The sequence below is a fragment of the Halichoeres trimaculatus genome, unplaced genomic scaffold (genome assembly GCF_033239565.1).
Source record: "Halichoeres trimaculatus isolate MK-OKI-2021-1 unplaced genomic scaffold, fHalTri1.1 fHalTri1_scaffold_16, whole genome shotgun sequence".
In the NCBI taxonomy this organism is placed as follows: Eukaryota; Metazoa; Chordata; class Actinopteri; order Labriformes; family Labridae; genus Halichoeres; species Halichoeres trimaculatus.
In genome coordinates, this window is record NW_027437194.1 from 10,408,742 (window position 1) to 10,479,660 (window position 70,919).

General features: G+C 40.4%; 4 protein-coding genes across 5 annotated transcripts; 3 read left to right on the plus strand and 1 right to left on the minus strand.

Annotated features, from left to right (window-relative positions):
- Positions 1–6,124: 6,124 nt before the first annotated feature.
- LOC141805935 (transcription factor 7-like 1-B) lies at positions 6,125–23,514 on the plus strand. Of its 2 annotated transcripts, none has more exons than XM_074691192.1 (13): positions 6,125–6,584; positions 7,135–7,330; positions 7,425–7,494; positions 10,501–10,637; positions 18,339–18,413; positions 19,419–19,536; positions 19,625–19,706; positions 19,806–19,880; positions 20,040–20,153; positions 20,270–20,441; positions 22,258–22,365; positions 22,468–22,516; positions 22,638–23,514. In XM_074691192.1, the coding sequence occupies exons 2-13, from the start codon at positions 7,157–7,159 to the stop codon at positions 23,225–23,227; spliced, it is 1,764 nt and encodes a 587-aa protein (XP_074547293.1). In that variant the 5' UTR covers positions 6,125–6,584; positions 7,135–7,156; the 3' UTR covers positions 23,228–23,514. The 2 variants fall into 2 exon arrangements, with proteins under 2 accessions (XP_074547293.1, XP_074547295.1); XM_074691194.1 differs by having other exon boundaries at positions 6,125–6,360.
- A 1,838-nt stretch (positions 23,515–25,352) lies between these two features.
- LOC141805862 (caspase-3-like) lies at positions 25,353–28,863 on the minus strand. The gene is made up of 4 exons (XM_074691071.1): positions 28,647–28,863; positions 26,766–26,929; positions 26,537–26,663; positions 25,353–25,669 (listed from the first exon to the last, which is right to left on the minus strand). Exons 1-4 carry the CDS (start codon positions 28,861–28,863, stop codon positions 25,353–25,355), a joined length of 825 nt encoding a protein of 274 aa, XP_074547172.1.
- Positions 28,864–30,627: 1,764 nt separating this feature from the next.
- dusp11 (dual specificity phosphatase 11 (RNA/RNP complex 1-interacting)) lies at positions 30,628–34,510 on the plus strand. Its single transcript, XM_074690200.1, has 9 exons — positions 30,628–30,984; positions 31,301–31,376; positions 31,449–31,580; positions 31,708–31,831; positions 32,020–32,080; positions 32,157–32,203; positions 32,286–32,361; positions 32,498–32,617; positions 33,559–34,510. Exons 1-9 carry the CDS (start codon positions 30,947–30,949, stop codon positions 33,962–33,964), a joined length of 1,080 nt encoding a protein of 359 aa, XP_074546301.1. The 5' UTR covers positions 30,628–30,946; the 3' UTR covers positions 33,965–34,510.
- Positions 34,511–35,872: 1,362 nt separating this feature from the next.
- atp6v1b2 (ATPase H+ transporting V1 subunit B2) lies at positions 35,873–44,912 on the plus strand. Its single transcript, XM_074690199.1, has 14 exons — positions 35,873–36,137; positions 36,823–36,878; positions 38,257–38,355; positions 38,432–38,525; positions 38,607–38,684; positions 38,816–38,955; positions 39,716–39,817; positions 40,239–40,336; positions 40,515–40,638; positions 40,733–40,883; positions 41,004–41,086; positions 41,184–41,288; positions 41,457–41,586; positions 43,422–44,912. Exons 1-14 carry the CDS (start codon positions 35,981–35,983, stop codon positions 43,556–43,558), a joined length of 1,554 nt encoding a protein of 517 aa, XP_074546300.1. The 5' UTR covers positions 35,873–35,980; the 3' UTR covers positions 43,559–44,912.
- Positions 44,913–70,919: the final 26,007 nt, after the last annotated feature.

Consider the following 70,919-nt stretch of genomic DNA (forward strand, 5'->3'; position numbering starts at 1 on the left):
ACACACACACACACACACACACACACACACACACACACACACACACACACACACACACACACACACACACACACACACCTGAACTATTCTCCGCCTGGAGCCGAATCCCTTGGCTCTTGCTGTGTGTCAGCAGAAGATTCTCCTCTGACTTGTTTCTGCGAGGAGGAGAAGAGGGTGGAGAGGTTAGGGTATCCAGTTTCTGCAGCTTCTGTTTCAGCTGAAGAAGAGTGAAGCTCCGCCCACCACGGGTGACATACTGGTTCAACTGGTTAGTGTGATGTGGAAGAAGTGCAGGTAAGTGGCTTCAGGTTGTATCTTTCTTCCTAGAAAACAGGACTCCGTCTCACATGCACAAAGCACCTGACAGTTTCCAGGTGAGTTTCATGTGTGGCCCATGCAGCAACCACTAAATAAAGACCATGCGTTGGTGCAACAAACTGCAGTTCCTCCAATGTCCACTTGAGGCTGGCTGCAAGAAAGCCTTATTAACACTTACATTAACATTTTCAAGTCTAAATCAAAGTCAAAGAGATTGTGGTAGCATTGTTGCAACTTGTTGGGGGGGGGTGCAGCACAACAGGTTTCTGTGTCGAGAAAAGGCTACACAGACCTCACAGCAAAATTACTCCAGATGTGTCTCCAGTCCGGCTCCATCACAGAACTGGATTCAATAGGTTTCTATTTACATCAATATGTTAACTCACACTGGCCCCACTCTGACCCATTCCGGCTGCATCCCTGCTCTGGCGGGTTGCAGCAGATACACAAGCCTCCTATTTTGCCATGTAACAATTTGCAAAAAGCAGATTGATCAGGACAGGAAGTAGTGTGCAGAAACCACCTAAAGTGACTTTCAAAATAAAACAAAACATGTCCAAACTAGATCATATTTATCTTGACCACAACAAACTGACATAATGAGCAGAGCCAGACCAGGAGTCAATAGGTTCAAGGTTGTAAAGCAGAACATGAACCAGGAGAGGATCATCATTGGGGTGGGAATCGAGGGAACTCCTAGGTTTGTGACTTCAGCTGTCTTGAGTCATCTGTGCCAGACTGAACAAGCAGTCAACATGCAACGGAGTGGAGCTGGACCAGATACCCATCTGATGTAAGGCATAAAGTACGCTATTGATTCAACAAAGAAGACTAATCCAGGCTTAAGTATGTGGAGAGACTCATCATTGAGAAAATCCTTAGTCACATGAATGCAGTTGTCTGGAATGAACTCTGAAAACCCTGCTATAGGTGTTGACTGGACATGGATCTGACAGAGGTCTGGCTTAAACCAGAAACATAGGCCTGCAAAAACGCAGAGACAAAAAAAAGTTGGCATTTCCACTGAAAACTGTTTCCACAGCAACCAGCTGCAGGGTTTCAGACTCAGAAAGTGGTTTTCAAAAGTTTTCGTTTTAGGTCGGCTAAAACGTTGTTTCCATCTAAAGGAGAAGCTGAAACACAACAATATTTTGCGTTTCATCCTAAAACCTTTGTCATGTAAATGGCCCCCAATGCCTCTTAAGCTGTATCTTAACCACAGAAACTATTATATAAATTTAGTTCTTGGTAAATGTACCCCACCGCTGAAAACAGTCTTAACTGGAGGTACCCAACAGGTTTGTTTTGAAATCGAAACATTGCCACATCTCTACCGAAACTTGCTTACAGTGGAGCTTTTCAGGCAGTTTGAATGATTATAGGTCGATCATTCTAGACCTTGTGGCTGTTTTCCAAACTGCCTGCTACACTAGCAGTGCCTACTACTTTGGCTGAAATTTAGTACTAAGTAGGTAGTATGCAAAAACTTGCAAAATCTGCAGTATACTGAAAATCCCTGGATGTCCTGCTAATCCGGGAAAATTTCTTAGTAACGGACCAGTCTATCTGGCATACTGTTTCCCATAATGCACGGCGCTAACGCTGTTTGTCTAAGTGGGTGACAGGTTTTGGAGAATTACCGCCATCTACTGGAATGAGTCGGCAACTACAACATAACAACAACACAAACGTTACAGTCCGGGAGATAGAAGTAAAGAGATGCGAAGAAACACCAGTAAATCTTGTCACTTCCAGTCGTGAAAGAGGTGTCACCTTCTACAAATTCATTAGCCCGTAAAAACCACTAATTCACTTTTTAAACTATACGTGGATTATATAGAAGTGTTTTTTCATCAGCTGAAACAAATAAATATCCCTGTCAGCTTTATTTTCAGTAAATGATAAAACTTTTAGCATAAGATTAGAAATTAAGTATGATGATTCTGTGTGATATGATTAACAAAATAACCAAAAGACAGAGATCTGCCCATAGATTGTTTTGTACATTTATAATAAAGGCAAAAACACCCAAAACATCATCTGTAAATCAGCTTCTGAAACCAGAAACCAGAGTAGTATACTACAAAACAGACCCAACAGATCAGTCATACTACATACTACAAGCAAAAGCAGAAGGTAGTATGCAGTGCCTACTTTAAACTACATTCACATGTAGTATGTAGTAGGTAGTTTGGAAAACAGCCTGTGTCTTTTAATGGCATCATCTTTTCTTGTATGGCCTCCGTGTTTTTTTTTTTTTACTGCCCTCTACTGGTCTCAGGTTGAAGTGCAAGTGTTTTTTTTCCTCCACACATTACTGGACTGATTTGTTTAATCTCCGCAGGTCTTGGAGGGCCAGTGTGAGGCAGAAGCCTGGATGTAGATCACAAACTTTGTGCCTGTCTGTTAAAGTTTTAACCTCTAACATCCAATCTTCAACCTTTCATCAAACCATATTCCTTCATACTGCGTCTTTTTTTATTCAAATTGAACTGGGAGCACAAAGAGCAGTTGTCTTAACTTAAATATAAAGAAACATACATGCAAACAAAGACCACACATCGCTGCTCTCACTTGCAGCCTAAATGCTCTGCATCCTGTGGAGAACAACCTGGTGGCAATTAGGATTCATTGCCTCTTACGCCTCCCTCTGTGTCTTGCGTTTCTTTTGTTTGCCTTCCACTCTTTCCTTCTCTCACCCTAAATTATGTTAACAATATACCAGTTTTCTGATAAATAAAAACACTTTGTGTAAAAGGAAAAAATATATTTTTTAACATGAATGTTTTGCCAATCACTGTGCTACAGAAAAACAAAATTTCACTGGTGGAGCAATTAATTATTTGACTTCTCAAAGCTCCTTCCTTCCTCCACTTTCTCTTTCTGTCTGCTTCCCGGCAGCTGTCAGTATGATTGGCCCACTTATTCATCCTTCCACCCGCACGGTCTTTAAGTTTCCTCCTTAAGCACACAAAGCCAACACTTGGCTTCCCTGGAAACAAAAGAGGGATTTCCTCCCTCCCCTGACAGCTCCTCAAGCCTCAACACACACCCACTAACTCCAAATCCCGACCTGTGGTGGAGGGTCGGCTGCACGTCCAGCAGTCAGACACAGATTTGGAGGTTGGGAGTGAGTGGAGGTATGCAGTGGCACCCCCTTCACCTCCTCTCGTCCCCCAGCTCCTGCATAGCTCCTGGGGAGAGGATCCACACAGTCTGGCCCAGAGCCAAACACTGAACCCCCATCTGTAATCCCCTCCTGCTGATACACACAGCTGCTGGTGTGTGTATATGTGTGAGTGTATTTATGTGTGCAGTGCGAGATTACAATGGCTTTCTCAGTGTCTAGCCACAGTTTGTGTTTTTTTTTTTCCATTTTTCCCCTCCAGCAGACCGCTCGTATCTCAATCTGCCTGACAGGGTTGACGAGGCCCGTCAGGAATGTGATGGATAATACAGCTCCATCACAGGCTGTGTGTGTGTGTGTGTGTGTGTGTGTGTGTGTGTGTGTGTGTGTGTGTGTGTGTGTGTGTGTGTGTGTGTGTGTGTGTGTGTGTGTGTGTGGTAGAGTTGGGGGGGATATTACAGCTCCAGTAACAGACGTTGACTGTGAACACTTGCAGGTTTCAGGGTCTGTAACCCTGTTTCCTGCTCGTAATGCTGGAAATGAAACTGGAGACTTGGGCGTATGCCTGACTCCAGATGTAGTCATTCTCTCATTCTCCCACTTTTCACTTTCTGTAGACTGAAGCACAAAGAAGGGTTTGAAGAAAGCCTGAAGTCTGCAGGTATGGTTTAAGTATATGCCTCAGATTTGCCAGAAAGTACAGTTTAACTCATGCACCACAGTAAGAGAGGGTACTGGAAAAAATCAGGGTCAGGTAGAAAATAAAAGATGAAAAAAATGAAACTATATCATCTTTTTCTCACACGAAACCTGAAAACTTCATTGCCCACAGTGTGTGTGACTGCAATCAAAGATACAGGTCTTTAAACCAATGCATCACTTTATGATTCAACAAGATACAATACAATGCGATACAGTGCCTTATTAACGACAAAATATTGTGCTTTGCATCAGGAGGTGACACATTTCATGCAAACAAGTACACAGTGGTCTGATACGACACATAAGGGCACTGTACATTACTGATGCAATACTACTTAAAAACACACCGTGGTAAAGTTCATTACTATACAACACAGTGTGACACTACACAGTACAGTACAGTACAAAATAGTGGGCTGATACTTCTCAGCACAAAATGGTATGGTACAGTATGATACAATATGACACAAAACAATAGGATACAGCATGATACAATAAAGTCTTTTACAATAAAGAACAATGCTGCGTGATTTGATATGACTCTATGGTACACAACACAAATGGATATGATTTGATATGATACAGTAGGAATACACGATTAAGAATGTTAATTCAGAGACTTATTCTAGCTATTCCCAGTTGTTCAATAAATCACTGATATCTAAAGAAAGACATCTTGACTAGACCTGAGGGACAGAACATGAACATGATGTTCAACAACAGTTTATTTAGATACTACAAAAGACATAAACTAACTTTTACACATCTTTTATGCAGAATTTCATTAGTTGTTATAAGTTATCTTTAAATTCCCCCCTTCTCATTGTCTCATTGTCTCTTTGCTCTCTCAGTTTGTCACTGTGTGAAGTTCACTGTCATGTGTGTAAAGTCCTGCAGCCGTGTTGATGGACAGAACACATGTTTTCCCTCCATGGTTGTTACAGCTGGCCATGGTGTTGACCTGCAGCTGACCTGTTATTGTGTACTGCAGCTGAAACTCAAGAACTAAGTGTGTATGGGTGCAGTGAACTGAAAATACTTTATTTTACTCACTTGGTACACACACTTTTTTTATTTCATGATGACTAAGCTGATTCATGTTTATGTAAATTTTTTATTTTGCTTCACAAAGACATGCAAAAGAGCTAATAGAGATGCTAAATTCTCAGAATGAAACTTAAAACAATTGAAACTGAATGCAACAGTCTTAAAGAGAGGTGCAGAATGACCACATATGCTTAAGTGTTTATAAAAAAAAGTACTTAGAGATATTTACCAACTATAAAAAGTCAAAACATACCAGCAAAGATACCAGAAAAACAAAACAAAACAAAAACATATAGAACCATTAAACTATGAGCAATATGCACATAATCAAAATACAAGTGTGAAATTTGTAGATATTTTTTTCACATATGAGAGGATTTAATGAGATTGTGAAGATGTACTGCACATGTTAAGACATGAGGATAAGATTCAAAACTAGTAAAACATGACTTTTGGCATTTTTAAAGTTGAGTTGACAGAGGTAAAAAAAAAAATATCTTCTAGAGTTTTTTTTTATTTCAAGATATTGTAGAAAAGTTTGAGTTTTCCACCGATATCTATTTACCCTCAGTTAAAAGAATAGTTCAGGAAGTACAATAAATATCCTTTGTGGATTTTTGAAACACTATAGTATTACTACTTTGACTCAACAAAAGTCAGCATTGTGTGAAATTTAGTCCAGAAATGCTCTCTCCCCGGGTCATCGGGTCAGAAAAGTGTCTTACTGCTCCTTTAAGGTCTAAAAGTGTCCTTTTTGTCCATCTAAACTCCTCCTCCCTCCTCTTTGTGCCTCCTCTGCAAACAAACGGGATCAACCTGTTGTGTCTGATCCAGGATCAGCACGGCTCACTGCGTTCGTGCTGCGCAGGCGCAGGAGTGTGTTTTCTAAACTGATCTGGAGTCTGTGCGGAGCCCCGGTCCCCCCCCACCCGCCGTGTATTCCGTCAGCCCCGCAGTCTTTTCCTTCCACTCCAGCCCGACGGTTTCCCACGCCTCCACACCGCGAGCCTCCACGAAACGTCTTGAATCAGCAAAGATTGAAAAATGCGGAAACTGTCGATGTAGAAAAGCTTTCCCAGGAGCTATGCATCTTCTATTTTGGATAAACGTGAAGGATTTAAATCTAAACGGCCTCTTCTTCTACCAGCGGACTAACTGCACAGACGGTAAACTTTTCGGACTGTGCGAACGGAGAGCGGCTGTTTTTATAATGTCAGCGCTATTGAGCTGTTCATGAGTGATTTCTATCATCTTTTATAACCCACCTGGACAGTTTAATGACAGTTTATAACTTTTTATGGACTCTTCTGTTTTTGGAAAAACGCGCAGAGACTGCTTAAACACCTAAGGAGATCGACACCAGAGAGTGACGCGTCCGTGAACGCATCAGGTAGCTAGTTAGCCTGTTAGCTCATTTTTAAGGGTTGTTCTTGGTGCTTTAAAAGCAACAGGTACAAAATAAATCATTCAAATTATCATTGACTGTGCATGAAGGCTGTTTTTCACTTCGTTGGCATTAGCTGAATATTTTGTACGAGATTTTTCAACATTGTAGACTGTTTTATGACGCTACATTCACGTGCTTTTCTGGTGCTCGGATTTTTAAAGTTCGATTCTTTTGTGCTTTAGTGCTTCCAGTCGTGATGTGCGACTACAGAAGAAGCAGTTAAAATGTGTCTTGATTTAGTTTCCGTGAGACACATTTAGTCATTATGAGTAAACAATGGACCGACACTGACTTATTGTAGCAAAAATACGCTTAAAAAATTGTAAATATTATTTAAGTCAGTGTTTGAAGGTGATTGTATGTAACGCAAACTGAAGCGTCACTTTCAGAGTTTGAATACGACTTGTGGGAGACAATTTACTAGCCCGAATCGAATTTTTCCGATTATCCTGTTGGCACGTGAATGCGGTTTCAACTCCCCCTGTGCTGTTAGCTGTTGCAGCTAAGGTCCAAACATGCCGCAGCTGAACGGGGCAGATGGAGACGACCTGGGAGCACATGACGAGCTGATCGCTTTCAAAGACGAAGGGGAACAGGAGGAGAAGAGGAATGTGGCCGCCGAGCGGGATCTGGACGATGTCAAGTCCTCTCTGGTCAACGAGTCGGAGAACAGCAGCTCGGACTCAGAGGTGAGTAAACTGGGACAGGTAACTTTTCTGAATCAGCTGATGGGTCCACACTGACTCCGGTCTTTGTTTACGTTTATGTTTGTGGTCCCTGTAGGCAGACAGACGTCCGAGGACAAATCCAGATCTGGAGACCCGGGCCAGGCAAAGTCTGCTGTTTGAAGAAGGTCAGTTCTTTATCTTGAGTATATTTCCACAATGCAGGGCAGTGGTTCCTCAACTACAGAGGTGGCCAAAGTTACCATAACACTTATCAGGTTTAAGAGGCATTAGTCGTTTTTTTGTTGAATCAGCCTTCAAAGCATCCATAAAACAAATTAATCATGTGTTAGAAAAAATTATATCAAACTATTTTTCGGTATAATTGGACTAAATCCTAACTGGTACAGTGCACTACTGTACCACTGTAGATCATCCTTAATGTCCTGCACAGTTCAGCGTTCTCTGATTTCTCTTGTATTGATCCTTCCTCACTTGCAGTTACAGTAATTGTTAAGTTACAATTCACAAAAGGCATCCAGGGTGATGCTTGTGAACTGCTGCAAGGCAAAACAACTGGAGGGGCTAACTAAGGTGTGGTAGAGAGTTAGGAAACAAAATTTGTGTTTTGACTCTCTGAAAACGGCGTGACCTGTGGGGTAGCACTTTATTGAGTTCTAGGAGCTTTAAGGCGAAAGTTTTGCATGGTGAAGCAGCCACAGTGTCTTATGTCCACGATAAGATGACGTGAAACTGTGATTGGTTTAAATACTCATCAACAATGGTTTTCTTTGAGCCTGATAGTGTAAATGTGTCTATTAGATCCTGGTGTTCCAGTTTCAAAGTTAAAATACACAAGAAGTCCTGGAGAATGCATCCTAGTTAAGTTTTATACATATACATATGTATATGCCTAATAATCTCATCAAACCAGTATTTGAAGATGATCTTAAGCTGTTTGAGAAGGATGCATCCCACTCAAAGTCCTCAATCAATGGGCTCCTTTTGAAGCTAAAACACAGCTCCATCTCTGCCATCTTCAGGCTGTAGACAGAGGAGCGCTTAGTCCGTTGTTTCTCTGCTCCAAGCTGTTTCAGGCTTTTAGAAACTTCTCAGACCCACTTTAGATGGCTTGTCTCCTTTCACGAGTCAGCAAATCCATCTGCAGTGAAATAAAGCACCATCAAAACCAGCACAGGCTGAGTATCACTCATGCTAACAGGCTAACTATGGTGCTTCTCTGTCTCCTTCTATCATGCCATTTTTGCTGAAAGGCCTTCGTTGTTGTCTTACTGCCCTTCACGGGTCTGGTGCTGTTTTGCATCATCTATCCAAGTCTTCAACCCCGTGGTCAAACAAGCAATGTGATACAGGAACCATTTCTTTTCTGAGAGATGTTTTAACAGGAGCTAAAAGTTCCCGGACCCTCTGGTCCAAAAGTAGAGAGAGGTCAATATTTTCAGATCTGTCAGGTGTTTGACTCATTTACCCTCTGTATTTTATGACGACATATGGTTGGTGCAAGCTTTGTTTCTTGGTATGCAGAAGCTTCTCTACAGTAAAGGTGCATCAACTTTCATATTTTGAGTCTGTGTAATCTCCTCACAGTCGGGTCCTGTCATTGTCTGGACTCGTCTTTTTACACATGCAACACTCACAGAGGGATTATCTGTATTCGAGGTGTTCTCAACTCCTGGAAGTAGTCCATTCAGTGTGGGTAGAGTGCGCAGCAGGAGGAGGTCTTACTGGGTTAGTGTAACAACAACATGTCAAGGAACTATCCCTGATGCAAACACAAGAACAGAAAGAGCACTAGGTAGTGAAAAGGAACTAATCACTCTAAACAATTTTCATCTGTGTACAAACACAATGTTTCACAGACTTATTTTTTTTTATCCCCGGGCATTGGCAGACTAAGGTGTTTTTCACATGCCTTTATCTTGGTAATGCCCGGACATTTTCAGGACTGCATTTAAAGGTTGTAAAATTTCAGTAAATATGTCCCAAAACATCCCTTCCCCATCAGATACCTGAGCCGAGATGTACCAAACACAGATCTGGTAGAATTGTAAAAATGTAGAAATGAGTCTGAACCTTCTCACCCAGCACTAGTGGACCTAAGAATCATCCACTCAGAAATCGTCTCACCGTTTTGCACCTTTAAAGCACCCCTGATTTTATCTCCATCGCACTGGCTCAGGGTGAATCACAGTGTCCAGCCCAGCTGTCCTGATAAGGTGCATTCAAATACCAGTTATTCATCTGCATCACAGAGGAACTGGTTCCACTTGTCTTACGAAAAACACAGACTAGTTATCGCCCCCTGCTTTGAGGAACTTTTCTTTCAGCAAAATAAAGGAACCAGGCATTTATATGAATTAAATGTGAGAGTTCAGGCAACTTTGTAAAGTCTTTTAATAACTTCGGTCATTTTGTGTCATCTGCATATGAATGAAAAGAGACACCATGTTTCTGAGGAAGTAGTATTTAAAAGTAGAACCAAAGAGGATCAAGGATAGATCCTCAAGGTACACCAGACTGGTGACTGAAAAGAGATTAATTGAATTTTGCTGAGCCTACTTACAAGGTTTTATAGGACAGGTATTATTATTTTTATTATTCTTATTCTTATTCTTATTCTTATTAGAGACCCTAAGGCCAACTAAAGTGTCAAGATTGTAAATTAAGATGGATAACTAGAAGAACAGTAGTCACTTTAAAGAAGGGGTGTTGTTTATTTTTAGTCCTTATTTTGTCCCTCTGTTGCTCCCATAGTATCTTTACAGCTCATTAAAATGTCTATTTTTTTCCCTGGAGTTTTGTTAAACTCTCATTTCAGCCTGTCTGAAATACTTTGTTTAGCTGCTGAACTATAAGGCTCACCACTCCACAAAACCCCCTTCACTCTGATTGGCCAGTCCTCTAAAGCCTGTCAGGAGCGGGGCTATTGACAGACCTTAGTGTTTGAGGCCCCGCTCCTCCAACTACTGTGTTGTGAAGGAGTCAAGAGTCCTTTTGTGATGACCTTATCATTTCAGAAAGTTGAAGACCTAGTGAAGACCTCACGCTATTTTATGAACCAAGTGTTTTGATCAGATTTCACAGCACACGTTTAGTCTGAACATCCATCTTTGTTCATGTTCTCTTTTTATTTAATCTGATTATTTTTTATGTGTTTCTGTTTTGACTATCAGCTCTGAGGAGGCGGCAGGAAGGAGGTCTCTTCGCCCCTTCTCCGTATGTTGGGTATCCCCTCTTCATGTTCCCCGACCTCGGTAACCTCTGCAGCCCCTACCTCGCCAATGGAGCCCTCACATCCGGCGCCAGGACGGTAAGAAGACAAACGTGCACCAAACACGCTCTCATGCAGGTGGTCTCAGCGCAGCATGGTTTGTTTTTTTAGAAATAGAAAAGATCCACCTGAGGATTTTAGGGAGTTGGAGTAAACAAAGCAAGGAGTAGATCTGATAAAAACCACGAGGGATAAGAGATAAATCCAGAGAATGAAGTCTGGTTTTATGCAGATCCTCAGACTCTCTGGTGTCACAGAGTTTCTGTGTCTTCTTGAGACGCTGACGTCATGGTTAATAACTTCTTCGTAACTTAAACCGACTCGCCCGGCTCACAACAACAGCTTCGAGCTGCTTTACATTGTTGTGCAATAAAGACTTGGTTACCACTGACTCACCATTGTCCCGAGTGCTGTCTTTGTGCAGTTGTGCGTTTCCCTGTGTGTGTGTGTGTTTATCTGTGTGTGAGACAACAGCCTGCAGCCTGTTATGATAAGGTGGTGTGTTATGGTACAGGGTAAAACAGGCCCGGACTCGGTCTGCAGCAGGAATGAGCGCTTGGCTGCAGATTAGCTGCTGCTGCTGCATGGTGGGATTGACAGCGTGTTGCCCAATTTCCCATTCCCTGCAGCTTTGTGGAAGCTCAGCATGGATTATACTGGATACTGTGAGATGGTTTAATGCAGTAACTCTCATCAACACTAATCTGAAAAGTGCCTCGTTGGCACAGAGAGGAGTTGAAGCAGTAAGAGTACAGAGAACAGTTTGCGATTGGTAGACGAGAAAACAAAACTTAAACCAACAACCAGAGTCTACTGGGAATAAAACAAGAACTTCAGTGCTTAAACTTCTCTGAAGTGTAACATTTCGGTCATTACTGCTCGTTTCACTTATAGTTTTACTCAGTCGTTAAAAAACCTTAAACGTTCATGAATAACTGCAGGGGGGTTGGTGACACTCTTGGAGATATCACAGGATAAATTTTCCTGTCTTCCTCGGGTTTGTTGTGACACTATTCAGCCCAGACACACATGCAGCCACCCCCTAAGCTCCCACCACACACACACACAAACACACACCTGCATTCCTCAGCCTTGTACCGCCCTCCCCCTGTGTTAGTGGGTCATTGTTGTCATTAGCAGGTCCTGAATGGTCCTAATGCATGGCTCCACAGGGGTGTCGTTACACCTCATTATACACCACACACTGCCTGTGGCTTCTGCGGACACACACACACACATTCGCTGAGGTTTTCACTGCAGCCGTCTGGCTGATTGTTTGCGCTCAGGCTGCATGTTGCCTTGAGACAACACAGTCACTCCTCCTCTTCCTCCTCCCTCACATTTCTCGGCACACAATGGAGACCTTGTGTACTCTAAGCAGGAGCGTTAGGTGTGTTTATGGGGGACAGGAGGAGGACATGCGCCTGCCAGTCTGAAGGCGAGTCAAGGTAAACAAGCCACAGTTAGCCGGACACTACCTGAACCATAATACAGGCTGTTTACTGTACTCGTGTGCACGGGCAGGAAGCAGGAGGCTGCATGTAGACAACCTGTCTGCAGCCTCCTTGTTGAACCTGACTCCTGTCCCTGCAGGGAGACTCTGCCGTGAGCTTAAGTTTGATTTCAAGACAGAAAAGGAGGCAGAAATGTCAGAAAACATACCTTTACATGTTAAGAGGTGCTTTTAGATTGGGAAGTGATGAAATGATTGTAATGACACATTGAACACAAGTGAGAAATCTGCATGCATGAGCTTAAAAATGTGTTTTTGTGAATGGAGTCTGCTTAGTTTTAAAAGAAGAAGATAAAATCACAAGTCCAGCTTAGCATCTGTTGTATAAAATCAGAAAATTACAGACTATACTCCGTAAGAAGCAATAACTGCTTAAATTTCAGTAACACTTCAGTCCTCTTTCAGGAACTGTTTGTTTTTTTTCTCTTGCTCAAATAGTAAAAGAGTTACGGTAATGAGTAGGGCTGGGACAATATACTATTTTTGTGATTCAATTCTTTCACAATTTTCGGGGCGCCCATTCATTTGAAATTGCTATTGTTTTATATGTATGAATTTTGCAATTTTTAGTTTGCTTTTTTAACACCAGACCATGTGAAAGAGTTAAATGGCGATGATAATGTCTACAGACTAATTCAGGAGCCATATTTTCATATAAATTGCACATCACATGAGTCCGAAAGAAATATTTCACCCTCTGCTGGAGAAAAGTGGTAACTTTTTTCCCAATCCAGTTTATTAACAAAGACTGAAATGAAGAATTTGAATTTGAAAAAAAAAACATGGTTTGTTGACAAAGAATCCTGATTTTGAAAAAATCTCCAAAATATCGAGTTTCAATTTTTTTCTTCCACTCCTAGCAATAAGAGCATCTTGCAATATTTATGGCCTGTGATTGGATTGTGGTTGCACCTGGATTCCTACGTAGTGCCATAATACATGGACATCACTGTGAAGCTAGTCTTTTCTTCTATGAAGAGCTGTTTGAGTTTTTTTGCTTTAAACCTAAAAGCATCCGAAAAATAAACAGAATATCCCTGACATTCATCCGATGCCAGCTCTACGCAATGGATTATCTGTTTACACGTTTCCTCAGAGTGTGTAAAATTGTGCCATGAAGTGTAAAGAGGAAAAGAAGCTTTACTGACTCTAAAAATCAGTCAAGCACACACTCTTGCACACACATGAACACACGGCCAGTTCTATACCTGCGTCACACCTGAGCAGCCGTGAATGTCCACAGCACGGTGGAGATAAGCTGCAGGTATGTGTGTGAGTGTCGATCATGCAGGAAATGTCAGGCGTCACGCTTTAAACTCGCTCTCTATTTAAAAAGGTCCGTGTTGACAAAGCTGACCATCTGTGTGTGTGTGTGTGTGTGTGTAGCTGTAGCTGGGACTGATGTTTAGTTAAAGTTGCTCTCTTTCAGCAGAGTGAACAATCCCAGAATTCCTCTGTTTACCCGACATTGTCTGCAGAGTCTTAAAATACCAAGAGGATGACCCGTCTAAAAGAAACAAACTTAAACATACATACACGCTCCTATATACATGCAAACATAAACAAACATACACACTTAGCTGGTGTATCCAAAGTGAAATAAATATTCAGCACACATTTCCTATTTTAGCCAGTCCTCTTCTTATGGAAAAGAACAAACTGATTATGTTTTAAATGCCGAGGCAGGTTAGTGAGGCAGGGTTTGAAAAGTTTGAGCCAGGGCCACAGGACAGCAGGAAAAACATACTGGGAGTAGATGACGAAACAAAAGTCTTTACAGAGACCATCAGACCTTTACAACGCTTCATCACCGGGATTAACATATTTTTGAGATTCACAGATTCCCTGATGCCTTTCATTTCCAAAAGCTACTTCTAACAGCGACCTTGGAGAGAATTTTGCAGTCTACAAAAAAAAAAAAATCAGTAGGACCTGCTGTGTCGCAAAACATTGCGCCACGTGGCACAGCATTTTTTTAAAGCTGTGAGACAAACATCATATATTATAAGAACTAGGTTGGAACATTCAAAGATTAAGTCAAGATGTTGAGAGATTTTATTAGAAAAAAATGTCACAATGCTTGATTTTCAAGACAAAAACATTTTTGGAATAAAGTCCGAACTTTACTGGATTGGGCAGTGTTGTTACGAGATGTCAGGAATAAAGTTGGAATGTTTGAAGATTTATTTCAAAAGTTTCGGGAATAAAGTCATAACCCTACAACGACAGGGTGTAATGTTACAAGAATAAAGTCAGAACTGTACAACATTAAAGCTTGGTTTAACTGCAATTTTCACACGCTTCATGGACATTCATGCACATCTGAAACTCTTAACTTCGTCGAAAGTACAAAAATACTGGCATTGATATGATTCATCGGAGATCAATTTTTACACCCCACTGCATGAAATTGCAGTGGGGTTAAAAAAGAATAAAAACTACGTGATCCTGCTTGTCTCACTTCAGTGTGTCACTCTCATGCGGAAACCATAACCCTTAATTAGAATGTTTCAAGACAAAGTTGTGATGTTACTACAGCAAAAAACTCTTAGTTACATGAATAAAGCCATAAAGTCCCAAGAAATTATCAACCTCACTAGATTAGTCGTAATTTTTCAAGTTTTTAGAATTAAGTCCAAATGTTACAAGGATAGAGTAGATATGTTTCAAGAATATAACTGTAACGCTACAATGTTAAAAAATACAGTTGGAATGTCAGAAAATTCATTTAAAATGTTTTGAGATTTAAGCTGTAATGGTGCAAGATAATGCTACAAGATGTTAGTGAATAAGGTCTCAGTGTTCCAAGATTAGGTCAAAATGTTTTGAGAATGAAGTGTGAATGTTTTGAGGGAAACAGTTGCAAGTTTTAATCTTAAGTTGTAATGTTACAAGAATAAATTTGGAAAAAACAAAAGTAATGTTTGGAGAAAAGAAGTCATAATGTGTTACAAGGATAAAGCAGTAATGTTGTGAGAACTGAGTTGTTCTGTCTTAAGAAAGAAAGGCCTGAAATTAGGAGATTAAAGATTTAAGCAGAGATGCAGAGGCTGAAGTTAGCAGAAAGACTTTAACCTCACTAACCACAGAAAGCCTTTATTTGTTTTAGTTTGTTTTCTAAATATCCCATTAAATGTCGTACTGCAGATTTGTTATCAGGATAATATGGTAATAAGAGATTCTGATATTTTGTCATCCTTTCCAGCTTATGAGACTCTTCATTGTGAAATCCTGACCCAGTTATAAACTTAATGTTTTGAATATCAGACTTCAGTTCATTTCTGCTGAACCTTAAACTCTCTCCTCTTTTCTTCTTTGTCTCTGTGAGCTCTCTGTGTGCAGGGTTTCGTAAACAGCAGTGAGCCTAATAACTCCCCCCTCCAGAGTCACACACTGATTTTATGCTTCCCTCAGTAATAGACTCTGATTGTGCAGGAACGGAGTGTGTGTGACTGTGTGTGTCTATGTGTGTGTGTGTACATAGATTTCCCTGGTATTTCCAACAGCTGGATTTAGTTAGTCTCTCAGCCAGAGCTTCCTCGGGCCTCAGAGTGGGGGGATGAGGCTGCATTGTGGAGCTGTGTGTGTCTGTGCGTGTGTGTGTGTGTGTGTGTGTGTGTGTGTGTGTGTTCAGGGGGTGGTTAGAAATAGTCATGGGGTTTTATGCAGCAGAACGGAGACGTGTGCACATTTGGGGTTTTTTATGTTTGTCTGAATTAAAACAAGATGAGATAGAGATGAGAATAATCCAGGGTGAAAACACACACACACATGGAGCGTCTGGTGTGATCCGGTCTTTAGGAGAAGTTTAGAGATGGTTCTCTGCAGAGTGATAGCACAGATAATTGAAATTCCTCCAGGAACAGGAGCATCAGCGACATATTTATGGACAGGAAGCAACAGCTTAACCTTATGACTCTTTTTACCATAGACTGTATATAAAGCCATCCCTCTGCTGAGAATGAAAACCATCCTCCTCCTCAGCTGATTTATTCTCTCAGTAACCTTCTTGTAATGGGTTTATGGTCTCAGTCTCTAGTTTAAGTTTTCTTCAATACAGCTCAGTTAATTTAGTCAATTACAGCTCGTTTAAAGTCCCAGAGGGCAGGATTTAAGTTGTTCTACTGTTTTTATTTTTATCTTTCTAGTTTTGTTTTTTTTTTGCTTTGATCTCATTCTATTGTTTTGATTAAACTCTATTATTTTACTTTCATTCTATTTCTTTGATTACATTCTCTGACTTATTATGAACTTAGCCATTGAAAGTAACGTATGATCACATTCTACTTTTTCCTCTATTTTTTTTTATCATTCTAGTCTTCTATCCTCATTCTTTGTCATGCTATAATTATGTTCTATATATGTATTATGTTATATGTAGTCATTCTCAAGTCATTGTTTTCTTTCCATTCCACTCTTTTGATGTCATTCTATCCCTTTTGTCTCATTCTATTGCTTTCAATTATTTTTATCTTTTTGATGTTGTTGCATTACTTTTATTTCATTTTGATGCTTTGATTTCATTAATCCCTTGGATGTTTTTCTGTTGCTTTGAGATCGTTCTATTGCTTTGATTTCATTCTACTGTTTCGATGTCATTTGATCCCATTGACCTCATTCGACCACTTTTAATTTCTTTATCCCTTTGATGTTGTTCTATTGCTATGATCTCATTCAATCACTTTGATTCTGTTGATTTGATCTAATTTTATCGCTTTGATGTATTTCTGTTGCTTTTATTGCATGCTATTGCTTTGATTTCTATCTCTTTGATTTCTTCTTAGTTTTATTTCATTCTGTTGCTTTGATCTCATGTAATCACTTTGATGTTTTTCCATTGCTCTTTTTTTCACAAATGTCTTTTTCCATTCTGAGTAGTAAAAACTTAACGTTGACATTTCAAATCTACCATTAGCTGGGGATGGGTACCGAATTAGGTACTTTTACTGGTACCGACCAAATTCTGTCAAAAGTACCGGGTATCGATTAATGTAAAACCAAAAGGTACCATGTTTAGGTACCTAAATGCATCCTTGTGACTGTGAAGGAGAGGAAGAGTAGGTGATTTTCCATGCTGGACATGAATATAGCATTGCAAGGTTATTGAAGAATAAATTTGTTAAATTGAAATTTTTTAATATTTCATTACTACACAAATTAATATTTTTTACCACATAAACACAAAAAAGTACCGAAACTTGGTACCGTTGAGTACCGGTACCGATTGCCAGGTACCGGGCATTGGTACCGTATAGTTTCAAATGTGAAAAGGTACCCATCCCCAGAGCTGCTCTGCTCTGAAATCATCAACACTGGCCATTATAACTAGCGACATTGGCAACAGTCATGACTAATGTTGGGTCATGGCTCTACTTATTTTTATTTTAAATTTTACTCTGTATTTTTTCTTCATAATTACCCTTTTATAGTTATGAAATTTATTCTAATAACTCCATCACAGCCTCCACTGAGTCCTCACCACCTCATCAGAGTCCTGTTAGTCTCTCTCCCTTTTCTGCTGGGGGAGCAGAGGTCACTCATGTGAGTCTGTTGACGTCACTCACAGATCAACGAGTCCTAAAGGCCTCTCTTCTTCCTGTGGGACCCTATATGAGTGTGTGTGTGTGTGCCAATGTGTGTGGCTTGGTCTGTTGGAGGGTTTCAGACAGCTCGGTCAGCAGAGGGACCGTGTTTACGTGAGGAGGGGACAAGAGGGGGCGGGGCGAGGTAAAAGTTCTGGACTCTGTTCTTTGTCTAAGTAGAGCCCCAGATACACCCCAACCCCCCTTGACATACACACACATACACACGCGCAAGCAGAGTCCCCACAATCCTTCTGTGTTATTCCTGATGATTCAAGTCGACCTCCAGCGTTGTGGAGATCTCGTCATAGCTCATCACCTCAGGAGTCGAGTGTGTGAGCGTTTGTTGATGCGGGTGTGTGTGACAGTGTGTTAGTTTAAGTGTGTGTGTGAGTGTGGCAGCAGCAGGAACGTAAACATTTGTGAGTTGACCATCATTAAACCCTGTTATCTCACCTGTAATCAGAGGTGTGTGGATCCGCTCTAACCACAACATCCTGCTCTCTCGGATGTTTCTGGAAGTTTGTCCTCAAGATCCTGCTTCGGTTTTTCCATCCTGAAACTAACAGTTCATTTGTCCTTACAGGATTTAGAATAAAGTTTTAAAACACTACACTGTGACATAAACATTCTCTGTGTCCACAGTACCTCCCGTTTCAGTGGCCTCTGGTCGACCCGAGGAGACCCACGATGAGAGACTCTCCAACACCCACACACCTGGTAACACCTCCTTCACCTTCTCATTGTAAAAGGGGAGGTAGAGCGTACAGTCTACATGATGGAGAACACTTTGGGATGAGGGTGCACGATGTTTTGATACAGATAATTAATGATGAGATAAACTACTTCCTGTTTGTTATCACTTGGGGTAGTGATTTCCCATGAAACAGCTTCCTGGACTCGATTTTACTTCCTCTTAGAGATTGTTTGTCTAAAAGGTTGACCTTAACATGTGTTGCACAAGTTGTGTGAATAGAAAACTCTTTGTATTGATTAGATAAGAAGTGATTTTTCCCTTTAACCAATATGAGTCCCTTGAATTAACAACCGTTTGAGGACATTAGAGAACAAACATGTTCTCTACCCAAAGCTGCTATGTAAACATAACACATACTTTTTTTCTTTTCTTCAAATATTTTAATTTAATTCCGTTCTAGTCATCAAATTTAATGTTTTTTTAGTATTTCAACCCTTCAAATACCTGTTTGATTATAATGTTACAACTATTTTTTAAAAGAAAACCTAAAAACATAAATGATTCATTTGGATTTTTGGGAGAATTGAGGAAAAAGTAGAGAAAAAATAATCTGTTACGTTCTTATAGCAGTTTTTGTTAGAGGACATTTTCTCCCCTGGTGTCCTCAAAAGGTGGTCAGTTTGCCCCCAATATACTGTTAATAAATATCATTTCTTGTGGAGTTACACAACTAAAATTGTATTATTATATTAAAATAATTTTCATATTAAAAATCAAGCAAAAAGTTAACCCTGAAAGGACGATCATGGCCCTGATTACTTAGGAGGGTTGGAAGACTAAATTAATTGTTTAAAATGAGCCTGATTAAAAAAAAAATGTATGTGTGCATGAGATAAAAGTTGCAGGACTTTATGTTAAAAGCATAAAATTCAGTCAGAAAGAGACAAAGAGTAAGGTTAGGATAATGAAAGTACTGCCTCCTGGTGGACAGATGGCACTACTACATTTTCACCTCCTTGTATTTACAGTCCAACAACGTGCCGATGGTGCAGCACCCTCACATGACCCACCTCCATCCGCTGCTCCCCTACAGCCCTGAGGCCTTCTCCCCTCAGAGACCCTCACCTGGATTCTCACCTGAAGCAGGTAAAGCTCCTCAGACTCACCTGTGCTCCATGTTCTAAGCACTCTGTGTCAGTTCTTCAGTGGCTGATGAATTTAACCTGTGCTGCAGGTATGCCCAGGTCTCCTCATACCCCCTGCTACCCGGTCTCACCTGGAGGCATGGCTCAGATCCCCCATCCCCTCGGACTGCTGTGAGTGAAACAGAAACACACACAAGTGGATCCAAACTTTATGTAACTACAGGATAACTGAGTGTGTGTGTGTATGTGTGTGTTTGTGTGTGTGTGCAGACAGGGGCAGTCTATGTATCCCATCGCAGGAGGATTCTCACCTGCTGCTCTTGCCATGAACCCCTCTGTGCCCAGGTGAGTGTTTCAACTGCAGGAACCAGGGTCTAAATTTAGTTCCTGGGGTGATTTGATTGATCTACCTGTGATCCTACCCAGGAAATTTTGGAGGCTGGTAGTTTATGAAGTTGTAGCTTCATTTTATTCACCTCGCCATGTTTTTGTGTTACCTTGCAGCCTATTGTCTGGTTTCTCTTCACGCTTGGTGCAGTCCACTCAGTCATCCATCCCTCACCCTGCCATCGTCCCCACCGTGGTGAAGCAGGAGCCAGGATGCAGCAGCCAACCAGGGTGAATAAACCTGAAATCTCACATTATTATAATCTTACTGTGCAACATTCCAAATTCAGCTAAAAAAAATTATAAGAGTCATTGAACTGCTCATAACCTGAGACATTGCCCAGCAGGAAGTCTATGTCGGACGCTCAGAGGCCCGAGAAGGAGGAGGAGGAGAAGAAGCCGCACATCAAGAAGCCGCTGAATGCCTTCATGCTCTACATGAGGGAGGAGAGACCCAAAGTGGTCGCTCAGTGCAAAGTGAAGGAGAGCGCCACCATCAACCAGATCCTGGGACAACGGGTCAGTCCTTCACACCTTTAAACCCTTTCTGCTTCTTACTCGTCAGAATGTAGTCACAGATTAGGCAGAAAGAAGTTGTTATATTTAGGAAACACAAAACTGTGCCAAAATATGCAGAAAAAAATCATGAATCAGAGACAACTGATTTTATAGGAGTTAAAAAAGTGTAGCTCAGAGTATCTGAAGAAAAGTTGTTTATTAGTTTGAGATCAGAGTGACACGATATCAACTGCAGGCTTAAAATAAAATAATCTTTATATTTAGACAAAGTGTTAGAAAGAAAAAAGAATAGTTCTGCAAAAGGAAAAACAGATTACTCTGACTCCAACAGTGATCTAAGCAGACTTTAACACTCATCTGAAGCTCTCTTATTACTCAGCAGTTGTTCAGTATCTTGAGATAAGAATGGCACCTTCATACGGAAAACTAAACAAGTTCAAACAATCCAGGGCTCATTGTTTTCATGTAATATCTTGAAATAAATATTTTTCTCGACTTGTAAGGCATCTCTTTACAACAACTTTACTAAAATGAAAGACACACTTCAAGTTTTCAGACTTTAATTTTAAGTCCCTGAACTTTTTACTTGAATATGAGGTCAAGTCAGAACTTTTATTTTTTTTTTCTATGATGACTTTTTTTTTTTAATTAAAGATTTATGTTTTTAAGATCTAAATTTTATGTCAGTGATTTAAATAAGTGAATTCCTGACTGACAGTGAAGGTCTGACTCCTAAGTCCTGAGTACTGCTTTATCCCTGAATCAGTAAATTAACCCTAATAGATTGTAAAGTTAAAGAGAAAAATTAACATTTTTTTAATTGTTTGAATTCTCAGATTGAAGTTAGAAGAAAAAAATCAAGAACTGTAATTTTTTTCTAAAAGTCCAATGAATCAAAATTGGATGTTAACTAATAAAAATTTGAAAGTAAATTTAAAAGTCTGAAAAATATCCAAATACTCCGATGCAAGGATTGTAACTTGTTTCCTGGAATTTTGACTTAACAGTCTGCAATTTAACTTTTATAAATGAATTTCTCATTTTAATCCGATTGACTTGAAATTCAGAAAATTGTCTTTTCTCTTAGAATTGCAATTTTACTCTCATGTTACTATGAATTTAGATTCTTAGAAATAAAAAGACAGTTCTGAATTCACAGTTTGAATCCTCAGAGTAGGTAAGAGGTCCAACAAAGAAACAGTTTCACTCATGTCATTTTGGTGAAAATGTAGAATTCTGAGTGTAATAACTGATCATAGTCAGATAATTTCTTTTTTTCTGAAATTCTGATTTGATTCTTAATTTTTAATTTAATTTTTTTCTGTAGACAAAAATTTATACCCAAAAAAAAAAACTTTTATTCCTAAATTTCTAAATAATATTGATTTAATTCCCAGATTTCTATTAAAATCAGTATTCCCAGAAAAAAGTGTCATTTTTGACCTCAAAGTTTGAATTCCTAGACTTAAGTCAGAAATGGAAAAATGTCACAATTTTGACTAAAATGTTAAATCTAGTTCTGACTTAATTCTTAATTTTCAATTAAGTCCAGAACCTAAGGATAAAGGTGAATTCTGAAAAAAAAAAGAGGGATAAGTCAATATTCGTGTTATTTATTTGTACTTGATGACAAAAGAATAACAGTTAGTTATGAAAGTTTGAGGCTAAAGTCACATTATTTCAGCATGTTTGAGGGAAAAAAAACCACTAACAAAGCAGTGATGGTTTGATAACAGAGTTGAAAATGTTTGTGTTTGACTTGATTTGAGTTCATATCCAGAGCTGCTGACTGACTGAGGTGTTGTTTGCTCCTCAGTGGCATTCACTGACCAAAGAAGAACAGGCCAAATATTACGAGATGGCTCGAAAAGAAAGACTCCTCCACTCCAAACTTTACCCCGGCTGGTCGGCTCGAGACAACTACGTCAGTACAGCTGCACACACACCACTTTCATCCTTACACACATGACATGTCACACAGCCTGCTTTAGACCCCACGCTTACCTGACGTTCTGTTTCTGTGCAGGGGAAGAAGAAGAAGAGGAAGAGGAATAAGAGTGAAACTCAGCTGGAAGGTGAGTCGTGTTTTTAGGCGATGCTCTGAGAGTCAGAGAGGAATAGGAATGAAATGAGGCCTTTCCTCTTTGATTGGATGATTCCCGCCTGCCTGACTCTGATCTGGTTTTCATGTTTCAGGCGAGGACGATTTCCCCCTGCAGCTGAAGAGACCCCGCCCCCCCTCCGAGGAGACGCCTCACACACACACTCCTCTCACACAGACTGCAAACACACAACCCCGCTCCACCCTTACGCAGCCTCACACCACCTCCCACCTCACACACACACACCTCTCCCAAGCAAGCCCCGCCTCCTCACTGGACTCCCCAGCCACGCCCACCACTGCCCTGGCCTCACCCGCCGCACCAGCCTCGACGCACACCGAACACACTCACTCCTCCTGCTACGGTGGTCACATGTCTCCATACGGCGAGCAGCTGCAGCCGCTCTCCCTCACCACCAAACCGCACCGGACGCCGCACCCTCTGAGCCGCACCACCGTGACCCCTGGACCCTCCACACCCTCTTCCTCCTGTGACACACCCACTCCTTCACCCCTCATGGCGTCCACCAGGTGTTCACCTCCTCCTCCTCCGCCGCCTCCTCCCCTGCTTTCTCAGCCTTTCTTAGCCCCAGCCCCGACGTCCTCTCACCAATCAGCAGCCAGCTCCCACAGTGCCTTAATCCAATCACAGCCCTTCTCTCTCAGAAGAACCAATCAGTTGTGAGGCTCTCACCTGTATGAACCTGTTGTACGTCTTTAACGCTGTAAATAAGCTTCCTTTTTTAAACTTTTTATAGATCTTTGACTTTATTTTAGTATGAAAAGGACGATAATTGGTCAATATTTGACTGCAACTCTAACTCCTCACGTTTTCTACCTTTAACGGATGATTGATTTGTTTTGGCACCGGGGTTCATTTATCTCTTTAATCGTGTTTTTTATTTCACCAGGTAGTTACGAGTGTTAATCTGTTTCTGGTTCCTCTTCTGTGTTAATAAATATTCACTGAGTTCCCAAATTTACAACACAGTGTGTGGTTTTAATATGAACTCATCACGTCCCTCACAGCATGAGCTGCCTCTATAAGGGGAGGGCGTGGATGAGTCTCAGGAGGCAGAGTATGACCTCAAACCTCTGAAATGGAAAAAATCAGGTCAGTGTTTGCAATATGAGGTCAAAGCTGAAGAATGGACAAGGTCTAAAAAAAAATTTTTAAGTTAAAAATTTTTGTTCCTGACTTGGAAAAAAAGATTCTCCTTCCAAGAACTGAAATATATTAAGTGTTTATGTCAAATCTTGAAGTGTTTGATTGTAAAAACTCTGATTGGATTCATTGGGAAAATAATACTCTGAAAGACAGAGGATTTTTCAGACTTTTTTTTCCCCAAGTTCAGGACTTTTTTTTCTCAATTTCTTTAGATTCAGAGACTTAGAGTTCAGAGCATTATGAGTAATATGCTTCAAAACCCAGCAGAGCTCCAGCACTCCTATTTCACAAGTGTCCTTGAAAGTACCGTAACTCTACAACTGATTGGGCAAGAGAAAAGAATTCAAACAGTTACCGAATGAAAACAAGATTTCTAGGCGTGATCTCTAACTCTTTTAAGGACAAAAAAGTCCAGTTTGTTTTCAGTAGAAAAGTCAGAAGTAAGTCCAAAGGAAAGTTTAAAAATTACTAAGAATTTTGGGTGAGGTGCTCAGAATTCTGAGAATAACAACCAGAATTGAAAAAGTCACGTCTCTAGAAAAGGGTTTTGTCAGCCTGACCTCTTTTATTTATTTTAGTGGCCCTCATCCTTTTATGGTAACAGAAACTTCCACCACAGTGTCAGTTTTTATTATTATTGTATCAGAGCTACGTGTGAACAGACAAGATGTGCAGTCTGCTCTTGATGACTTTATTCATCCTGTCATGTGTCCAGAACAGCGGGAAACAACGTTCACGAGGTGAAGGCTGCAGTTAAAAATCCACAAGGTCAAATGTGACTTGTGAAAGTGAAAGTAGCTGAGTTAGATGATGACTTTGATTAAAATGACTTGGTTTTTAAAAATACTTTGGCTTTTACACTACTTTTAAAAGTCAAGACTACAGTGCCATTTAGGAAAAAAATATTCACGCTTAGAACACTCAAAGCTCCAGATTTACACATTTACAGATTTACTGCTTCTTCCTGTCCACCCCCGAACTCCACTCACATGATATACTCATGTTATCACCTCCACCCACTGCACAGGTTGAATTTCCACAGTATTTCCTGATCAGCTGACTGCACAGAAAGTTTACTGAGGACTCTCTATAAAAAGTCTGTTGAGGGTTTGTTTTTGTTCTCGTTCATACTTGGGAAGTTTTCAGGAGTTTTTGAAGTGTGTAAGAGTTAAAACAAAGAGCAACCTGTCTTTAAACTCATCACAATGAGGAGGTCAGAGTTCAACAAACTGAGACTTAAAACAAAACTGAAAACAGATCTTCACAGGGGAAATGAGTCCTGTTGAGCAGCAGGGGGCAGTATAACATCAGGCTGCTGTCATCACTCTGTTTAATAGGAAAGTGTATGAAATAAATATACAAACAGAAAAAAAAAGATTAATTATATACAGTTTTTATTTTCAGTCTCGAAACAAAGCATATAAAAATATAGCTGATAAAGATTAGTATTTCACATTTGGACAAACTATGTACAGATATGTACAGTCAGCGCAGAATATCTCAGAAGACGTTCTTTGATTTTCTGCAAAAGGTGAGAAGGCGTGAGGAAACTCAGACAGGTTTCTGAGACCTTTGCCTTCGTGTCTGCTTATCTCCTTTCATGCAGTCAGTTTAACAAACATGAGAACCTACATTGAACCGTCTAACTAATGGAAGGAGCTCGCGTTCGGATGATTTCAGGATGTACCAGTGACGTTGCAGAGATCCCAGTTTTGGCCCCACCTTCCTTCTCCGGCTCAGCGAACGGGAACACTTCTCTGGTCATCTTTGTCATCAGACATGGCATCTCCTTCTTCCCCTTCAGGTGGCCACCTTTGGCCTGGAAAGTGTATGCGACTCTGTGAGAGAGACGGGTCATGAGGCGGGTCAGCTCCAGGTTACGGTTCCCTTCCTCTTTCAACAAAGAGCAGAATGTCTGCAGGAAGACGGAGCCGAGCGGGTGCATGAACGCCCCGTAACCTGAGGAGAGGACAGTGGAGACAGAGATCAGACAGAGAAGACCTGAACATCAGAAACATCATGCCTGTTTGTGCCTGGGCTCACAAGATTAGCCAGTCTTACTCTATGAATTAGGGCCTGTGTCCACTTACAAGTCTTTGTAGGCTTTCAATTCATGTTTGTGATACAGAGTCAGGACAGCTCAGTTTTTTTCTATAATTGAGCTCCCAAGACCCCAAAGTGCCCTGGATTCTGGATGCTTGATGCTACCTAATCTTCACGTTTGAACTCATGACCTTTGAGAATGAAGGGCCTGTGTCCACTAATTGCATTGTGACACCTACCCTGGTTGTTTGCAATTTAAAAGAAGTGCAGCTGTATGTTTCAATATTATGCAGCCTCCAAGATGCAACAATGTTTTGGTTGCTGGATGGTATCTAATTTTTGTTACTGCACTCCCAACTGATTGCCGTTCAGGGCCTGTGTCCACTTACAGCAATTGTTTTAGCCTTTTTTCACTGCATGTTTGTCATATGCAGCAACTTCAGACCAAAGTTTTTAGCATTTTTCTTCCAAGATGTAAAAATGTTCGATACTGAAAGGAGAACGCTACTTGTTTTGTATCTCTGCCCCCATAACCTATCATAGTTAGGGCCTGTGCCCACTGACAGCATGCAAGAGTCCAATATGAAGCTAATACATCTAAATTTTTCAGCATTTTGCCACCAAGATGCAAAGATGCCTTGAAAGCTGACTGATGGCTGATTCTTGTCGCTGACCTGACAGCCTATCAGAATTAAGGACCTGTGTCCACTAACAGTCTTTCTGACCCTTCCACTGCTAAATGCTTTAACACCTGTGCTGTGTGAGAGTGTGTCAGCTGCTCACCTGGAGCCGTGGCGTACATCACAGCTGTATCCACAGGGACGCTGAGCTGCTGGGTGTAGCTGCTCTCTGTGGCATCAGTGGCTGAATCGACCTCCACGCCGTCGTCCAGAGCGTCCCCCCGACACGCCTGCAGAGATAAACCACGTGACGGAACAAGATTAGAGAACTATAAGCATGAAGAGGAATCTACAGGACGGTAAAGTGTTGCTGTCGCAGAGTTTCTTCCTACCTGAATGAGGAACAGCTTGGCCTTTTCTTCCATGCATTCGTTGTCAAAGTAAGAGAAGATCTTTGACAGCCTCACAGGTTTCCCGTCAGCTCCAAACACACAGCCCTCTTCCCCATGAGACGACAACACCGCCAGGAAACACTCCTTCACAGGCCGCCGGCTTTCTGCATCACACACACACACACACACACATTGTCAGACAATTACACGGTACACATTTCAGTATGAGTCACGGTGTATGACATTCATAACATTCAGTTCTTCTTCTTCTTTGTGTCAACATGTCAAGAAAACACTTTTTAACTTACTAAATCATACAAAATCATGTTTTGAGGTCTGACTTATCTGTTTTTAGATTACATAATCAGTAATCTCATTCAGTGTGTCAGATATGACTGATCCACTTTTTTTATCTATTAGTGATAAGCTGCTGTAAAACACTTTGTCTGTTTGTCCTTCAGGTTTCTGTCCTGGTGGAAAATAATTACATAATTGTTTTTTTTAAATTCTGACGTCATTAAAGTTTAAAGTCTTCTTTTAACAGTTAATCACGATAGATAAAGAAAGCAAACATTACATTTGTTGTTGCATGTTACGTAAGTTTGTCTTGAGGAGTTTATTTCCATAAATTCAAACACTTTTTTAAACCTGAGATCATTTTTCCAGCAGGAGCACAACTTTTAAAGCTCTGTTTTGGAAAATGAATTTTATTGAAAATCTTTTTTTTTTAAACAGGTACAGATTTCCTCTTCTTTATTTGTTTATTTTAATTTTAATTATATTGATTATGACATGTTAATATGTGGATATAATGGGCAGTCTCACGGTATTACAATATGAAGGTGTCATGTCCAAAACCAAATACACAAGGTCATCATCTTCATAATGGCACTGTCACATTGTTACTATGTTAAGGGGTTACAGTATTACAAAGTTACAGTGTTACTGGTTTTTGATGTTACATTATTACAGTGTTATGGTGTTGCAATGTCAAACAGATACAATGTTACTGAGCTACAATGTGTTACGGTGTTACAATATTGCTGTGTTACAGTGTTACAGTATGTTATGGTGTCATGGTGTTACAATACTTCAATGTTACGATGCTAAGGTGTCACAATATTATCAGGTTTCAGTCACAGTATAACTTGTCAAGTGTTTTGAATTCACAATTTGACCATGAAGGCACATTACAATGTTACAATTTTACCCTGTTTCAATGTAAAAAAAATGTTACACTGATTAAAAATTACCTTGTTACTATGTCACAGTTTAAATGTGTTACAGAGTAAAATTGTTAGTGGAACAATCTGTTGTGCTCTAACCAAATGCGTATGAAATCATTTGTTTGGGGAAATAAAATGTTAAGTAAATGGAAAGATGTATTTAGGTGTGAATTTAGGAAGGACAGCACAATTGAAGCTGACTAAACATGCGAATGGTGTAACTCCGCACAATTTTGTTTGCAAGAGTCGGAGAAAACTGATCTCTATCGAATCCTAATGCAATAATAGCATTATTGTACAGATTGATTAAATTTGTAAGCAGCTTCTCTGAACTCTGAATCCTTCATAAGGAACAGTTTTAAAATTTGCCAATAGAGTCAGAAAAATGTACATTTAGTTTCTTTTAGTCAGACATTATTCTTATTCCAAGTAACTTGACAAGTAAGTTTATTTCCCCATTGGCAGATTTTTTCTAATCTTTGTCATTTTTAACTTTTATTATCTTGAAATAAGACATTTTTTGAAGTTATTTTAAGACCAATCAGACACTTTTTACTTAAACAAAACATAGTTTGGATTAAAGTTTCTGCAGGTCAGGTATGATTGCTCATGTTCATACTGAGTGTATTCTGAGTATATGCTGTGTGTGTATTACCTTTGTAAAACAGTTCATAGATCTCATCACTGCTGAGGTCCAGCTTCATTTCCACCTTGAAGCCCAGCTTGCTGAGGACCTGGTGCAGCTTCTTGGTGTCTTTGTTTGCCCCGGGTCTCCTCCCCAGTTCCACCCCAGGGTCATACTGAGCCACAGACACCAACACGGCCCTGTTACACTCCCCCCTGTGCTCCATCTGTGCTCTCCACTGAGGCATCCTGCTGCTCGATCTGTGTGAGTGTGTAACTGTGTGAGTATGTGACCGTCTGACCTGCACCATATACACACCTTCCTGAGCACGGCTGCAGAGCTCAAGCCCCACCTTCACATACACCTGTGCACCAAATATGGACAGCCCTCTTCCTGCTCTCACAGGTTTGCACAGGATTATGTCACAGGATATTGCATAAGTTTGTCTTTTTTCATGTTCTGGGAAAACACTCGTGCACTCCCTCTGATCTTCTTCCTCAGGTGTATTTCCATCAGGTGTGCCTGACCAAACAAAAACTGGGTTTCACTCTTATGACCACTTACAGGAAGGGTGCAAAACTCCAGCGCTCAGGAGGAGGAAACAACCTCACACGGCAGTCCAGACGGGTACTGATATACAACCTTTTACAGGTTATCTGACTGAGATAAAGAGTTCACATTATTTTATGACATAATTGACATCAGCAGGTGACGTTTGCATCAAAGACTTTACAAGAAATGAGATTGAAAGCACTGTTATACAGCTTGAGGTGAACTCACAGGAGCAAAAACAGATTCATGTCACTTTTTTACTTTTTCTGAATCAGATCTTAGTTTCGTTCATTCTCTGGACATTAAAACAAATTAAAGAGACTACATCGCCCACAATGTAACTCATTGTATTGCTTTGATTTGTTATTCCAAATTTGATTAACAATGTGTTTTTCTATTAATCACTTTATTTTCTTGCTGTGGATGAGATTCACAGCTGAACTAACAAATACTTTTTCTCCAGAAGCTTGAACAGAAGTCTAACCTAAACCCTAAATCAAAATAAAACTAAAGCCAAAATACATCTGGAGTCTGGACGAGATGTTCCAGACTGAGACTAACTCACCCAACAGGATAACAGTGCTCAGTGAATTTCCACTTTAATTTTTTAAACAACACACCACCTTTCAGATCTGTCATTCCTCATTAAAGTGCTTCAGCAAAGACACAACTGAGTTCTCTTGTTCAACAAACCTGTCAGATCAGGTGTGTTGAACAACATGATGATTAAACTCATAAAAGCTGCTGCCTGCTGAGGCACGCTAACACAGAGACTTCCACAACTTGAAATCCATGTTGAGCTTTAAAACTATTTACAAAACTGCCACCTGTACCTTTTGAAGAGAATCCATAAATGAGTGTTTTGGCTGTGTCAAGACCAAGCTGTGAAGTTGTTTCTTGGTAAATAAAACCAAACAACTCTTTGTTGAGTGAGAGATTTTAATTTGATGAGCAGCTTCAAAGTGTTTCTTGTGCCTTCAACTTTAAAAACGATGGATTGTCCTCCAACTTATATATTTTGTGTGTCATACATTATCATTTTTATTATTTTCTAATTTAATGGTGCAATCTACAAACTTCTCCACATCTCACCAGATACCACATAATATCTGTGGGTTTATAAAACAGATCTTATTGTGTTGTATTTCTCCTGTGAGAAAATTACATGTGTTGCTAGTATGAGCAAATTTTTAAATATGAGTCATGTTTAATATTTTCTTTATTCCTTTAATTTTGGGATTGATTGAAAACTTACAGCTATGTATATTGCCTTAAATTTCAGAAAATAAAATGTAACTGTAACTGGTTTTGTTAATAAGAGTTAATCAATCAATCTTTTAAAAAAAATAATACATTTTACTACATTTTAACGATACTCTGTGACTTTAAAAACGCATTTTAATCGTTAAAAATAGCAATTGCTGTCAAAACTACATCGTGTCTAAATTCAGGTGACGCGTCATGACGTCATCCTTACGCGACGCCAGCCGGTCTCAGACCAGTTTGTTGAAACGTCAGAGGGTTAAAAACATTTGTGTTTCTCACATGGAAACCGTTGAAATACGATAGCAGAAGCTTGTTTTTAACAGTTTAAATCTTATTTATTCCGTAAAAGTGTTTAAAGAAACGATAATTCAGCTAATTTGTATATAAACAAAGCTAATGCAGGCTAACTGTTGCTACACGTGGTAACGTCAAAGATTTAAAGATCACTTTAGGAGGCTTTATTTCTTAAAACCGAGACAGGAGATCGATCAGGACACTGGAACACTTTGGAAATGCCCCCACACAGGAAGAAAAACGGCATACCTGACAGGTGAGTGCAGAAACAGACACGTTTATGTGTTTAAATACTGCCATAAACACTCAAAACAACGACGAATTGCTCTCAACCCCAAAAGAGACGACCTGATCCCGTATCATGTCAAATAAACCCCCAGAAAGTAGTCCCACCCTTTGCCTGTTGACACTGTGGTAAATAGGTGAGAGCAGAATGGAATGTGGTAAAAGGGAAGCTTTTGATTGGTTAAATCCTTGCAATAACAGTAAAGTAATCTGTCACATTTTCCTGTCTGCCTAGTGACTCAGTGGTAGTAACCCAATGTGGTCGATGTCCTGTCTCTCCCTGATAGATGGCTGGATTACAGAGCTGTGGGGAAAAGGCTTCCAGGGACGCGCTTCATTGCCTTCAAAGTGCCTCTGAAACAGGTTAGGACTCTCACATTCTTCCTGACGTTGTTTGTGACGTGATGTTTACTGATTATGTGGTGTTTCTGTCAGTCCCTGAACCGCCAGCTGCCACGTACGGATGTGTTTGGCCCATGGGAGTTGCTTGACGCTTTACAAAAGGAAAACCAGGAGCTGGGTCTGATCATCGACCTCACCTTCACTACACGCTACTACAAACTGCAGGTAAACAAACATAAAGGCATAAACATGTGTGAATATGTTTCCTCTTAGACTCTGAATTCTAAATAAATATGGTGCATATACTTAAAACCCATTTGATGAAGTATTTTTTTTAAATCTCTCTCTGTAGGATTTACCAGAATCTCTGCTCTTTGTGAAGATCCTCACAGCTGGTCATGAGATTCCCAGAAACGAAACAATCCTGAGCTTCAAAAGAGCTGTACGAAACTTTCTGAGAAACAACGCAGATAATGGTAAGAGACTTACAGGCACTGGGGATCGAATCCAGTCTCCAAACAACAATATGCAGAAATTTTATTTAGAATAAGTGAAATCTGCTTATCTCAGATGGTTTGTGGATTGCAGAAATTGAAATCTGACTTTTCCTATTTCACTATTTACAAGAAATTTAAGCGTAATTTTTGCACCGTTCTCTTTGCAGACAAGCTAATCGGTGTCCATTGCACTCACGGTCTGAACCGCACTGGCTACCTTATCTGCAGGTAAGTGATCTGAAAACATGCAAAGCTGCTTAAGCAGGGGACGATCTTTCCATAACAGCTGTGTTTGGACCTGTAGGTATCTGATTGACGTTGACGGGATGGATCCTAAACAGGCCATAAAGTGTGAGTGCTTTCATTTATCTGATCCTGTGTCAGAGTTTGTTTCCGAACAAGCCTTAACAGTTCAAATCTGATTCGTTCTCAGTGTTTAACTCAGCACGAGGACACGACATTGAACGAAATAACTATTTGGATGATCTTCAGAGTGGACCAAAAAGGAGGTGACAGACAGAGATGCTTTGATTTGAACGTTTGCACAACATGTCAGAGTCATTATCCTCTTAGATACTGATGGTTTAAACTTCTGAGTCAGAAATGAGAGAATAAAATCAGCTCTCCGTGATCTTACTGAAACAGTAATGCAGAGATCGAGGAGCCTGAGCAGGAGCCGGTGAGAGGTCTCGCTGAACATCGACCGTCTGACTCAGACTGCAGAGAGGAGAGACGACCCCGCCTCAGTGACTCTGGGCCTCACAGGTAGATGGAGAGGGCAGCAAAGTGAAAACAGCATGAAACTAAAACAGGATAATGATTTTAGTTTTGTGCAATCTTCAGTGAAACATAAACTTTTAGACTTTAAAGGGTTTTTCAAAAATGTTACAACTTTATCTCAACCTAAATCTTGTTATGATGCTTTTTTCTATATCAATTATGGAATATTAAAACTTTAATTTGATTGTTATTTAATAAGTTTACAGATTTATTTTGACTTTAGCCTAAAATCACAGCTGTAATTCAACATTTTTCCCCTACATTGGGGCTTCAATGTGGTCATCCTTATATTTGCATTTCAGCTTAATTCTTGCTACTGTTAGTCTTATACTTTATTTTGGTTTTGAACTCATAAAATTGTAGCTTTATTTTCAACTTCAAGCATACAACCTAATGTCTTTATTTTGGCATTAAATCTCAAAATATTTTGAAATAGATTTTATCCATTGGAAATGTAATGTAATCATATAAACAACCCAACCTAACCTAACTTGACCTTTCATAACAATACGACTTAACCTGTGTTTTCACCACTCAATTCTATTCCAACAACAGTTTTATAATCTTACAACTTTATTTGGACATTGTTTTCTTACATTGCAAGAAAACAGTCACATTATATCTTTATTTATTCATGTACAATGGGGCGTTACATCAACCTAAATTTCGCAACATTAAAACTTCTTTCTGCTTAAATCTCTTAGATTTAAAACTGTACTTTAAAAATTTGAAACTTCAATGTAATGTAGCTTAATTACTTGGTATCAACATTTATTTTAGCTTTTATCTCATAAAAAATGACTTTATTTTATCCTTTTTGTGCAAATTCTGTCTTCTTTCCTGAGAAAATATTTTTTTAACCCTGTTTGAATCCTTGGGTGTTTTTTCCTCTAACATCCTTCTTTAACTTTTTTTTCTTGCTGCAGAAGTTTTCCTCCCAGAGACAGATCACATCAGCGTTATCCGCACAACGGCCTCCTTCCCAACCCCCCACCTCTCCTTCCTCCTCCGTTCTGTCCACCAATGGGAGCAAGTCATTCCCCATATGTATGGCCCCCTCCTCATCAGGACAGCGGTCAGAGGAGGAGACCCCCCTGCCCAGGCCGGTCCAGATATCCTCCGGATGACCTGGAGTGGAGGCCATCGCCCCGCTGGCAGGAGGACGTTAGAAGACCTCCTCACCTTCCTCCTCCTCTTCCTCGTTACACCCCACGCTGGAGCAGCGAGCCAAACGGCCATGACAGACCTGAGGAGCCTCCGAGAAGCAGACATGCATACAGACATGGGCACAGAGAACAACACAGAAGCAGAGGCATGTACGAGGACTACTAATGTAAGAGAGCAGGCAGAGCGCTGAAGGGGCTCCAGAGGTATTACACAGAGGTGACGAAGGACTCTGAGGTCTGAATAACTGATGCATTAAAGAAGTTTAGATTTCTGCATCCTGCTGCAGGTTGACAGGCTAAAACGTCTGATCCTCGATGGATCAAAGTGAGTTCTCTAAAATTTTTGGTGTTGATGAATGACGTGTGATGCAGACATTATGGCTTCTCCGCTGCAGGCTGAAATATTTGACTGAAGCTTTGACAAAACTTTCTCTAACTTTTAATTTAAGACCCTCAATCAAACACCAAAAATTTGAGGTGTAGACATAATTTCATTAGCGGTCGTGCCTTTTTCAAACTGACCTCCATCTGCCAAATGTGGACCCCGCAGATCAGGAAAAGAGCTGATGACAGGTTTACATTTTTTGGACTCTTTTATATTTTTTGTCATATTAAAGAAATGAGAACAAACCCTCCATTCACGCCCCGCAGACCGGATTTGATATCTGAATTTGTCCTGGGTCGACTTCAGGTGATCTGATGATTGGATAAAGTGAGAATAAAATAAAGTTTGCTCATCTCTTACTTCTTCTCTTTAATTCATCAACAGCAGATTATTCCCTTCATAGCTCATGCAGTGGTGCCACCTTCAGGATATTATTGAGCTGGACAGCCGTTTTCCTCTGGGATGATTTTCTTTACCAATCAAGACAAAAATGCTTCTGATTAAGTTTTTAACTTTCATTGTAGTTTTTAATCTAAACTACAAAAAGAAGGATTTTTAATCCAAAACTTTGAATGCATATCTCTTAACTCTGAGATTATCTCATAATTTGGAGTTGTACGACTTTTTGTCTCATAGAATAGAATTCTTAAGATAATTTCATAAACCCATACAATATATATTTTTTATTATTATTTATTAACCTTTTCCATGTAATAATGATCTTTTTTAAAATTTCTTTTCATCCCATGGCTTTTTTAATTCTCACAATACTGATTTCTCCTCTAAAAAATTAAGTTCAAACTCTCCACGATGACTTTTTAATCATACAAATTTAACTTTTAAAGAAAAGTTTGGACCTCTCACTTTTTAAAACAAGAGCTGTTGACTTTTTGGCATATAAAAATAACTTCCTACAATAAATGATCTTATTATGAAGACTTTCCTTCTCATAATTAACCCCTTCCTGCTCATAACAGTGACTTTAACCCTCCCCCCACCCAAAAAAAATAAAATAAATAAAAATAAATAAATAAAATAAAAATAAATAAGTAAATAAATAACATTTCTTTATCACTCTTGGCTTTTCATTTTATGGAAATTACTTATATTTCAATACCATCATCATGACCTTCATATCTAGATAGTTTTCTTTTATCACATAATAATAGTATTGAAGCTTTATTCAAAAACTAATTAAAAACTAATTGTCCTGCAATTTGTTTCATTAATATGACTTTTTTCACATAATTTACTTTTAACTGCAATAGTGTTTTTTTATTATTATTATTTTTTTATCTTAATTTATGACTTTTTAACAACAAAAAAAGATCTTCTTTAAGTTGACTTTTATCTAAATGGAAATTTTTATGACATAAAATTTATCGCGTCTTCATAATTTGGACTCTCCATCCTATGAAAAGTTTTATTTTCCTCGCAACTATGACTCGTTTTAATCAATATGACTTTTATCTGATACTATTGACTTTTCACGGAAAGAAAGTTTCTCCCTTTTGCTTACCAGATTTTGTCCTGTATGATGACGATACCTTTGAGATCTTTTTCGTGAACAAGTTTTATTCACAGTCAAGTTATTTTTTCCACTTTTACTCCTCATTTGTTGACAGAAAGCATAAAATACTCTTCTCTCTCCCTGAGTCTGCGTCCTTCACTTTTGCAGTCGCTGAGCCCGCTGCGCATGCGCCGTGCCCGTCACGACTGTGAGCGCTGCAGCTGCTGCTACAGGTGCAAACCACAGACTGTATTATACAACAAATATACAGTAAATAAATTTAATCCATGGCGATGAAGGCGCTCAGAGGGATGGTGAACGGGGCCATGAGCGAGCTCTCTTCGGCCGTCTCTGGGAACAAACCTGCGGCTCAGGCTCCCCCCACGGCCCGCCGGGAGCAGGTGATGGCTGTGAGCCGGGATTACATCTCCCAACCCCGCCTCAGTGAGTCCGTCCAGAGCCTGGGTCTCTGTAATATCACTGCATGTTTGATTTTTGCAGACTTCTGTTTGAGGCTTGGGATTCAAGGAGCGTTTATCACGTTTAAACACAAGAGCTGAGTCAGTCACAAGAGCTGAGTCAGTTTCTGTTTGCTTAAGCAACTACTGTTATAATAATCTGCAATAACCATCCATACATATAATAAAACCAGGTGTCTATAGCCTTTTGGATACGAATATGATGTGCAGTTATGTAAAACCGGTTCTTCTTCTTGTTCTGACTCTAGCTCAGATAAAAATCATCATTTAAGGATTGAAACACCAGATTCTGTCTTTAGTTTGACGACATTTTGCAGCAGAAATCATCTATGAAGCTGATTTTTGAAGCCGTTGCTGTGGATTGAGTGTGTGGGTCTCCACTGAACAAAAATAAATCCACTCAGCAGCTCCTCCTGCCTGAGGCTTAAACAGAGTATGATTGGATGCATTAAAGGTTTCCATAATTCTATTATACGGAGACAAACTGAGAGGGAAAGGAGAAAGAAAACAGTCACTATCAGGTTTACAGCTCCAAAGTGAAGTCTTCAATCAGATTACTGTAAAATTTTAAGAGTCAGATCCTCAGACTGAACATCTTGCTGCTCCATCCTGGTCTCTGAGCTCTGACGAACTGTTTCCTGCCTCCTCAGCGTATAAAACTGTATCAGGAGTCAATGGCCCACTGGTGATCCTGGATCAGGTGAAGGTAAGGACATACTTTCTTTATCCTGCAGCAGGTAAATGCTCTCTAATGATCCTGTACCTGACAAGTGAAGATGTAAAGTGTCTGACAACTTCACAGAAAGGATCCAACACAGAGAGACAGACAAAGCTTTTGGTTACAGAGGAGAAGGAGGATTCTTACCAACAAAAGATGTTACATCACCCTCTACACACACACAAACACACACTCAGTTTAAATCACAGAACAAAGAAGTTGGTGTGCCCAGGACGCCTCCACTGCTCAGTTTCAGAGTGTTTGACATTAATGTTTTATTTTAACTGAATGAACCCATCCTCTGAAGTCATAAACTCAGGATGGATAAAATTAACAACACAAATGGACTGAACCACTAAACAACACAGGATTAAAACTCAAAACCAAGGTAAAACTGAAAAAAAAGTTGAGATATTAGATAAAGGTGTAACATACATGACTTAGGTAGGAAAGATGTCACAATGTTATAAGAGAAAAATCAAAATAAAGTAATGATTTGAGATTGAAGTTTTGGTTTTGAGGCTTAAGTTGAGAGAACGTCTTAAAATATGTCAAGTTTAAGTATTACAAGGTTGGGCTGAAACAAAAGTTTTACTCTGACAAAGTTGACAAAGTTTCAAGAGTGAAGTTGAAAGAAAGTCATAATGTTACGAGATTGAAGTTTAGTAAAGGGCTGAGTGGAGTTGTAATGTTGTGAGATTAAGCTGAAATATAAATTGTACTCTTACACAAGTTGAAATAAAGTTATAAAGTCATGAGATGGACGTAAAAGAAAAGTCTTTGTGTGACGGGATATGAGTCAGTCTGTTCCGAGATTTGTTAAAATAAAGTCAGATGAAAGTCATAATGTTGCAAGATTAAAGTCAAAAAGGAGTTGAAATATGATTACAGTCATAATGTTAGGAGATTCATGGCAAAATTAAATCCTTTCTCTATAAGATTAATGATGAATTAAAGTATCTTCAAGATAAAACATAAAAAACAGTTTGCTTAAATCATTTATATTGAAATAAAGTCTCACTGTTAAAATAGTAAAGTTGACAAAGTCTTCATGTTATGAGATTAATGTCAAAATTAAAGTTTTTTTATGAGACTGAAGTTTAAATAAACTTAAAATGCAGAAGATAAAAAGAAAAAAGTCTTCTTACAAAACTTACTTTAAAAAAAACTGTAAAGTTATGAGATAAAAGTTGAAATAAATAAAAATTTAGATAAATGACAAACTGTGGTTAATCTCTGAATACTGAAATATTTTATTAAAGGATATGAAATGATGTTTAATCTGCATTTTCAACTATGTCTTGACATTAATCTTGTTTCTAAATTTATGTTTTCTTGATGTTGATGTTGTTGTTGTTGTCTTTAGTTTCCGCGGTACGCAGAGATCGTTCACCTTACGCTGCCTGATGGGACGAAGAGGAGCGGACAGGTGCTGGAGGTCACCGGCTCCAAAGCTGTAGTTCAGGTACTCGTACCTCCACAGCAACCTCCTGGATGAAATATAAACCTCTGGTTTACACTCTCTACTCTGCCCCCTGCAGGTGTTTGAGGGAACTTCAGGTATCGATGCCAAGAAGACGAGCTGCGAGTTCACAGGAGACATCCTACGGACGCCGGTCTCTGAGGACATGTTGGGTACGACAGATAAATGAATGTGTCCTCATCTGTCAGGGCAGGTTGAAGGTAGATTGTGCATTGTGTGTGTGTTTGATGCAGGTCGTGTGTTTAATGGATCCGGTAAACCCATTGACAGAGGACCTGCAGTCCTGGCTGAAGACTTCCTGGACATCATGGGTACGTTGACCTAATGACACAGGAACCTCATGATGGGGCTATGAGAGCTGCAGGACATAGAGCTAACACGAAGAGTAGAATTTGTTATATTCTCTGTTTTCATGTTTCTAACGTCTGTTTCTACGTCTCAGGTCAGCCCATAAACCCCCAGTGTCGGATTTACCCCGAGGAGATGATCCAGACCGGGATCTCTGCCATCGACGGCATGAACAGCATCGCCAGAGGACAGAAAATACCCATTTTCTCTGCTGCAGGGCTGCCACACAACGAGGCACACACACACGCCCAAGCACACACACACACGCACACCCCCCCTCTGGGCTCGTATTAATTAATTGTGATTAATTACTTGTGTCTCTTGGCGTTGATTTTCCAGATTACATTAATTTAAAGCTCTCAGAGGATTTCATTTTTAATGAGGAGGAAGAGAGAAAATATTCTGGAGAATGTTTCAGCTGAGGAGGAGGAATTCAGGCCATTTACTGGAGATAAAGTATCAAAACCACTCTTTAAAAACTCTGTGTCCATTGAAACATTTAATATGATTAACTGTCTTATCCTTTATTCAAAAGTTGAATCAGAAAAAAGTTTCTCAAAGCTTTGAAAGAAGATATGTGTCAGTGAAAAAGGACTGGGGCCATGAATTATTTTTCCTTTTTATGGGAGGAGATTAGGCCATACATTTTTGAAAGTGTTGTTTAAAATACTGTGTCTAACTTTAATCTCAAAGTTACTGTATGTTAAATTTAAAGTCAGAAAAGACAGTAGAAGTTATAGATCTCAGACAGTAGAGTGAAAAAGTTTAGGTTGTAGAAATCTGAAATCAAACCTAATTTTGTTAAAAAACAAAACAAAAAAAAAAAAACAGAATTCTTGAATTTTTTCAGAAAATGAGTTGACCTGGTCTCCAGTGTTTTGTGTGTTGCAGTCTGCTTTTTCTGAACTTCTCTGTAAAAAATTTTTGTTCTTCTTAGATTCATGATGGATGGTTTTCTTTGGTGCGTCTTCTCTTCCTCCTGTTGTGTTTTCAGATCGCAGCTCAGATCTGTCGACAGGCCGGCTTGGTGAAGAAGTCGAAGGATGTGATGGACTACAGCGAGGACAACTTTGCCATTGTGTTTGCTGCCATGGGGGTGAGGACTGTAGATCCTCATTACTTCCTCTTATCAAACTGAATCCACTTAGATTCTCTTTTTTCCCAGAGATGTTTCAGTAAAACACCACCTTTACCTGCATTTATAACTCCCAGAATGTAGAAGTAATGATGACTCAGGATTATCTGCCTCCTAGTGGTCAAAGGGTTTTCATTACCCCAGCTTTAAAGCTCAGTTTCAGTCCTCAGAGGTCAAGATAAAATGTTTTCTGTGGCCTTATTCCTTAGATTGAATCAGTATGAGAAGCTCCACATTGGTCCTTGTTGTTTGAAACTTTCATCTGAAAAGTTAAAGAATTTTCATTTTGCTTTTGTTTGAGGAAAAGTTGACTCTTTGCTTGAAAGAATTTGTGAACTATGATAAGTCTGGACAGAAAAATAACTTTTCTTCTTTCCTCCAGGTGAACATGGAGACAGCACGCTTCTTCAAGTCAGATTTCGAGGAGAATGGCTCGATGGATAACGTCTGTCTGTTCCTTAACCTCGCTAACGACCCCACGTAGGAACTTCTACCTTTGAAAAAAAACCTACTTTATTCTTTTTTTTGTAGGATTATCCATCAGTTCTTTTTATAGAAATCTTTGCCAGTCCATCTTAAAAAACATTGCTACTTCAGGACATAATTTTTAGATTTTGAATCTAATGCACACAGAAATTAATCTGCCATTGTGTTGCAGCATCGAGCGAATCATCACGCCTCGCCTGGCTCTGACGTCAGCAGAGTATCTGGCCTATCAGTGTGAGAAACACGTCCTCGTCATCCTCACCGACATGAGCTCATATGCAGAGGCTCTCAGAGAGGTTGGCCTCTTCTTCCCAGCTTTTGTTCTGACAGGATGGCAGGAATTGAGGAAGTATCAGTGCATTTAAAGAGCCATGTGTGACTCTTCCTCAGGTGTCTGCAGCCAGAGAGGAAGTTCCTGGGCGGCGTGGTTTCCCTGGTTACATGTACACTGACTTGGCGACCATCTATGAGAGAGCGGGGAGAGTAGAGGGGCGGAGCGGCTCCATCACTCAGATCCCGATCCTCACCATGCCCAATGACGGTACACACACACACACACACACACACACACACACACACACACACACACACACTCAGAAACAGACTATAAAGCTCACACTAACCCAGAGCTGCAGTCTGAGAGTGTTTCTGTGTCCCTCAGATATCACTCATCCCATCCCCGACCTGACGGGTTACATCACAGAGGGTCAGATCTACGTGGACAGACAGCTTCACAACAGACAGGTACAGACCAGAGGGGTGAGGTGGAGGAGCAGGAGGGGGAGAGACCAATAAGGACAGGAAACAGATGGTGTAACTCTTTCTTCTTCTGTGGTTTTAGATCTATCCCCCCATCAACGTGCTGCCGTCTCTGTCTCGTCTCATGAAGTCAGCCATCGGGGAGGGAATGACGCGCAGAGACCACTCCGACGTCTCAAACCAGCTTGTGAGTTCTCACACAGAGATCCTGCTTCATACTGAGCATGCTCGTCCTTGTTATGTTTCTCTGACTGCATATGTGTGTGTGTGTGTGTGTGTGTGTGTGTGTGTGTGTGTGTGTGTGTGTGTGTGTGTGTGTGTGTGTGTGTGTGTGTGTGTGTGTGTGTGTGTGTAGTATGCTTGTTATGCCATAGGGAAGGACGTGCAGGCAATGAAGGCCGTGGTCGGGGAGGAGGCACTGACTGCTGATGACCTGCTTTATCTGGAGTTCCTCTCCAAGTTTGAGAAAAACTTCATCTCCCAAGGTGCACTGGGCAGGATATAATGCTAGCAAGTTTTGGGAAAAAAAAAATATATATGAAAATTTGTGAGTACCACAATCAGAAACAGTTAAATTCACCCTAAAAAAAAAGAAAATTTGTGAGAAAAAAGTAACATTTTTTGAGAGTGTTAAGTAGCAAGATTTGAGAAAAACACTCACTATTTTTAAGTTTAAAGCTGTACATTTGATAGAAAGAAAGAAATGTAGAATCTGTGATTTTAAGTCGCTTTTTCCTAGTTTTATACTTAGCAGCTTTTCTTGATAAAGAAAAGATGAGAACTTAAGGGACAAGATAAAACATTTTTAAAATTATTTGGCCAAATTAGCAAAAATTAAAAGATATTTCTCAGTAGCAGATTTTTAAGAACATTAATGAGAGGACCTACAAAATAATGTACCATACTGGGGACATTTATAGGGTGGGCCAGAAAGATTTACCCATCGTTTCTTCCGCACTATCCAAAAATGCTTGCACACAAACATAACACACATTGAACACAGTTTCTATACTTTATTCTCTTTCACCAAAAAGATTTCATCTCAATATGGCCACCCTTTGCCTTTATCATAGCCTGGAGGCGACCTGACACTGCCTAGCATTAGCACCGCACTGTCTCTGCATCAAGTTTTGACCATGACTTCATCAGAGCTGTCTTCAAAGTGGTGACACTGCTGTGAGATACTCTTGAGACCTCCCTCTCCAGGATAGACCAGATCGCAAAGTCCATTGGATTGATGTCCGGACTTGACGGAGGCCACATGTTCTTGTCCCAGAAGCCAGGAAAGTGCTGCTTGCACCAGGCCTGTGTGACACTGAATGTGTGAGCTGGTGCACCATCTTGTGTGAAGACATACTGGTTTCCAAACGCTTTGGTACACCATGGCAACACTTTTTCTTCAAGCATGTGAAGGTACACCTGGCTGTTCACTTTCGCACCCTCCTGAATGAAGACCAAAGGAGACTTTGAGCCATCAGATGCAACAGCAGCCCACACCATGACTCCAGCTGGCTTCTGCAGCCTTTGGGGAGGTGCTGTGCTCTGTGTGCGTAAACCCTATCATTCTGGGAATTGACCACTGCCTGAACGGTGAAGATCTTCTCATCAGACCAAACCAGGACTTTTTCTGCAGCACTCTGGATTTCCTGCAGCATCATTTCCCCCTGTCAATCCGTTTTTTCCCAGAAGTGGCTGAAATCAGTTGTCTGTGTTGCATTTTTAGTGCTTTCAGTCGTAGATCCTGTTTGACAGTTCTTCTCAGTGAAGTTCTTGAGATGTTCACTTCCTCTGCTGTTGCCGTCATGCTCCTGCGAGGATTCCTTTGGATTGTCTTCCTCACCATCTCAACAACCCTTTTGGTCCAGACTGAACGTTTTTATTTCAGGGATTGGCTTGCAGGTGGTATTGCTAGTTTCCTTGTGTCGTTTCATGACATTGTAGACAGTCTCACGACAAACATTCACCTTTTTCATGATTTGCATTGTTGTCAGTCCAGCCTCCTTCAAGGCCTCAATCTGGTCGCGTTCACCCTTCGATGCCATGCTCAACAATCATGAGTAGTAAACAAATGAACTCAGGTACATCAAAAGCTATGCCTTTTGAGAGAAACTATCCAAAATGTTTAAATTTCTGCATTTAGAGTTTGTTTCTCACAAATGTACAGCCTTACTGTAACAGATTTGCGATTCTACTCTCAAATTATTACCCCAGCTTTTTTACTTTGTAATGGCACTAACACACTATCATAGAAACCTCTTACAGTCACCTTCGTGTCCTCACAGATTTATGCAATATTTGTATACTCTGTTTGTGTGTGCAGGTGCCTATGAGAACCGAAGTGTGTTTGAGACTCTGGACATTGGATGGCAACTGATGAGGATTTTCCCCAAAGAGATGCTGAAGAGGATTCCTCAGAGCACATTGTCAGAGTTTTACCCTCGAGAGGCCAAACACTAAACTCCGTCTTTCACCATCAGTATGTCTCCTCCTCACGGCTGCTTCCATCACTGCATACGTAACGTAACGTGACGTGATGCTGTGAACGTTTTAAAACGTTTTGTGACTTTCATGTGGCCTTGAATGCACCATTCCTGCTTTATAACATGAACACAGGGATAGAGATACTGGATCAAGATGTTTACTGCGGGAATGTTGAGTTTATGTTGTAAAACTTTAAACTGAAGGAAAGAAGGATGATTGTGTCATGAATCAGGTGAAACAAAGTCCAAAAAGTGAAGAAATATATCCAAAGTTAGGTTTTCTGACCTGTTGAAAACCAAAAACACCTGAAGCATTTATAATTCAAACATTCGCTTAGTTTGGACTCTTTTTCTTCTTCATATGCAGATTTTAGTTTGTATCAGTAAAGGATAAAGTTCAGATACAAGAAGTGCTCTGTCAGGGTTGTAAAGTTATCCTTTTAAAAAGCCTAACGTTATATTTTGACATGTGAAAAGCATATCAGCCTCGAGAAGAACAATCTCTTCAGCCCTTTGTGCATTTTACAAAAACATAAACTCTTTATTCAGCGTTCACACACGTCACCTGAGCAGACTCAAAGTGTGACGACAGGTGAATGTGTGTACATGTGTGTGTGTGTGTGTCTTCTGGTTGCACTTTTCCTGTCTGCTCACACGCAGAGACTGTGACGCTCTGACTGTCATGCACTGCCATGAGGGAGAGTAAATCCTCCCGTGCATGAAGTCTGAACCCCTTGAAGAAGCCATGTCTGCGGCAGACGCTGTTTTCATATCAGAGTGTTTTAAAGGAGATGGAGCTCGAAGAGAAACGTCTCATTAATACTCAAAAAAATCAATGTTGTGAGATTATCTTTTTTTAGAGCTTAAAACTTGAGGTTAGAAATGGGTTTAAGTGTTTATGTGTAGTCTTTGAATTTCTGTATTTTCACTGAACACTGTGCATGTTGACTTGATATCTGGCTGCATGCTGTGACTCTAAATGTTACCTGTTTGTGCCTCAACGATCACATCGAATAAAAGCTGCTGCCTCTCATTTCAATGTCTGCTGTCAGGATGTTTTATTTATGAAAGACTTTTCCTTCGGAAACAAGCAGATCCTGAGTCACTGTTTTCAAACCTTTTAGACATTTTATCCACTGATTTGATATAATTCTATTGCTTTGTTGACATTCTAGTGCATGGATCTCTTGCTTCTATCTCTTTTTATTGCCTCAGTAAATTTCTGTTGTTTCAAAGTTATTCTCTTGCTGTGATAACATCCTATGGCTTTAATAACTTCCTTTTTTAAGTCATTTTATTGCTTTGTTATTTTATTGTTTGACGTCATTCTATTTTTTTTAAGTTATCTTATTGCTGTGATAACGTCCTATTGCTTTTAAAACATTCTTTTGCTTTGTTTTGAGGTCATACCATTGCTTTGATAACATTCTATTGTTTAAAGGTCAATTTAGTGCTTTGATCACAATGTATTACTTTTATATCACTTTATTCCTTTGATTTTATTTAGTTGTTTTGATGTCACTTTATTGATTTGTTTACATATTAGTGCACAGGTCTTAATCTACTTTCTACATTCTATAGTTTTGAGGTTATTCTATTGCTTTGATAGCATTCTTTTCCTTTGATCACTTTCTATTGTGTGGATATAATTCTATTTCTTTTAACATTTTACTGCTTTGTTGACATTCTGTTGCGTCCAACTTTTTTGATCTGATTATAATGCTTTGATGATATTCCATGCCCATCTAGATGTTAAATGAATACATAATCTGTGATGGTAATGGTGAGAATTTTCAACTTTCATATTTTTATTTTAAAGGGCTCACTCCACTGCTACCGAACATTTTAACTTGTGGGTTGGTTTGCACTCTACATACCCATTTAGATCCTCCATACCCTCCTTAAAAAAGAATATTTAAAGGATGTTTGGTTCGGTGTTGCTCTCTGTGAAATCAAACACACCAGTTTTAGGAAAATAATTTAGGATCAGGGAATTCTGTTGCAGGTTTCAGTGAGATATCCCTGTAGTGCTGCGTGTGACCACAGGGTGATGCTGTTTTCCCACGTGTGTGTTACGGAGCAGCGCTTCATCGTCTCTGTGGGTTTGATTATAAAATTTGAAGCGCAGAAATTTCACATGACTCACAGCTTCAGTGAAAACGTCAGCAGGTCACACATCAGAGCGAGGAGTCAGAGAAACTGAAGTGTGTGGTGAAGATTGTTGAGTGTGTGTTTGTTCCTCTTTTAGAGAGATCTATGAAAGATGAACGTTTAACCACAGGTAGATCTAAACTGTCTACGCTGACTTTCTCCTCCTCTCTGTCTACCTGTAAAAAAATAGTCTGAAGTCTGACGTTTCTGACTTTAATACCCACCTAAGAAGCTCACATTAGCTGCAGTTAGTCCACCTGTCTTTACCTACCTATCTACCTGTCTTTCCATCTGTCTGATCACCTGTCTGATAGTGCTGTAATTCATGACTCTACAGAAGGCTGTTAAAGACAATATAATAATATCTATCATAACTAAAACAGAGTCAGGATGACAAGATAAAAACCAGCTGCACTAGCACATTTAACACCTCTGTACCTGTGATCACCTGAGGATGTGCATCAGACTCCACAAACAGGAAGGGTAGAAAGTGAGGACGGAATGAGTTTAGCAATCTCAGATTTAATTACTTTTTAATAGAAAAACAAACAAGCAAATTAAAGCAGTAAGCCAATACACATGGGGGAAGTTGTGGGTATAGTTTATGTCAGGGAAAACTGGTTGTACACAATCCTGATGTTTCAAATCCATGGTTCCGTATCAGATCCTATCATATCAAAGAGATTTGTGTCATTTAATTCTGTACCACATCATGTATTATCTGATTGTATGGTTTAGACTTTTGCCATATCGAACCGAATCAAACTGTATTGCACTTATTCTTACTGTTTTATCTTGAGTTGAGTCAAATTTGTATTATAAACTACACAGTATCATAGAATGTTGCAATGCATTGTATCAAAAAGAGACAAGTCCAACTGTATTGCATCTTATCTCACTAGACGATATATCTTTATATCATACTTAAACAAATCATACTGATTTGAAACATATTGTATTATATCATCATCATGTTAACAACATGATCTCTTCTACTGTTCAACTCATGTTTGAATTGAGAAACTGCAGAAAACTCTTTTTGGCTCACTTAATTAATCTGATCAGTTCTGATTCAAGCTTGGGTTAAGAAATGTTGAGACTCTGTTGTTATTGAGCTCTGTTGATGATACAATGATGCATTCACTAGATTTTTAAAAAGCATGGGGCTCTACAGAAGAAAGAATCAGTCTGACCTTCTGGAGGAAACTTCATTTATCATCAACAAGCTGGAGAGGCACAGAAGACATAAAAAAAAAAACAAGTGGCACCAGTGAACTTATCACATAATAACACCATAATTCAGTATCATGCAAGGTCATAATGTGATCATTTAGTCATCATTTAGACCACTTTGTGTATTGTAGTAACGTAAAAACTCATTCACGGGTAACGTCACTGAAAAGCATTAAAATACAGTATCATGACATGGTGTATACAAAAGCATAAAAAATAGTGTCATACATAAAAAACTTCATAATTTGGTACATAACAGCATCATTATTCACTATCATAACATGATATATTTCAGTAACACATATTAATGCCAAATTTCAACATCACATACAAGTCTCATAATACAGCACAAGGAATGGTACAGTATAACATAATTTATAAGTATCACAACTTAGAATCATAATTTAGTTTAATGACATAACTTCATACTGCACTTTGACAAAAAAAAAAAATGCTACAATTGAGTATCAAACAATAGTGTCTTAGCTCAGTATAATATAATAACATCATACCATTGTGTCATAAATCAGCATCATGATAAATTGTTCCTTAGTATTCCATAACTGCTTGATTCAATATCATGACATAACAGGTTAACTTTGTATAAAAAAGTGTCGTAATTCAGTATCATGAAATGATGTCATAATTTAGGTAAATGTAATAACATCATAATTTAATATCATTTAATAGTGTCATAATACAGTATCACAGAGTAACATCATAATCTAGTATAATATAAAAACATAAGAATTCAATATTCCATAAACATGTTAAGTTTGGATTAAAAAATAACAGGATAACTGATGACGAAAATATTATAATTGGTTTTTACATCATAAAATGTGGTAATATGACAATTTAGTATCACATAATAGTGTCATTAATAAGTGGAACATAATTGCATCATTTTTCAATGTCAAGCAATTACCACACTTTCATTGTACTGAATCTAAGTTTTCATTCATTCATCTTTTTTATATATATATAACATTGTAACAGACCTACTAACTCATTCCATCATGTTGTATGACATTATTTTATATCATTCAGAATCACATTATATCAAACTGTGTCCTTTCAGTCTGGTCGTTCAGCATCATATGGTATCATCATCTGTAACAAATCAGCTCAAGTCGTACTGAATAATAGTGATTAATGTTTGCTCTCATGTCTGTCCATCCTAATGGCTAAGGACCTTGTTGTTTACCTGTCTGTCCTCCAGTTCATGTTGTCATCTCTGTCCATTTGCTTGTCTTCAGGTCACCTCCCTCTTTCTTCCGTCCTCTTTCTCTGTCTCTGTCTCTCCTCATGTTGACAGGATGTGAGTAGACGACTGTGGCTCCTGACGCTGATGGATGCTGACACGTTTGTGGCATCTTTGTCTCTCTACGCTGCTCTGATTGCTCACAGTGACTGGTCCTCTGCCACAGTGTCACCACTGCGTGTGTGTGTGCGCGTGCGTGCGTGTGTGTGTGTGTGTGTGTGTGTGTGTGTGTGTGTGTGCGTGTGTGTGTGTGTCTGCCTGCGGCACACACTCAGTGTTAAAGGCTTCAACATGGCTGCAGGGGCCTCAAACTTTCCTCTGTGTTCTTCGGCGCCCTTGCAGGGTTTATTTTTCAAACCTCCTGAGTATCCTGAAACAGTTACCTGAAAAAACACAAACTATTGTTCTTTGTGGATGTTTTCTTCATTCTGGTTAGTGCTTTAGAGTCAGAACTTCAAAATAAAAGCCCTTAGACCAGGATAAACATTCACCAACTGATAAGCTGCAAAATGCAAACACAGCTAAAAAGTCCTTTTTTCACAAAGGAAATGGACTGAGGTGAATACCAGCTCAAATCAAGGATTCTGTATGTATATGTGGACTGAATTTGATGGCAGGCATTAGAGTCTGAAGCTCCGATCCCATCCTTTTAATCTTTAAAAGCATCTTCTGCATATTTCCTCTGAGAGCGAGCTCGATGAACGCTCCCGGCTAAGGGTCAGGAATGCCGTACAGCTGGTGCAACCCCAGCTTTCTGTCCTTGTTTACTTCTGTTCGTGTGTGTGTGTGTGTGTGTGTGTGTGTGTGTGTGTGTGTGTGTGTGTGTGTGTGCGCACAGAAGCTGAAAAAGCCAACATACATGAACATTCATATTAATTTTCCACAAAAGAGAGTCGAGAAACCCTTTTGATTAGACTATCTCATCCGTTTAGTCCTTTGGTATCACCCTTAATTATCAGTGGTATTATCATTTCACTGCAGCTACTGTGTGTGTGTGTGTGTGTGTGTGTGTGTGTGTGTGTGTGTGTGTGTGTGTGTGTGTGTGTGTGTGTGTGTGTGTGTGTGTGTGTGTGTTAAAGAGAGAGCGAGAGAGTGTATGTGTGTGTGTCACGTCAATAAGCAGTGTAAAGGGTAGATAAACACACGCTTTCTGCACAAGAACGGGAATTATTCATGAGCTGTCACATTGTATTCCCGACCACAGGACACACAATTAATTGAAATAACGATGTTCCAATATTGTGCATGCTTACTTTCACTGAGTATAATGCACAGAGAGGAAGAGACAGAGAGGACAGTATGACATAACTGCGTAGCTAGTAGAAACAGTGAGAGTTGGTCAAGGTCTCATTTTGTGTAATCACAGCGTAATGTTATAAAACCATTATGAAAGCCTGAGCTAAACTAAGCCGAGACTCCCAGCAAATGAACATGTTAGCATGATAGGATAACTTGATATCTCCTCTGAGCCAAATTTACAGGAAGTCTGTAAGTCTGAAGATGTTACACCTGGAGGAAGACACGATGGCCTCGCTCCATCCTGCAGAGGGAGAGGCAGAGGGCTTATTTATGCTCCATGTTAAAGATGCAATGAGGAGGATCTGTTTTCATTGGACTCCCTCGCCACCTTGTAGCCCGGAGTCTCTGCTCACTGTCAAAAATTACTTTTAGCGAGGTGTGTGGTTTTGGAGTTCAATGGAGATCGGATCCAAACAAATTTTCTTTATTCAAGACAATTTTTTACTGGATACAACACTGTCAATTTATAAGTAGTTTAGTAGCCATCTATATTTAGCACAGCTGACAGTCAGGTGCTCCAAGACATGTCCCCAATGTGTAATGTTTGCAAATCCTGGTTAGCCATGTCCTGACAGTCATCTACCAAGCAGAGCTAACGTAACCTCACTCTTCATTTTATTGATAGACTCATAAGTTTGAACAGACCACTGCAGAAGAACATCAGACATCAATATACTTTATTGATCCCCGAGGGGCAATTTCTTTTCAGTTACATCCCTTTCAAGACATATAAGAAAACATACATGGGGAAATATAGAAATGAAATGAACCTAGGAGCTCGTCAGCTACCCAGCGCTCCTTATGCAATAGATGTGAAAAGAGAAAAAAAAAACAACATTGGGAGAAGAGAGGGAAAACAAAGAACAATTCCAGACTATTCCCAACAGAGGGCGTAGTTTGAGATTGAGAAAAAAAAAAACACCTCAGTATATAAGTACAAGATAACAACAAACATATGTCATTGCTCTGCCACGGGGGGCTCGCAACCTTGCTTGGGCATGTGCGCCTCGACCCTCTGCAGCTGAACCGTAATGGAGCCAAAGAAGGCGTTAAGTCCAAGGTAGTGTGTGTTCCATGTGACTTTATGTATGTGTAAACCCATGGACTACATCCCCGCCCAGACTCAACAATGTTCATGCTGTCTGATGGTGACCACTTAAGTCTTTAGTCTTTGGGTCATTAGGATATCCTGATCCATAGGACGCGGTCACACTGGCCAACTGTGTCGTGCCTAAGCACGCTTCAGCCGTAAAGCACGTTTGGAATGGCCAGTGTGACCGCAACTGTGCCGTGCTCAAGCACGATTCCCTTCCGTGCTTCGAAGAGGTGGGCTCCGGCATGGTTTACTTCATGCACGAGCACAAGCACTCGGACAGCGTGTGCGATCCATTACGTATAATCACCGCGAGCGCATCTCTCAACGATCATTTTAAATAAAGCGGGTGAAAATGACTTAATATAAGTCCTAAAGTCTCTAAAGTTGTAGCAGTGCTCTCTGTGTCCCATTGTGCTGACTCTGATGAGATCGTGCTTCATGTAAACAAATGCTTCACGATGACGTAGGTGGGCTGTGCGCGTGTCTGATACCCGCTAAAGTCTGGTTCATATTGAGGTAGTGTGACCACCGGCCGTACTCTCCAGCTGGGGAACAGCGCTGCAGGGGGGCAAATGTGCTTAGGCACGGCACCTTTTGGATGGCCAGTGTGACCGCGTCCTTAGTCTGACTGTGGATTGGAATGGATATTATCACAAACAGCTAAGCCCCAGCTCAGACCCAAGCTAAAGGCTAATTAGCAATATTACTACTGGCAATATTGGTGCTGAGAATCTCATTTTAAAGTGTGGATTACGATCAGGCATATATCTGGAAGGGAGACCTTTTCAATATCACTTTCAAATTCCTCACAGCCCTTTTTAAGTACTGCTTCACATACAGACAGAGCTTTTTGTCTGTGCTCTGTGGACATTTCACCTGTATTTCTGCATGTTTCTATACAGCTTGCAGAAATACGGGCCAAACAGGGCAATACCACCAAAAACCTTGGGGGCAGTGTTGCTGTTACTACCCGATGGATAGCTCCAATGTGACAGGAAGAAGAAAAAGCAATTGTGGAATATTTGAATTGCATTTGAATTCTCCATCCTGTAGCCACGATGTGTTTAACAGCCACACTGACCACTGACCAATGCTTTATTCATTTATGCAAGCGGTACATTAGCAGTGTTTGTTATTGTCGTGAACTTTTGATTCTGGGCTGCACTCCCTGGTGGATGATTTGATTGACAGTAATGCCAATGTGTGTATACATTTTATACATATAGAGAGTATAAATGAGCCTAACAAAAAAAGAGGGAGAGAAAAACATGTAGCCTTGTTGAATGGTCATCAAATATCAAAGCAACATCAGCTAACTCTCAGTGTTCAACACTGCAATATAGATAAACAAAACCTGCTAACCCACAGTTTTGGATGCGTAAAAATCTTCTGGAGCTTCCTTGCCAAGCATGAAAGGCAAACTCAAAGCCGACATCACTAAACAACCAGTTAGCAGTGTACACAGCTAACTAGCACACAGCCTGACCCATGCAGCAAGACGTGAAGTCTGAGTCCTGTCACATGAGTAAAAATACTCTGATGACACACAGCTTTTTAACAGCAGATGGAGTTCTCCATGGGAATGCATCACATCAGGGTTTCATGAGTGTCAGAGCTGCGTGTTTAATGTCCCTGTCCTCCCCCTGAGGATCCCGCTGTGAAAGCTGAGCATTAAATATAGATTCAAACTGCTCCGTTCATCTCATGTGGAGAGAATAGCATCATTCATGAGAGAATGTAGGTCATTTTAAATATATAAGGTTTAAAAAGACGTTACGCCGTCATGTTAATGTTTGGATTAAGAGGCACAGAGCTCATCTGTTCTGACACTGAGACGTGGTTTGGACGTTTACAGCAGAGCGGACACAAGCTCGCTGATGGGTCTTTGGCTCGTTGTGTCTCCAAACCGATGGGACATCAAGAATCATATCTCATCAATCATGTGTTTGTTTCACTTTTTCAACGGCATCTCTGACCTACAGTACAAATGTTGAGAGACAGGCTCAGGGTTTTTAGTAAAAGGTCATTTGGAGTTTTCTTTCAGACCTGGCTTCAGTTTGGGATCTTACAAATACAAAAAAAGTGCATAGTTCATGCAGGTCTAAATCTGCTGATAAAAGTCACTTCTGTTCTCTTAAAAACCTTAAAGTAAAAAGTCAAAAAAGTGACAATCTTGTAGATTTTACTGTGGCATCATTTTGACTTTTTAATTTTTTATAACTTTCTTTATTGGATGTTTATTCACCAGTGACAGTACAAAAGTGAAATATAACCAAACATCCAGTTAACATTTTTACAATATTAAAACAAAACAAAACAAAACAAACAAAAAGACAAAAAACATACTAATACATCACAATCAGATAAAGAAGACAAAGGATCCATAAGACTTATGAGAGGTCTCCAAGTCCTCTCAAATGAGTATAAAGCGCCATTGAGTGAAAACCTAAGCTTTTTCAATTTTTAATATAGCATTTTTAGATTCAAGATTGTAAGATTTTATTTTATTTTTTTAAGATTTTGACATTTTTCCTGTTTATAACCTCCAAAACTTTAATGATCTATATTTTGACTTTTAATCTCATTATTATGTTTGACAAATATTGACAAATATGCTATGAGGAGGACAAAAGTTTGAGATAAAATGTGAGTTTTGAGTTTAGAAGTCAAAGTTTCAACTTAATTCTCAAAATTGGGACATACTCTCATATTTATGACTTTATCTGAGAAGGAATTACTTCATATTTAACTTCTGCCTTATAATTACATTTATTTACATATTTACACATTGATTGTCCACGGTAAAGTCTAAAAAGCCATTTTTTTATTTCACATTTTTAATTTCTTTTCTTTTTTTTTTCTTTTTTTTTGATAGTCAGAGGTGTATTTGTGGTTCATTGTTGAAGGCTATAACTGTAAAACATAACACGAACTATCAGAAGGTTATGTGGCAGTCATGGAGTTTTCTGGCTGTTGTTTCTCCACCTATGAGACATGTCCTGCAGCATCAACGTCCATGAACATGATGTACAAGAAGCTCCTGTTTTCTGTAAGTTTTTCAAAGATGTAAAAGTGTATAAACATTTACATCTTCAAAATCTTCCCCGGTTTAAAAAACCTGAACTATCTGCAAGAAAGAAAAAAAAAGTGGAAATAATCTCAGACCCCCTGCAGCTCCAGTTTCAGTTCCTTTCATTCTGAGGTGAGACACAGACCTCCCACCACTCCCAGTGGGCCGGTGCATGTCCTGTCCTCTCAGTGTGTGGTGCAATGTGAATCGATATCAGGCTGCAGAGGTCACATGGTAAAGGTTTGTGTGTGTTATTAACAGACATGTGGATATGGCAGTGTGATATCAAACTGCTGGATTATGAACAGGAACAGTAATCTATTTCTACGTGTCTTTGCATATATCCCTCAGTACATGCATGCATTAATGTGTGTGAGTGCATGCTGGCCTGCATGTGAACTGTATGCATTAAGAGCAGGGTTGAAGTTGAAGAGTCGTGGGGAGCTCAGCGATATCCCCGCTCTGTCTCCAATCCCCCTCTGGCTGTCCCCGAGCAGCCTGCAGCGGGAGAGCATTGTTTGTTTTGACAGGCTCTGAAATCCATTTCCACTATCTGTCATATGCTGCGTGAATCCATCTGAACTCTCTATCTGCTGTGTTTCTGCCTCGTGGATTTGTCGGAGCGTCTGTGTGTGACAGGGAGGCTGAACGCCACACGTGGACAAGACACATTTTTGAGACTAACTGGACTCTTGGATTGTAACCGAGCAGAAGAGTGTGCACAGAGCAGCCGGCACACACACACATGCATGAAGACAGAAGCTGCTATCTGTTTTTATTCTGCTATCTGTTATCCAAACATGAGGCTTAGATCAGGAGCAGTAAACGGAGATAGGTAGGTAGGTAGGTAGATAGATGGATGGATGGATGGATGGATGGATGGATGGATGGATGGATGGATGGATGGATGGATTTGTTTAGATCATGTGTGTTCAGGTCTTCTTTTGTCCCATTTTTCATTTCATGATGGACTTAGTTTAATAACTCCTATACATTGGTCTTCTTTGAGCCTGACAGTGTGAATGTGCCTCTGTCAGCTCCCAGTGTTCCAGTTTAAAGAGCGACCCTGTAAACTGGGGACCTTCAGCTGAAAGTGTCAGAGGATATACAGTGTACAACAGATGTTGAAACACAGAAGAAATCCCCAAGAACCAGCATCCTGGTTTAGTTTGACATACGTATGTATACCTGTCATAAACTCCTCATCAGATCAGTATTTAATGATGATCTAAAGCTGTTTGAGAAGCATTTTTCCCACCAAAAGTCTTAAATCAATGAGCTCCTTTGGAGCTCAAACATGGCTTCATCTCAATTGTCTTCATACTTGTTCGGGGGAGCACTCAGTCCGCTGTTTTTCCACTCAAAGTTGTCTGGGGCTTTTAGAAACAGCTTTAACCGGCTTTGGACAACTTTGTCTCTACAGCCTGTCTCCTGGTCCAAATGCAGCTAAAATCAAAAGAAAGGTGAAGATTTTGATAAGCTTGAAGGTGCTTTCTAATGAAGTAAATAACACTATCATCAAGAAAGAGGCGGAGAGTATCTGAACAATACTGGGCCCAAAATGGAACCTTGTGGCACCCCTTTTGGGTTTTTCACACCTCTCACGTAAAAACCGTTTTTCTGAACAGCTTGTTTCTCAAACTATCCAACTCTGTGCAGGATCTAAGGCTTTGGAAAGTTGAAAAACACAGGAAGTGGCTTCAAGAAAATCTTTTATAACCTTTACAGCAGCAGGGGAAGACCCATTTGAACAGTTTCTTTTTCAGCCCATCTTAAGCCAATCCAGACCTTATCAGTAAGCTGTGTTTCCAGTCAGAGCTGTGTTGAAGCTGTTGGGGCTAACACGCTTTCTGGTTTTCTCCTCCATGAACAACAAGCACCCTCACTTCCTGACCTGTCTGCTGTGTATAAAACATGCTCTGAGATCCAACATCTGCCAAAAATGAGCTGAATCAGCAGGCGTGTAGAGGAAGCTGTGAACGCTAACGCACAGAGAACCCATACACGGCTAATTTTGCAGCTTCACCTCCCAGCGCTGAGTGAAGTAGACAATGAGGTCAAAGGAGACACATTCACAAGAAGAGGAGTGGTGCTGAGCGAGCGGCGAGGACAGCAGGTAAAGGTAGAGCTGGTAGAGACGTTGAAGAACAGATGAGAGGTTTGATAAGGTGCTAAAGAGGATGATGAAGGGGGAGGAAATGGGAGGAGGTTAGCATTAGTCATCCTGTCACTGCTAATTGGACTGCAATTACACGGCGTTTGGCCTTCTTAGTGCTCCGACAGACAGGCCATCAGGCACATCCATCAAACTATTTGTCCAAGCCTACGTAGGTATGTACGCGCTGCAGAAAGCAGGAAAATGGATGGTAAAGTATAGCTGGAGAAAAGGATAAAGAGAGGAGGTGTTGTCTGGAAAGCGTAGGATTAAAGAGCAGATGCTCCCCGCTGACTCCTTGGACTCAGGGGGGAGAAAAATGTCCTTTTTTCTGCACCGATCCTTTTCTTTCTGCAGCTTCTTCTTCTTCCCCTTCCCTTACATTTGCCCGCTGACTCTATCATCTGTCACCTCTCCGTGTCCCGCCTCTGTGTTCTCTTTATCTGCGCTCTCTGCTGGCCACAGAGACCGAACACAGAGACTGGCCGAGGTGAGGACATGTCAGCTCTGATCCTTCCCTGTCACATCAGCCTCTGATCTTATCACAGAGTCCGGGAGTTGCGGCCGTCTTCGTTAGCATTCAGCCTGTGATCCCCGGGTCCCCGCCACCCGGCGAGACCTGGCTTTGAATGACTCAGATGGGAATGAGATGTCAGTGTGTGTGTGAGGGCAGAAACACCTGCCAGCATCAATCACAAGCTTCCAGCGGATACACACACACACACACACACACACACAAACAGTGTGTGCTCACACAGCTTTAGCTTCACATCAAACTGCTTTTCATGCTCATCCAGTCAGAAACAACACACATGTAGTCATGTATAGAAAACATTCACAGAAACATCATTAACCGTCACACGTCTGTGCAGGACACACACAGATGACTGCCTGTTAGCTCTCAGGGCGCGTTGCCGCCAGGGTTTGACAGAGAGTTCAGTATTTATGTTTTATTCACTCTTTGGTCACCTTGAAAGCGACAGCTGCAAACAAACAAACACTTCAGGGAGTCAGAGCAGAGAGAGGATAATGGTTCTCAGTAACCATCGGGTTTACGAGGAGCCGGGAGAGCTGTCAGATGGACTGTGAAGCGCCAGATTCTACCTGAATGTAGATGTCATCTGATCGGCTCTATGCTCAACTTGCTCCTGTTGGATAACAGAGAGGAAAGAACGCTGTAGAGAGGTAGGAGGGGCTGAGGAACACCTGAGCTATGCTAGGTTAGCTAACTGTAAATAAATCCATTAACACCAAATAACTTAAGGATCTTTACCCTGAGAAATGTCTGGGGACATGAAGAAAAAACACAAATTGTTTATAGGAAATAGCTAATGCAGAAGTGTTCCAAACCTGCATTTCCTTGCGTGTCCTGCAGGTGTCACACCAATAGTTTGATGCAAAGAAAGTCAGTCATGAAAGGTTAACTACATGTAGGATAAATATAAAGACAAAAGTGGACAAAAGTTCTTGTTTAATGACAGTTAATTGCAATATTCCAGAATGTTGCTCAGAATGGGTTTGAAAAAAAAAAAAGAAAATACTTTATTTATCCTCGAGGGGGAAATTCAGTAGGAGTCAAACCAGCAATCAAGAAAACAAAAGTCAGTCAGCTAATCTCCACCTTCACAGGGTCCAGGACTGAGCTTCTGTTCAGTTTTTCCCTCCTGTATCCTGCTCACTGACAACAGGTGACGTTCTTCCAATGTGGCATTGGTGTCTGGTGTTAGCTCGGTTAGCCATGTCACTGAATAGCATGATGCTACTCTGCCGTCTGGTATTCCCTCTGTTGCTGGGTTAGCACAGCTATCTCATCCATCTTATTGGAGATAAATCTTACGTTCCCAATAACAATGGGTGGATAGACAGGTTGATGTCATCACTTCTTAGCTCACACCTCAGAACTCGCAAGTCGTCCTCACTCCCCTCTCCTCACCTTGTGGGAAGACATCAGGCCTTGCACCAGTTAGCATTGAAATGCTACAGACTGCTAACAGCTGATTTCACATGTAAACAATGCGGCCATGGTTACATGTAGGATCTATAGACAAACACAGGAGCAAAAGTAGTAAAAACATCACTGAAGACACAAAAAGTCTGGTGTCCATGACCAACAAATAAGTTGTACAAAATAATGATCCACTCCGAATACAAAGATGATGAAAAAGAGAAGAAAAAAAGAACAGGAAACAGACAAAGAAGACAGAGCTGCTGTAACAGGGAGCCACAACCATCAGGACTTTCAGAATTTCTAAGTTTTTTAAATTTTAAGTTTTTAAGTCTTTCAGAATTTTATTTGGTTCTGCTTTTAAGAAAAAAAGGAAGTATCCTGGAAAGTTGCTCAGATAATTTTAAAGATAAAGGGAAGTATTCCTGAATATTGCTCAGAAGGGTTTTGAAGGTAAAGATATAACAATGGGTGAGAAGATCAAAACTGTGCTGCTTTATGAAGACCTTACCTGTTCGACTATGAGCGCCTTAGTTCTATAATACTTTATTTCTTTTCTCTTTTTCTCTTTTTCTTTTATCCAGTGATCTCATCTTACTGACATGGTCTGATCTTTTATGTCACGTAAGGATGTGGGGGAGCTGCCATGAATCCGAATGTACGGATTATTTAAGTGAATTAATACCTTCCACCTACTCCACCTCTCTTTAGCTCTGTTACGTCTGAGTACATTTAGACACACGTGCACGCACGCACGCAAACACACACACACGTGCGGTCATGCAGAATAAGTGTCGCACAGTAAGTGGGCATTAGACTGATGGTAATGGATTTCTTAAGCCCACTTAAGTCCAACTTCACTGACCGCTGAAAGAGGAACAAAGCACTAAAATGAAATATGAGTCAGAAGACGGAGGAAGGCACAGAAGCAGGAGAAAAAAAACACTGCTCAGGACTGACTCACAATCACAAAAGAGAGTGTGTGTGAGTGTGTTTAAAGTGTGTGTGTGAGACCTGCAGATGGAGGAAGCGACAGCAGCACTGGAACGATGATCACAGGTCGCATCAGACTGTCAGACGGCCCCCTCGACAGACTCTGGAAGACCAGGGTAAATCCACTCTATAAGGACTGAGTGCATGAGGCAAGGCAAGTTTAGGCACTCCGTGTGTGTGTGTGTGTGTGTGTGTGTGTGTGTGTGTGTGTGTGTGTGTGTTTCTGTGTGTGTGTAAGAGAGGAGAGAGACAATCCTTTCAAGTCAAACTCCAGCACCAGTCTGTGCAGTAAAATCCCAGCCGTGCAGCACTTACAGTAAGACAACACGCGTAGAGGTACGAGTCAGGAGCCAGGAGGAGATTTAAGCAACACAAAAAGAATCACAAGAAGAAGAAGAATGAGGCTTTAAGCAGGTTTGCTTCAGCTCTTAAATTTTTTGGACGAAATCATTCTTTGGAGGTTAAATCTGGTGGAGTGAAAGCAGCCTTTCGTCTCCTTTCTTACAGCTACAGTGTTACCACCTGTCGGTTACGTTCATTAAAAAGATAGTGTGCTTTTTTAAGTCTTTATTCAGTCCACCTAGTGCCCTCCCAGCATCTTTACATGATCCACAGCTCTTAGTTCAGCGCCAGTCTGAAATGTATTGTTTTAGCTGCTGTCTCTTTAAGACTCCCTGCTCCACAAACCGTCTTCCCTCTGATTGGCCAGGCTTCTGGAGGCCTGTCTAGAAGCAGAGCTATGGGCTGACCTTGGTGTTTGAGGTCTCCTCCCCTCCAATGTGCCATGAAGCATTTAGAAGTCTTTATGTGATAATCCTTATGCCATCATTTCAGCAAGTCTCATCCATAGACTATAAAAAAAATGGATTTCCACCTGCTCGGCCCGAAGTGAGGTCTCCATAAAAACTGCTCCCCCTGGTGACTGGCTGCAGTAAAGGTTAAAAAATCCGGCTTTCCGGCCATTCCAGATAGGCTGTGGTGGAACTTTGAAAAATTGTTACACCTCGTAGAAATGTTTCTTACGTCTGATTGTTGTGGCGATTTGAAGATATTATTTGGCTGTCTTGTATCCAAGTCTTCTTTTTTCTGAAAAGTTTTGTTTTCATTAGTTATACAAGGCTAAAAACAAGGCTTTACATAAGGTTTAACGATGATTGACAGCTGCAGTTCTTGTGTATTTTTTTCGGCGATCGTAAATTAAGTCGGGAGGTAGAGTCAAGAAGTGATTAGACTCTCGAAAGAAAAAAAAATATATATATATTTTTGTCACCCAGCTCCATTCAGAATTTCCCAGAATCCCTCATCGTCTCTACTGCGCAGACTTGGGCTGCAAACTGCTGCAATGGTGGTGGCTGTGACGGGGGAATTTTGGCTTCAAAACCGTACAATGATAAATGGCAGAGCCACGCTGTCCACTCTATATACAGTCTATGGTCTCATCGTGATGAACTCTACAACACATGATCATGTATAAGTTTGTAAGTCTGCACGTTTAGCGTCTCCTAGTCAGGTCTTCAGGGATGTCGACATGTCTTGAAATTCAAAAAATGGAAAACAATACATGGAATTGTTTTTCTAAAAGGTCCCTGATACTCAGTCCAGTCCCCTCATAATGAATCACAATGACAAGGGGAAATGAACTTGTCTTTTGCGACTCAGACTTGAATTCTGGAGACTGAAGCCTGGATTGAGATTCGAGGTTCGACGACCAGACTGCCACACTGTGGGGCAGCAGTAATAGTTTTATTCTGAAGACTGGTGTGCAGACAGATAAGAATCAGATTCATGGTCAGCCACACAAAAAGAGAGAAAGAGACAGAGAAAACATCTGCTGAATGACTCAAATGATTTTATTTTCACTCGGCTGTCTCTCATTTGAGAACACGGGCAGAAAACAAATCATGTTAGTGTTTTCTATAAAGGCCAAATAAAAAGAGCACAAACACATTTATTGCTCTGAGACCTTGAGACACTTTGATTTCTGGCTGTGACAGGAACGCATCTGAAACACATTAGAAAGGTGGAAATGTTACTAAATGGATCCCAGGACGCACATTAGAGGGTGAAGCTGTCGGGTCAGGAAGTGTTTCAATGTGAGGCTGTTTGTGAGTCAGGTATTCAAAAGTCTGCTCAAAGCTGTGTCAGGTTTTATTTTCTTCTGGAAGATCGTTCGGAAACACACCCACTCTTTCTTTTTAATCCACTGATGTAATGATCAAACATCGATCCCTGTCACTGCTCTGGGATCTGTCTTTAAAGTGAGTTAAAGTTCCTGTGAGGACTCTCAGTATATGTGATGCATTCAAAAAGGATCATGCCACATGCTAAAAAATCGGGAAGAGCATCTCTAACTAACTTGGTAAACAGGTTAGAAATGTGACCATGACTCTGTACTGGAAATCACCGCATGGGTTTTATCTGGCTTCCTCCTCCGAGCAACATTCACTCAGAAACTCCAGATGAACACCAGGTCACGTTTGAATTATTGTGGGAAGTTAAAGCACCATCAAACATTTGGGAATGTCTCCAGAAACCCTTCTTGTTGGCGTCTGAAAGGGACCAGGATTACTGACGGAGCATCCTGGTTCTTCACGGAGCAGGTGGTCATCATCAAGTGGATAATCTCCCCTCATCTGTGCCAGGTTTTCCTCAGGAGGTATTCCTTTAAAACAGGAAGCTCCCACAGTCAGGGGTTTTTCAGGCAGCTTTGACCCCTGACCTCGGTTCTCTCTTTGTTACATCTCCAGCTCTTGGAGTTTTAAGTCAAAGCTCTTCATGTTTCCAGCCCTCACCTGGAGACATGAACACTGGCAGTTTTTCAGCCAGCTCTTTAAAGGTCTCTGAATCATTTTTTTATTTGACCCGCCGCCAGTTTGGCTCAGACAAGCTTTCCAAGAGGTACTCCTCTGAAAAAAGCAGCAGCTCCTGAGGGTGTGGGGGGGTCTGTATCCTCTTTTTGTTTCCCTGCCAGCTCTCAGTCTGAGTCCAAAGGCTGAGCTCTGTTTTTGAACTGTTGATCTTCTTTCCAACCTTCACCTGAAGGCAGCAGCTTTGGGGAGTGACAGAAGACATTAGATCACAGATGCAGCCTGAGAGTCGGACTGAGGAACTGCTACTGATGGTTTGCATCTGAAATAACTGCTAAAAAGGCTTCGAGGATCCAAGACGGCTGCCCCAGGACAATTTCCTTAAAGAGGAGACTCCTGGGGAAGAAACTGGATGCTTTCATAGACTAGTCCACCTCTCAGTTCAGGGAATATCATATAATCTGAGGATGACTTGGATTAAATGTCCTTTCTTTACGACATCAGTCTTAATATTTCCTCCTGAAACATGGTGCCCCTTCACAGACTGGGGGGCCCATCTGGACTCATCGTTTCCCTCCACAAATTGAAAATAAATCTTGTAAATCCTGCTGGAATATCTTGAGCTTTCCCCCATCCATCAGCAACAAGGATGTCACTCCTTTTGATTGGTAAAATCTATCAACATTACCAGCAGAGGACATTTTCTCATGCTGGAAATCAAAACTCACCACCAGCTGCCAAGCGCCCTCATAGATCTGCTTCCTCAAGGACGACAGAAATATTCAAATCTTGTGGTTTTTGGTTGTAAACAATCTGGCTACCTTTATGAGAGCAGACAAAAAAATCAAAACAGTTATGAACCTTGAAAAGTTTAGAAATGACTTTAATAACTTGTTCTATTGTGTTGATATGCATGTTCTTAAAGAAGTTTACAAAAAAAACCCTGGTAAAATTTCAGAATACTTCTCTTCTTCTTAAAAGCCATTCAGGGCATATTCCAGATTACCTGTTTCTGTCTTGACAGCATTTTTGAATAACATTCTGAAATACTTCCTTTAATCTTGAAGGCCAATCTGGGCACGACGCAGAATAGCTGTCTCTTTCTTGAAAGCCAGTTCAGTTTGAGTAACACTCAAAATTACTTCCTTTTATCTTTGAATCCATTATGGCAGGTGTTCTCCAACTTTTTTAGACCATGGACCCATTGTAGGTGAGACATTTTTTCCAAGGACCCCCTTGTTATTGTAACATAGATTAGCATAATGTTATAATGTACTACTGTGTAGTAATTTACAACCGTAGAACACACACACTTTTACAATAGCATTTCTCTTCTTCTGCAGACCCCCTAGCTATGGTTCATGGACCTCTGGGGGTCCTGGGACCCCACTTTGAGACCCACTGCATTATGGGAAGATCTCCTGAATACTCCCTTTCATTATTTTAATTCCCAAACTGGGCAGAATCCTGGAAAATTTGTGAAATCTTTTTTTGTGAAAGATTTGGCAGCCTTTTTGAAAGCAACGTGTGTGGGTGGGGGCAGAGTTGGCATGTTTCTAAGGAATTATGTTAAAATAATCAGCAAATTACTCAAAGTGACAAATTAATGTAACATTCTGTTATAATCATGGAGCAATCTGAGACAATGAAAGATTCAGTATCTGATCTCTTTTCCTGCTTTCAAACTTTCCGTCTGTTGTGAAGCAAACTGTTTTGCCTGCCTTGTGGTTATTTGCGCCTCCTCCTCCGCTGGCTGTCCGTGGAGGCTTGATTCAAAAGAACACAGTGCTGTGACACGGTGCCAGCAGTGTTTGAGTGTTTTTGAATAATTTATAACATAAAAAATAAAACCAGCTGGTTCCCTGTTGAGGAAAAAAAGGTGCAAGGACCAAATAATCTAGTTAAGTCTGCAGGTGCATAAATTTTCCCTCCAGTCATGCAGCAGTGGTTGGTTTTGGTCACGTCATCAGGAGTTTAAGGGTTGATGTGAAACTAGAGTTTAAATGAGAGAAAGTATTTCCAAATATTTCCAAACTTTGTTGACGATCATATGGTTGGCATTTTAAATACACATTTAACTGTTTTCACTTATATTGAAATAAAAACAGTAGGAAAGCTGGATGTTCAAATGAGAATTGTGCAGATTTTCAAACATCTACATATAGAAATCCCCAAATCTATCTGACAACCGATCAAAAAACTCAGATAAAAAAGAGCACCAGATGATGTCATCACATAAGGATCCCTCAATTGCTTCATGACATGGTAGTTCAAGGGGTGGGCATCAAACACCAAGGTCTGCTTATAGCTCAACACCAATCGGCCAATCAGAGTGAAGAGAGTTTATGGAGTGGATAGCCTTAAAGAGACAGCAGCTAAAACAAAGTGTTTAAGACTTTGGCTGAAATAAGAGTTTTCTAAAAACCCAGGGAGAGAAAAGTAGGGACTTTTTCAGCTACAGGGGCACCAGAGAGACAAAATAAAGACTTAAAAAAGAAATTGAGATGCAAACCTCAAGTAACAAATGACAGAAAGTGTTGAACAAGGGATGAGTGTGGCTGAAAGTTAGCTGCAACAACTCCTTGATTTTCATGACACAAACATTTGTCCTCTCCTTAAATGTGAAAGCAGCCACCTTCACACACATTCTCCGAACATCCTGATGATTCAACCAGGAGAGCTTCACGCCAAGTCAACACTCCAAAAGCTCCAACAGTGACTCATCCGTTGATGTCAAGAATGTTAAAAATGGGACGTTTGGAACCCAAGGCCCCAAAATAGCTCCTCTTTGAAATGTTTGATTACCATACAGGAAATGTTTCTGATCATGTGAAGAATATTACCTGCTTTGACTGCGGCATGTGTGTGTCAACATACTCTCTGCTATGCTCATGTGTTGAGTACATCCACTGCTTGTCCTCCCCCGCTCAGGTAAAGACTTGTGAGATCTACTGAAAGCAGGAATGAAGAGAGAGCTGCCTACCTGAGACAGAGGAGGAACCTGTGAAGCTGTGATGTGTCAGTGAATGTTCTGATGCTTGTGTGTTATTTCAGCCTCCAGGGAGCAGAACGTGGGCAGGAAGTGATGCCATTGCCTTTCGCTTCCTGCAGAGACCAAAAACTCAGTCATAGGCCTGCTTTAAAAAGACAATATTTTCATTTCTGGAGGATATTTGCTCTCAGCCCTCTCAGCTTCGGAGTGTGTGCGTCAGCTCGCGGGCGTGTGTGTTATCAAGGTCACAGATCAGAGGACGAGGCTTCATTTGTGACACCTGACACCTCCTTCCCTTGCTCTTTACTGTCCTCTTTTTAACCCACAGTCCCGCAGAATGCTGCATCTGCCCCTGCTCATTATCTGTGGTCACTCACATGGACGTGGCGTGCAGTTTTTCAACAATTACATTAGAAAGATGATACCTTGAGTTGGGAAAAGAGCGCACAGATTTCTTTGCTTTATAAATTGTTTATGAAGATGTGACTTATTTATTATCCGGAGCCTGCAGCTCGAAATACATTTAGACTTTAAACATGGATATAAAGTGACAGTGCAGGATGCTCAGACCATATGTGTGCAGATTTTTAAACCCCTGCACATTCATATGTTGTAGAAATCCCTGAATCTATCTTTAAACAAATCAAAACACTCTGGTTTTAAAACAGAACCAGATCTTTACGAAGGAACTTCTAACTGCTTCATGACATGGAAGCTAGAGGGGTGGGCCTCAAACACCAAGGTTTGCACATAGCTTCACCTCAAAGCAGGCCTCCAAAGGGCTGGCTAATCAGAGGGAATGGGATAGCGATATTGTGGGGGAACCCGAGGGCCAGAATAAAGACCAAAAAAGCACAATATCTCCTCTTCAAGATGATATGTTGCATTTATAGCAGGGACGGAGCCAGGATTTCAATTTTGGGTGGGCTAAACCACTTTTGGGTAGGCCTTAAATTACAAAAGTTAGTGAAAAACTATTTCTAAATAGATATAGACACATTACTATCACTATTTATGTTTTAAAGCATATTTGGTTGCTTTGATCCTTGAATATTTGATAAAAATTTTGTAATTGGCCAAAGAGTAGCGCCAATGCACCAATGGGCTGCACTGCCTGTTACAGGCTGTAAGAGCAGCAACATTAACCACAGTTAAATAAAAGACAAAAATCCACAGTCTTTCCCAAAATCGTTCTCTAGTCCAAACGGTATAACATGAGGCCAAATAGTTCACAACTTTTTTATCAACTGGCTAAAAGATTGCCAAACTCGACTCATTTTATAAAGACAGAGCATTTAACAACAACAGAGTGTTAAGTGACAAAGTTTTGTAATATTCCTCTTTAAAACCAATTTAAAAAAAGAAAGAAAAACAAATAAAGAAAAACATTTTTTCAAAGAAAAGTTTGAGGTGGGCCTGGGACCGTTGGGCCCACCCATGATGCCGCCCCTGATCTATAGGCTGTATAAAAAACAGATGTAGTCTTTGATACATCACCTGTCTGTTGCTAATACAGAGTAATGAAGCTGATCGTTGGCAGGGGCCATACTGGATATGACGTGGGCTTTGAGCTTTCTTTTAACAGCTAGAAGGTGCCTGTTATGGCTGATTCATACTTGATGAGTCCACAGGGTCTGCGCGGCCTCATGTGGACGAATGACGTCATTTTTGCATCTACGCCCCCTCACACGGTCCCTTTTACACAGGAAAGTTTGCGTGCCATGCATACTTGAAAATTTCTAACCTGTCAGACAGAGACGCTTGGACAGAACGGGATCTTTTAGTAATCAAAGTGCAGAAATACAGGCATCTGTGTGAGTCTTCAGCCAGAGATCACCCTGAGAACCGAGCGGTAAATAATTCATTAAGTGAAATTGCGACCACTCTGGGCAGAGAAGAAATTGGTTAAAAGAACTTGGAAAAAACTCTGGGACAGATATGTTATGTTATAAACAAAAGCAAACTTCTTGGACTCTTGTTCAGTACTCTGGTAGACAAACGTTTCTGATACACCGCCCCCTGCAGTTTGGGAATGGACACCAACGGACGCCGCGTGGGGTGTTAGAAAGCATCACGTTCGCATGGAAAGCATAATACAACCTCAAGTCACATGAAATGAGCCGCCCATCTGACTGGCCTAACTTGTGATCCTAATATCTTCTAAACTGATGAATTAATCCCCTGTACAATGTGTGCAGATCATAGGTGGTGATACTATAGGTGCTCATGGGCCTGAGCACCCACAGAAAGAGTAAAGCACCAACCTGTGCCATTCATGTAACTGCAACAGTCATTCCTTTTTTAGCATGTGTCACCCTTAACTTTTTGGTTTTCATATTTTGCATATTGATATTTTCAAACATGCTTATCTCCTTTTCTTCTTCTTGTGGCAGTGTCATAAAAAAGACAAAAGGTAGTTTATCCTTATTGCACAGCTAAGTTGAGTGATTTATGTTTGACATATGAACACACAAGAAACAGAGTTTTCTTAATATCCACTTCAGAGTGTGCTTTAGAAAAACCTCTGTTTCCAAAATCTGAAACTCTGATAGCATGTCTTCCTAAGTCATAAATGCAGAGACAAAGCTGCGTCTTTATTTACCTCTGGACTCAGCAAAAGTGTAGACTTAAATTTGTTACCTGTCATGTGGAAGTGCTGAGTAAGGATGGTTTTAACTCTGTTAGAGTTCGACCAAACATCACTACAACAAACTCATTTATAACAAAGTCCTGGTAGTACATCAGAGATACGTTTAGCCATTCTCAATAACTTATTACAAAACTTAAAGAAATTAAATGACCAGATTTTTCTTGGACTCAGATCACATTTTGTGTTTTTACTGGAATCAGAGAAGGAAACAACAGCAGGAGTCTGACAGGGATGCTCTAAAATGAATTCAAACAAGGAATGTTTTGTGCCGCCATCAAACCCACCAACAGCGTCGATGCCGTTTTATTTAGAAGACAGATTTTTGGACTCCATATCTTTCTTACTCACTGCTGCTCAGAGGAGAGCGTCTTCCATTTTTCTACTTTTATGCAAATGTGGTTCAAATAAAGGACGTGTATAATGACATGCAGTAAGAGCCCACGTTCCACCTGACCACAGAAATTCAGACTATATATAGTTTTCATTACAGTTTCAGCATGGGACTGAGTGCTCTGAAGTTGCCTCATTCCCCTCTCCACACCTCTGACTCTTTGGTATAAAAACACAGGAAGAGGAAATCAACACGAGGACAGTTTGTCAGTTGACTCTGGAGAAGGTCCAATATTTAATCTGAGAGTCTGTTCAGGTTATTGACAACAGGACCTGATAAGTCTGTGTGTTCAGCTTCACCCTCTTTGACTTTCAGTTCTTGAAGGGAAAGCTCTCCGCTCTCCGGCTCGCTCCACAGGGGAGGTCAAAGGTCAGAGCTGGCAGCAGATCAGCCCTGCAGGGTTCACTTTTTCAGCTCAAGGGCAGCGACTACAGTGTGAGGACAAAATGCTTTGAACTGATGGAGAGCTCTGTGATTGTTCATCTGACAGCAAAACTAATTCAATAATCTTACTAAATGTCACTGCAAGATGGTCTACTGTTAGCTCATCATTGTTCAATTAGGTGAGTTCTTATTATTTAAACTCTGTATTCAAACCATTTGCAGCATCAAAATGTGCGATTGTTCTGTGGTTTTGTCCACTTGCTGATGTCTTCTGTCCACTCACTGATTTCTCATTTCTCATGCAGCTGGATTGTTAACCTTAATTCAGAGTGATACTATTTAGGTAAAAATGTTTTTTTTGGGGGGGGGGGAAGTTAACATCCTTACATACCTTCACAAACCACAGTACCCTGTAGCACTTCTGTGGTAGAAACGCAGCTGTAACTGAATCACAAGCTGCATGATGTGTCTTATGATGTCAGAAGACACAAGATAAAAACCTAGACACAGATCATGTGTGGCACATCTTTTAAAATAACTGATTATTTAAATGACATTACTGTTTTTATTAACTGCATTCACTTAATACTGCCTTTCTGGTTTCCCTTCAGTAAAGAAGCTTGGAGAAAAATCGGAAGAAAATCACAAAATGAGTTTGGATAAAGTTTTCATATTCTTCCATACAAACTGACTGACAAATGAGCCTTCTGACTAACAAGCTTTCTGACAAACAAGCCATCTGAATTTCTGATGAAAAGGCCCTCTGGTTTTCTGACTTAGGAGCTTTCTGACTAACGAATATTCAGATTTTCTAAACAAGGGGTTTGTTTTTCTGGCTAACAGGTACTCTGAGTTGCAGGTCTTCTGAATTTCTGGCTTACAAGCCTTCTGACTAACAGGCCCTCTGATTCTCTGATTAAAAGGCCTTCCGCTTTTCCTACTGATGGGCCTTCAGGCTAACAGGCCTTCTGATGTTCTGACTTACGGGCCTTTCGTTTTACTGATTAACGGGCCTTCTGGCTTACAAGCCTTTCTAATTTTCTGACCAACAGCCTTTGGTTTTTCTTACTAATGAGCCTTCTGACTAACAAGTCTTCTGATTTTCTGACTTATGGGCCTTCTGGTGTACTTATTAACGGGCCTTCTGACGAACAAGCCTTTCCAATTTTTGACCAACAGCCTTCTGTTTTCTGACTTATGGGCTTTCTAACTATCAGGCCTTCTGATTTCCCAACTGATGGGCCTTCAGACTAACAGGCCTTTTGATTTTCTGACTTGCAGGCCTTTTGATTTACTGATTAAGGGGCCTTCTGGCTAACAAGCCTTCTGATTTTCTGACTTAAGGGCCTTCTGGTTTACTTATTAACCGGCTTTCTGGCTAACAAGCCTTTCTGATATCTGACCAACAGCCTTCTGTTTTTCTGGCTAATGGGCTTTTTAATTAACAGGCCTTCTGATTTTCTGACTCACGGGTCTTTTGATTTACTGATTAACGGGCCTTCTGGCTAACAAGCTTTTCTGATTTTCTGACCAACAGCCTTTGGTTTTTCTTACTAATGGGTCTTCTGACTAACAAGTCTTCTTATTTTCTGACTAATGGGCTTTCTAACTAACAGGTCTTCTGATTTCCTGACTTAAGAGCCTTCTGATTTCCTGACTAACCAGCTTTTCGACTGTTTTTCTGATTGATGGCACATCTGACTTATCCCCATAAAGTTTGGCACAACGTTGGACTTTTTATTTGTTGAAAAAGAAAAGTGGCAGCATGTAACCAACCAATGAAAGCTTGTTTAAAGTCAATGATTCAAAGCATGATCCAAGTGTTAGTGTTGTTTACCGAAGTTTGATCTCAGGTCTAATGTTTGGAGCTTTTCTGTGGGCAAAACTTGGAGATAGATGCTTCAGATGCTTCCTTGGACAGTGGATGCCAGGTGCAAGGGGCATTCTTATTTAATTCATGTCTGGTTTGAAGCTAATTTTGCAGCAGTGCTTTTAAGAGGTTACAGTCCCTCATTCAAGAGGTTTTCACTCAGTCTGTTTTCTAATTTTATTCCCTGGACTGAAGAGATTTTGTGGTGTAGAGAATAAAAAAATCTCTAAATTTCAGCTGAAACTCTTGAACTTTGAGTCCTTTTGGATGAGGTGTTTCAGAAAGCGTCATGTCGGGACCGGGGCTGACCTGGCGTGGTGAGGGGGTCGGTTTTAAAAAGATTCCCTCTCTCATTTTGTCCATTGTTGTGTGTCCCTCGTCCTCTGCTGCCATATTTTCCTTTAATACTTGCTGTGCTGCTGTGGACGTGGAAGGTGAAACAAGGACGGACCCTGACATTTATATCTCTGGCCACACAAGTCAACATCAGCACTCGGCTGCAAATTGGAGGAGTGTGTGTGTCCATATGAATGTGTGTGAGGGAATATCAGCAGTAACAGGGACCGCAGTGTTTGGTGGAGCTGGATTAGAGCCCAGAGCGAGACGTAAACTGCCATGGCAGCCAAATACACAGCGCTGCACCACATCACCATGACGACATGAAGACTTCGCCGCCACCATCCGTACTGATAAACCAACAAGGCTCCAAATAAACGTTCCTGGATTTGACTTTTAAATCTCTGAGCACAAATAAAGTTTCCTGCAGAGTCGTGTTGGTGGTTTGTAAAACTTTTTCTCTCTGGACAACAAGAGGTTGTCACAACAGAGCAGCTAAAAGCAGCTCCGTTTGCTCTAATGAGTCCTCGCTGCAGAAACATCTCTAACAGGATCAGCAGTGATCTCTCATTTATGCAGCACAGTCTGCGTCTGACAGTTTGAGCTCCTTTCACTGTATACATCTTTGTTTTATCTATTCCAATCTAATCCCTGTGGGATTTAGTGGCTAATCTTGACACTATTGACAGCACGAAGAGTTCA

What these genes read in the sequence shown, in the direction of transcription:
- LOC141805935 (XM_074691192.1), top strand. Translation starts at nt 7,157, where the DNA reads ATGCCGCAGCTGAACGGGGCAGATGGAGACGACCTGGGAGCACATGAC. An exon ending in CCCCATCCCCTCGGACTGCT is followed by an intron (nt 19,707 to 19,805) that starts GTGAGTGAAACA and finishes GTGTGTGTGCAG; the next exon opens with ACAGGGGCAGTCTATGTATC. An exon ending in GAGTGAAACTCAGCTGGAAG is followed by an intron (nt 22,517 to 22,637) that starts GTGAGTCGTGTT and finishes TTCATGTTTCAG; the next exon opens with GCGAGGACGATTTCCCCCTG.
- LOC141805862 (XM_074691071.1), bottom strand. Translation starts at nt 28,863, where the DNA reads ATGCCTCAGTGGAGAGCACAGATGGAGCACAGGGGGGAGTGTAACAGG. An exon ending in CCAAGCTGTTCCTCATTCAG is followed by an intron (nt 26,664 to 26,765) that starts GTAGGAAGAAAC and finishes TTATCTCTGCAG; the next exon opens with GCGTGTCGGGGGGACGCTCT. An exon ending in GATGTACGCCACGGCTCCAG is followed by an intron (nt 25,670 to 26,536) that starts GTGAGCAGCTGA and finishes TCCTCTCCTCAG; the next exon opens with GTTACGGGGCGTTCATGCAC.
- dusp11 (XM_074690200.1), top strand. Translation starts at nt 30,947, where the DNA reads ATGCCCCCACACAGGAAGAAAAACGGCATACCTGACAG. An exon ending in CACGCTACTACAAACTGCAG is followed by an intron (nt 31,581 to 31,707) that starts GTAAACAAACAT and finishes CTCTCTCTGTAG; the next exon opens with GATTTACCAGAATCTCTGCT. An exon ending in AGTGACTCTGGGCCTCACAG is followed by an intron (nt 32,618 to 33,558) that starts GTAGATGGAGAG and finishes TTCTTGCTGCAG; the next exon opens with AAGTTTTCCTCCCAGAGACA.
- atp6v1b2 (XM_074690199.1), top strand. Translation starts at nt 35,981, where the DNA reads ATGGCGATGAAGGCGCTCAGAGGGATGGTGAACGGGGCCATGAGCGAG. An exon ending in CATCTCCCAACCCCGCCTCA is followed by an intron (nt 36,138 to 36,822) that starts GTGAGTCCGTCC and finishes CTGCCTCCTCAG; the next exon opens with CGTATAAAACTGTATCAGGA. An exon ending in TTGTGTTTGCTGCCATGGGG is followed by an intron (nt 39,818 to 40,238) that starts GTGAGGACTGTA and finishes TCTTTCCTCCAG; the next exon opens with GTGAACATGGAGACAGCACG.